Below are 70,627 nucleotides of genomic sequence, written 5' to 3'. Positions count from 1 at the left end.
CTAGGACTTGAGGTCATGTCTCTCTCAGCCCATGTTTCCCCTGGCTCCTTGGCCAAGTCACTTAGATCTGTCAGTGCCCTTGTTTCTCAAGGGGACAATTCTCCACCTTGTGCAGCCCCTCTGGAGGTACCTACGGCCTATGAGGTGGTGCAAGGAGAATGGAGGAGCACTTACCACTCGGTGGCTTGATCTTTTTAATTTTCTTCAGTGCACTCGTAAGGATTCCCTTTATTCCTTTCTTCCCCTTTTCAGGGCTGTCCCCAGCAGAGGTGCAGCTCCCATTGCTCGTGATGGAAGATGCACGTGAGGGTCTACAGGCTGCCTCTGGCTTTTCACTCATCTTCTCCTGGTCCCTGGACCAGATCTCGTCTCCAGAAGGTTCAGGACAGGCAGGAACTTGCTCAGGTACTGATGTCAAACGGTTTTCAAGCTGCCTGTTTACACCAATGCAACCCTCTGATCCATTGCGTATTCCAATAGGACCACTTTGGAAAAAAGGTAACATTTTCATCATTTTCCTTCTAGCCTGTAAATTTCAGAAAGAACTGGTCAGATTATAACAGTTTGCATAAAAACTACCACGAAACAATGTGGCAAGGTGTATTCCCATTAAAAAAACATAATTCTGGAACGAGTTGTCCCTGTGTGGGTGGTGTGGGGAGTGCTACACACGTCTGGTATGAGCACAGCTCTGCAGGAGAGCTCCTGAGCAACATCACCTCAGGTAACTGAAAGGATGGAAGCAGCTCTCTGGTCTAATAACTAACTTAGAGAAAATAGATGAGTGATGTTAAGGGTGATTCAGATGGCCTGCTTTGAGACCTCAGTCTTGTCTGGATACAGGAGAGCAGGGCTCTCCCACGGGATGCTGTGGGAGTACGGATGTGAGCATGGATGCTGCACATAAATGATGTGAGTGGGTGGGACAAGCGTCCTGTGCTTATTCAAAGCAACCACAAAACTCCCATACTTTTATACATCATCGGGATTAATTCCCACCTTCCTCGGGGCCTGTTTTTGCTGATCTCTGCTCATCTGGCTGTAGATCTGCTTGTGGAAGCACCCATGTAGCTTACTGCACACTGAGTTTGCAAATACAGCATGAAAATGAGATGAGCCTACCAAGGCAGGCACGTGTCAGTCTTTGCTGAGGCAAAGTCGTGCTGGTTTAACTGTGTCCCCATTTAAGTCAGTAATAAATTTCTTAGCTTTATTAAGGAGAGCTCCCAGAGAAGGTGGCTGAGATTTCAGAAATGTTGGAGATCTAAAAAACATGGTTGAAAGGATGGGAAGCACAGCAGTATCTCCTGATATGAGCATCACACGGCTTATCACTTTAGGCCCAAAAATCCCAGTCAGAAGGATGGCTTCAATGCTCTACATGCTGCCTGCATCCCTACAGTGGCAGACACAAGCTCAGGGATGCATTCAGACCCTTCAAACCCACTCACAGTCTATGCAATCTCTTTTCCAAAACAGTCCCAGTGTGACTACGGCATCCCAAGAGAAGGCAACTTCAGTGTGACTTGTTGGGTGTTTTCAAATACCTGGGAGCAATTACTGTCCCATCTGTTTATGTTGAAATGTGGGGCTGTAGTGTGGGCCGTGGCTTGTGCAGAAACATATGCTTGTGAAATGGGGTGGTGGAGGGGGAAGGTTCTGATAGCAGGGAATAACCAGACTGGACTTTTCCCAGAGTTGCTACATGAAACTGGTGCTAGTGACCAGGGCTGCTGCGTGTCCAAGGCAGTCCTTGCCTGACTGAGAGGGAAACAGGAACAGGCACAATATCAGGGTGGTTTAGCCTTGTTTAAACAGACATTATCCTGCCAGAGTCCTGCTCTACCACCAACACACCTGTGCTACAAATAATTAATGATAGAAATTTGTTATTGCAACATTTTTTTAGAATTTATATTTAGAATTATTTATGTATACATATAATTTAATATATTGCCATATATTTATTTGCATATTCATTTATATAATGATTATAATAATATAATTATTGTAAACAAATAAAGTGACTTATAGTTTCCAATCCTTGTTCTAACAACACTTTTTTTTAAGTGACTTTCTGGGAAACCAGTTCACTTCTGTATGAAGAAGTTTTTGCTTACTTGTACTGCTTAAGGGTAGAGGAATTAGGCTTTAAATAAGGGAAGAATTTGGCTTCGGTTATAAGGCCACAGTGTGGTGACCTTCAAATACCCTTGCTAAGTTTATACTGTTGATATGCATCATGCTGATACAAGGCATGATACTTATTTCTGGGAAAACTGGTAGGAAGATTGTGGCTTTTCGTTTGAATTGTGATTCCTTCTGCTGGCTCCTGGCAGCTTGGAGAGCTTTGAAGCATTAAGTTAGTGGTAGCAGCCAGGTGGTACAGAGAGCAGCTAGATCCTGGCATCACTGAAAGCTTTCCTGCTCCGTGCTTTGGCTGCCAGGTCACTTTCAAGATTAGTAACACTATTACTTTTAAAACACAATGAAGATGAAAACTCATTTGGGAAAGAGAGAAAGGGGTGTGTGTGTGCATGATCTGGCTGGCTCTCAGCTAAACTGGTGGTCTGTTACCCAGGGCAAGGTGCAAAGCTAAACCTCAAGTGCTGCCAGAGGCATTGGGTCGCTGCTCAGCGGAGCCCTTGTGCCCCAGGGCTGTGGGTCTGGTCTTGTGGGTGAGCAAAGTGGGCCTGAGCACCACAGCTGCCCAGCGACAGTCAGTCATGGCGGAAGCTACGCACTTACTTCTTCCCCTAGCACATTTACTGGGGGAGGGAAGGAGGGAGGAAAACCCCCCACGATTCACTCTAGCTACTCTAGTCAGGATGCCCCACTGGAATCCTAACACCAGTGGAAAAGACCTCCTTTTTGTTACATTTCCATTACAAAAAAATATCATGGTAACAGGGATTCTCTAGAAGTGTTTGGAACTTTCTTAATTTTTGTAGGGCTATTTTCCTAGCCTGCATTTCCCAATATGATGTTGTGTTTAGATTCATTCTGCCAAATCTCTTCCTGTTTGTTCAAGCACATATTCAGCCGAATCCTTTCTCTCTTTCCTATTACTCCAAACAAAGAATTTATTGTTCCTTTTTTTTTTGTTTCTAAGCAAAGAAAGTACTTCTCCCTTTCCTAAAGCCAAAGGTGACTTTCAGAGTTTTTTGTTTTGATGAATGATGATCAGAAAGGTGTATTTCAAAATGGTTTTGCTTCATCTTCAGTACTAAGATGAATGTCATGTATCTTTGAAAACCATTACAATGACACTACATATAAAAGAGTCCATAAGGGAATGATTAAGCTGATTGAAAGCTTAGTTTTTAACATCTGGCAGAACTTTATCCTGGTAATGCTCTGAAAGAGCCAGGCGCAGGGCCTGGCGATGCCCAGGAGTGAAGAGGTAGCTGGGAATGTGCTACCGGGGGCTGCAGCCTGAGTGAGCCCCTGTGGTCTCTCTGTAGTACCAAGCTATTGTCTGCCGTGCGTCCCTATGCCCTGCCCTGTCTAAAAAAATGCCACAGCCAAATAAGAAGAAAGATAAAATCAGTTCCAGTGTTTTTGCCCAGCAGCGTGAAAACTGTTGGCAATAGTGGCATGTCAGGGTGTGTTTTTCATCTTGAACTAATAAACACCGAAGGAGTTAAGCATCCGAGTAAGGCTGTTGATGCTCACTCACATTTGGCCAGCTTGAATGCTTGCCCAGCATTTATCAGTTTGCCGCTGCTGGTTTGCATGTGTTTGTATCTGCAGCAGGAAATACCAGTAAACCTCAGCTTCCAGTTCTGCCTTGAAGTGCAGCCTCAGCCACTTATGGCAACTGGTATGAAAAATTCCCCCTCCATCTTTTCTTTTTATCATTAAATGGCCGAGCACTTACTGTAAGAAACATCTATAAGAAACTTCCTGTAAGAAACTTTCTTATAGAAAAAGCCCACCACTTTCTACGAGAAACACTCAGCTCAGAGGAGGTGGCACCAGTTACGGCTGGAGGCCCCGGGCAGGAGGCCTGTGCCAGCACTGCTCCTTGTGCCCCCCAGCACCAGCTCCTGCCCGCTGCGGCAGACAGGACATGCCAGGAGCTTGGCTGTGGCTCGCATGGCCACGGCTGCTCCTGTACGCCTGTGTTGTGCTCACAAACCAAAGCTTGTTAAAACTCCAGCAGGGTCCTAATTATTTTAGCAGTTAACACTTTGGGAAATGCTGAATCATTTCCCAGGCACAGAGCTCAAATTCAAATCTTGGGAAGTTTAATGATTTAAGGTCAAGACTTGACACAGATCCCAACTCACTATTATTATTAATTTACTGTTAATTTACTGTTATTATCATAATCATCATCGTTATTATGTGGCACTATAGTTTGTGCCAGGGGAGTCTTTAGCTTCAATTATTTTTGACATAGTATATTCAGCTTATGGTTTCCAACCAGAGGAGCAGCACAGCTCACATAGCATCCTCTGCTACCCTACACAGAGGCCCTGTGCCATTAGGACAGCAGTGCTGCTGACCTCCAGTGTGGCCGGAGTGGGACCAAGCGAGCTCTCCGCATGGAGCTGGTCATGGTGTGTACCCCTGGGCTGGAGCTTTTCTGGGGTGGACAGCAAGGGTGAGGGAAACACCTGGAGCAGAGCCATGACACAGGACACAACTTGGACTCTGGGCACAGTGGGCTTCCTGTTTCCTCCTTCCTCAAAGGAACAGCTTTTACACTGCTTGCTTAGAAATGAGCTCATTCACAAGGGGTGGCTCATGGTGTGCCAGAGAGCACTCAGGGAAAGAGATTTACAAATTACCCCTATTCTGAAATTTTTTGCTGATCTTCTTGACTTCTTTTTCCTGAGCTGCTGCCAGTATTAAAAAGCATTTGTTTGGATATTTAGTCCTCTCCAGCCTGCTGACATCCTAGGTCACAAAGATTTCTGTCTCATTTTAGTGGAAATCCCCCACTGTCCCACAGACTCTCAGAAATCCAGTTATTTAGCAAAATTTGTTCTCTGCATTTGCATCAGCCTTTTCTCTTCCCACCCGCTCCCTGTGGAAGTGGGGTCACCACTGCCCACACAAGAAAAACGCACTGGGTCAAACCATCTTGTGAAGCAGTAAAGCAGTTAGAGTTTAGTGTACCTCGGACTATGCAGTGACAGCTAAACAAGCTGCTAATAAATCGAAGCAAAGAATCTAGGGAGATGCCAGCCCCAATCTTTGCAAGTTGGGAAGCCCTCTTAGGAGGTGGGTTTTTTTCCTACCAATTTTTGTTAGTTGGATTGGGTGCTGAATAGAGACACCGTGAAGCTGGGGGCATCCACTTGGCTCTGCCTGGGAAATCACAGTCGATAGACAAGCTGGGCCACCAACGGCCCCACCTTGAAATGTTACTGTGCTGCTCAAACCCATGCTCCTGCCCATGGACCCCTACAGGACACCCACCACCCCATGTGGTCCAGCACCACCCTCATGGTAGCCAAGCTCTGCTCCTAATGGGACCAAAAACTGAGGGGAAAATAAAACCCATGTCTTCAGTAGAGAAGTCAAGGCAGGAGCAGAGCCTCCCCAGGGGACTCAATCCATGTGCCTCAGCAGTGCCAGGCACCCCCATAGGGCTGGGGGTGATGGGGGACACAAGGGACCTATGGGAATGGCGGTGGCAGACCAGGCAGAGGATACCAGGGCATCTCACCTTGTGTGAGATGCTTTAAAACAGTAATAAACCATGTTATCACCTGTCTGGGGAACAGCGCAGATAGAGCTACACAGTGCCTCAGTCATTTTTAAATGAGAATTTGGTTTCCTTAAATTACTGAAGCACAACTGAAAATAGTCTTGTAAATCAGCATCTCCTGTTAGTGAGAATTTTTCAAACAGCAAAAGAGAAAATTACACATATGTATTGTTACTGGGAAAAAGCAGAGAAAATGCAGTGTAATACACTCCTTTTTCTTCTTGCTTCAAATCTGGGAAGTATCATTTTAAACTGCTGCTGCTGAGAGAGAAACCAGCTGCTGCTGTCTGGGATTTTGTTTTCATATTACTATTCCCAAAGCCAAATCCTGCATTCAGGCCTGGAGTTTGCAAAGTTCACTGCTAGAGCTAACAGTGACTGAGAAGATACACAAATTCCCCAGGCACCAGACTTATTGCTCCTGGAGCCCTTGCCTCTGCTGGCACTTTCAGACTCTTTGGCTTTCCAGGCCTCTTTTTACAGAGAGGGTGACTGAAGCAAACCCAAACCTGAGTTTTCTGAAGCTCTCTGCTCCTGTTCGATGGGCTCTGTTGGAACTGGCAAGCCTCAAAGCCCCTTGGTAGGGGCAGGCAGTTGAATGCTTTGAAGAATGACTGTTTCTTCAGGTTTTCTGCTCTGAACTAGGGAGTGATGGCGAGGGACCATGGCTTCTAGATGCCATATGACTAAAGCCATATGCTCCAGTCACAGAAAGTCTCTTCCTTACTTTGTAGCAGCCTCAAGAAGAAATCCTACTTTAAACACCCCGAGGATCCTAACCCTGATGTTGAACCCTTCAACTTGTGCCTGAGGAGCTGACACGGTGGATGTAGGACAGCTGCCCAAGGATAGGAGGGAATTTCATCAGGCTCTTCAGTGCTCTGGGAGAAGGCAGGTCCTAGGGGTGGTGAGACTTCCCTGACTAGGAAAAAATACAGTGACAGAACGGTGAGCATGGCACTGCAGAAACATGCCAGCTCGGCACGGTGACCCTGGCAGGGTGCAGGGCACGGGGGCTGCCTGGGACCGTAGAGGATTTAGGCACTGAAATTGTGTTTTTCCAGTGCAGCTGAGCTGAATGAATCCCAATCCAATTATTTTCCTGTGATCTGGGAGAAAACCACTTCCTTCCGAACAGAGACAAAGAGGAGGGGGTGGGAAGTGCCACGCTGAATCTGGATCCCGGTGCCTGATCTGGGTTGAGGATGCTTCGGTGCCCGAGACCTATGTCTGCATTTTGGGAAGGGGTTGGGGGAGCGGGTAACAGGAGTCATTGCTCGCAGCCTGAGTTCATGCCCTGAAATTCGGGGGATGAGCAACAGAAATCAGACCCAGCTGTCGCAAAGCGATTGCCAGACACATATTCTTGCGGTCCCCAGCCTTGGGATGCGTCTGGAGCTGCTGCCCTTCTCGCAGCAGTTCGATTTATTCTCTACTCCGGTAACTACAAGGTGGGGCTGAAATCTGTTGCTCAGTCCGGGAATCCATCCTTTAGCACCTTCCGCTGATTTCCCCCCCCCCCCTCCCAGACACAACGGGGAGCCTCGGCTCTCGCTAGCCTTGCAACAAGCGAGCCGGGAGGGGAGGCAGCGGCGCGGGAGAAGCGGGGGAGATACCGGCCCTGCAGGGAAGGGGGAAGCCCCGAGCTCCGCAGGACGGACAGGCGGCACGAAGGACTTACTCTGCTGCGGCTCCGGGGCAGGCGGCGGCGGCGGCGCTGGCTGGGGAGCCCCGGGGCAGCCCGGCTATAAGGGGAGGGCGCGGAGGCGGAGACCCGGCGCGCAGGGAGCCCCGTGGCTGGAAACTCCGGCTGCGCCTCCCCTCCGAAAATGGGCTCAAGCCAAAGGGAAGCGAGAAATCCCCTCCGACGGGGAAGAAGTCCCCTCGCAGGGGGGGTGGCTGGGGGCCCGGTGGTGGTGGTGGCGGGGCTGAGCCCCAGCTGAGGGACCAGGGAGTTGGGGCATGGGGGCACCCTGGCCTCATTGCCTCCAGGGTTTGTATGTGATGTGTCCCATTGCGGGCTTGGAAACCCACCCTAAGGGATGGAGCAGGTGCCTCCCTGAGCAGGGCATCACCACGCAGGGATGAGGTGCGAGCCTGAAAGCACAGCCTGCCATATTGGGGTTCAGCATCGGGCCAAGGGTGAAGTGCCTTCCCCAGAGCAGGGCTCGTGGTGCTCCCAGGAGACACTGATATCAAGCATCTTGAGTGTAGTGGGTTGGGTCCCTGCCTAAGGACTGGGAGGCACAGGCTTCCCTCCTCACCCCAAAGCCTCTGAACCTGTATCTTCCACTTGCAGAAGGGACATTTGTCTTCAAGATTCCTGTCCCTGATTTGCACCTGCATCCCTGGCCATGGTGGCATGGTGAGCCCGTCACACTGGGGAAGCCTGTGTGCTGCCATGGCAGGGGATGGCTGGAGGACAGCCAGGGAATGCCTGGGTGACAGCAATGACTGTGGGGGGCCATTGCAGAAGGTCTGTTCCAAGGCTGTGCAATCCCTTGCTTAGATAGCCTTAACGTGGAGCACCTTCTGCACCCACCTGGGTGAGATCTGAGCCAAAGCAGCTGCCCTACAGGCAGAAAATAAAAATATTGTGCTCCTACAGGGCCTACCTCCTCTCTCCATTCCTGAGAAGCTGCTGTGGGACAGGGAGTGGTGCAGGCAGCAGGTCCCGGAGCCTGGGATGATTTCTGGTTTATGTCAGATAGGTGTGGTCTAATGCAAAATGCAAAAAAATGGTCCAGAGACTTAAAGCTGAGTGTGAACTGTGAGCTTTCATGGTGCTGCTGATGCCCACACTCAGTGCCTGTGTGACTGTACAACTTTTGGGGGGGCTATGCAGGCCCAACATGGGGACATTCCCCAGCAGCAGACATGGTCTGGGGCCAATGTTTGTGCTGGAAGGTGACCGGCTGAGTGGGCACAGTGCTGGAGAGCAGATGCTTCTCCCGGTCTGTGCCTTTTGGCAGCCATCCTGCTCGCTGCAGCTGCTGCTTTCCTCTCTGGGACACTTTCCTGAAAAAGACCATGGTGGAAGGGAAAAAAACATCCCCCCCCCCAACAATGTCTGCCAAAACAGGAAGCAGAAGCAGAGGGGCCACCTCGATGGGCAAGCCCGTATCTCCTGTCTCTGGAAAACACCGATTCATCTCTGGCAGTGTGCAACAGAGCTGGGCGGAGGGTTCCCCTCTGGGATTGCCCCACGTTTGGGTCCCCTCGCTACTTGACAATTGGTGGTCAGAAGCAACCATTGTCATGGGACAGAAATGCCAGGTGCCACGTCAGCCTAGAAATCATTGGAAACATGAAACAGTGTGAGATTTGGCCCTGAAGTGCGGTAACTTTCTTTGTGCTTCATTGCCTCCTCCAATGGCAATGAGAAGGGGAGAGGGAAGGTTTGCCATCTGCCATTACAGCCAGTTTTGGGGCAGCTCGGTGCAGCTGGAGGTGAGCTTGATGCTGCATCCAATGACCCTTTCATGCAGGAGGTAAAGGGATGTGGTTCCTGAGAGGCACCAGGGAGCCTGGTGTAGCCTGCAGTTACACACACACATAGCTCTGGTATGGCTGGGCAGGCAGCATTCATGGCTGTCTGAAAGCAGAGGATGTTGTTCTGAATTCAGGGAGGACCCTGGGGCTGGTTACAGCCTCAGTTACGTGATCTCTGCAGGACACAGGGGTGTCTGTCCCCACACATGCTGTGAATCTGCAGCGGGAAGTGGCAGTGACACGTGTCTCAGACCCACTGAAACCTCTCTTTAAATATTCAGGGGGTCTTTGCATTTGACTCAGCAGCAGCACTACTGTTTTATGAGACCAGTGTCTCATTCCAGCTTAACACAGGAGGCCTTGACTGTAGGGGACTCCTGCAGCAAGCAATGTGGGAAGGCCCAAGGGAGTCTGATGCTCAGCTGGTGTTAGCAAATGTAGCTGCAAATCTGTGGGCATCCTTGGTTGTACAGAATAATTTATGTGGGATCCAAAGTAGATTCACATAGTGGGATCTGTTGCTGGGCCTCATCTTTAGCTACTGTGAGTTAAGTTCAGTGGGGCAGGGCAATTCTGTCAGCAGACAGGGGAACAAGAAGCATCTTGTAATTGGGTCTTAAATTAAAAGCCTAGAGCTTAGGTGTCATTATTTGGGTGCCCTTATTTACCCAAAATAAACTTAACACCGCACTTTGACCTCCTGCTGATACACCAGCACAACACTGCTTGTCTATGTAGCCTGATTTCTGAGACAGGCATCTTGTATTTACTTACATAATATTGGGTAGTGGCTAACCAAGTTATACCAGGCTGCACATCTTCTAGTGCTGCACAGAAATTCTTCTGTGCTCTGTAACTACTCAGTGTATTGCACAGGGCTACACTAATATTCTGTGTTTATAGTTTATGCTATCTAAGAAGCTATCTTAAGTCTGTGATTTTTCCCACATGACATCCTTGTCTCTGAATTGGAGAGACATGGATTTGATGGATGGACCACTCACTGGATAAGGAATTGGTAGATAAAGAGTTGTGGTCAACGGCTCAATGTCCAAGTGGAGAGCAGTGATGAGTGGTGTTCCTCAGGGGTCAGTCTTGAGACCAGCACTATTTAACATCTGTCGGTGACATGGACACTGGGATCAAGGCACTCTTGGCAAGTTTGCCAATGACACCAAGCTGTGCGGTGTGGACAACACGCTGGAGGGAAGGGATGTGCCATCCAGAGGGACCTGGACAGGCTGGAGATATGGACCCATTCAAACCTCATGAAGTTCAACAAGGCCAAGTGCAAGGTCCTGCACATGGGTCAGGGCAATCCCAAGCAGAAACACAGGCTGGGCAATGAGTGGATTGAGAGCAGCCCTGTGGAGAAGGACCTGGGAATAGTAGCGGATGGAAAACTGACTATGAGCCAGCAATGTGCATTCACAGCCCAAAAAGCCAACTGTATCCAGGGGTGTATCAAGAGAAGTGTGGCCAACAGGTTGAGGGAAGTGATTCCCCCCCTCTACTCTGCTCTCATGAGACCCCACCTGGAGTATTGTGTCCACCTCTGGGGCCCCCAACATAAGAAAGACATGGAGCTGCTCGAGCAGGTCCAGAGGAGACCACAAAGATGATCAGGGGGCTGGAGCACCTCCCCTGTGAGGACAGGCTGAGAGAGTTGGGGTTGTTCAGCCTGGAGAAGAGAGGGCTCTGGGGAGACCTTATAGCAGCCTTCCAGTACTTAAAGGGGCTACAGGAAAGCTGGGGAGGGACTCTTTATCAGGGAGTGTAGTGACAGGATGAGGGGTAATGGTTTTAAACTGAAAGAGGGTAGATTTAGATTAGATATAAGGAAGAAATTCTTCACTGTGAGGGTGGCGAGACACTGGCACAGGTTGCCCGGAGAAGCTGTGGCTGCCCCCTCCCTGGAAGGGTTCAAGGCCAGGTTGGATGGGGCTTTGAGCACCCTGGTCTAGTGGAAGGTGTCCCTGCCCATGGCGGGGGGTTGGAACTAGATGATCTTTAAGGTGCCTTTCAACTCAAACCATTCTAGGATTCTAGGATTCCATGATTTTGAGAAATCTGGGATTTTATGCTTAACTTCCATAATATATACGAAACATTTTTCAGCTGCAACCCACACCTAAAACCAAGATGTTCTTCAGAGATTTGTAATTTAATTTTGCAGATGCTTCCTTAAATTTGAACAGCAAACTTGCATGGGATTGTTCACCTCTTCTATATTGATCATCAGAGACTTTTTCACTAGCAGTCCTGATATCCAAATTTCGCTGGGCAGAAACCTACAAAAGCAACGTGTCTCTACTAAAAAAAAAGTTGTGAATCCTTTGCACTAGACAATGAAAGATTTGTCTTTTCTGTAAAAATGAAGATACTGTAAACAAGAGGTGTTTATGAGGAGATTTTTGAAGTGAAGTTTTATTTTCCTCTTTCAGAATGCTGAAGTGCTGTTATCCTTCATTGCCAGCTAAAGGTGTGTCAAGAAGTAGATTGTTATGAGGGTAAAGGTTTTCTTCCCGGAATCCATTAATTCAATATGTTTATTCATTGAATGGTATTTGAAATTTTCATTCAAGCTTGTTTTAATCAGCTTTATTACCAGACAGGGGAACTATTAGTTTTCCTGTGGGATTTTCCATGAGCTTAACTCATTTGTCTTAAGTAATTTCAGCTGTGCATGTTTCAGTGCTAGAAAAGCAGCAGGTCTGGTACAGGTGGCTGGCAGCAGCCCTTTGGGTGAGTAAATGCTATTGTGATCTTCTGTGGGGAATTTGGGGACTGTATCCTGGAGCTGGTGGCACACACAAGTCCAAGTAGAGATGCCTGAAGTAGAGTTTGAGACAATCAGAAAATGCTCTCAGTGTGAGGTTGGACTGGAAAACCAGAGTCAGGTAATGTCTAGTAGCTGTTCCATGTGGGATGAGGTGTGCAGCAGCTTGGAAGGGGGTGATGGGGAAGGATGCCACTGTGGTGGCTGATCGCCCTGTAGGGCTGGTGGAGGCACATGAAGGAGCATGTAATGGGGGATGCATTTGCTGTGCCCTGAGCTACTCATACCTGGTTGCTTCATGACTCCTGTTCACAGAAATACCTCTTTTATTTCTGGTCGCTGCGGGATATTTTGATAGAAGTGGGGGCATGTGCAAACAGGGGTAACAGAGGAGAATTTGGGGCCCTTGTTAAACTGTGGGGTAAAAGACCAAGAGGTCATGCCAGCCACACTTATCTGGTGCTCTCCAGAAGTTTATAAAGCTTGGGGTCAGCAAAAGGGCTGAAAGTTTGAGTTCTGATGAGTGACTCAGATTTGCATGCCAGAGCAATGGCAGCTAGGTCGTGAGGGGCCTTAGTTCCTCTCCCTGAGTGGAGGGACATGTCAGGTCAGTAAGCTGTGGAAGAACTTGCTGGCTCAAAAGGCACTGTCACTGTTCAGCAGCTGAGGCATAGCAGCTGGTAACTGGTGGGAGGTCTAGAGGAGATGGATCCAGCTCTCAAGACTGTTGTGCATTTTAACTCAGACCACTTGGGTCACAAAAGGGTTGCTTGGATGATGTGCTCACCAAAATATGTTTTTTCTGATTGATTGAGGTGTCTTCCTCTCCAGTATTCATGACTGCAAGTAATGGAAATAAGAACTCTTTGTCTCCATCAATGACCAGGCTCAAAAGAGCTGTGATGATATACCCAAACATTGGCTTTATAGCATAGGAACAGGGTGGCTGTGAATGTCAGGAACAGAGCAAGGCAAATGGGAAGTGAGGGGACCTGAGTTCACTGTGCAGATTGTGTCATGCAATACTAACCGCTGAGGGGACAGTTACTGCAACAAGTGACAACTACTTCATGTAAAAGACATAAATAAGTAATGGTGAGCAAAGATGGAGGACCCAGGACTTCTCCTCCCAAACAATACCCACAATCACTAGGATGAAGTTTTCCTTCCTCTTGCAGTTTCTCTATGTGTCAATGAACTGGGATCCTCCTAGGTTGCAGCTAACTGGACTTCTTCTAGATGTCCTAGGGCCCAGCTTCAACGGGTGAGTGAGACACAATTCTGAAACCTTGCAGGCTGATGTGACTGTTGTTTCTAGCCAGTCTGAAACACATCCTGTGAGATGACAGAATATAACCTCTCATTTTAACTCTTATTTCATGAACTACTTCCCTGGCCCAACTTTGTTTTTATTTGTGCCCCACAACCCTTGATAATTATGCATTTGCAATGAATTCTTTGTCTGTAGACATGTGTTAAGTTATATGGTTTTAAGTACAACATTCCTTGGCTTTCAAAATGGTCACAGTAACACACCAAGGGACAGATTTCTGCTGTCTTTGAAGCCTACTCGTGGCCTTCTCTAAAGAACTTCTTGTGCAGGTTATGTTCTGTGGTAGGTGAGAAGCAAACTCTTCCCTCATGTCTGTGATAACTCAGCCTGAGGTTAAAGGGAACCATCAAGTCGGCCAATTCTAGTAATATCTTACTGGACAGAAGCAACACCTAACTCAACACTTTAATGTCAAACAATATTGAGTATTTTTTAAATATTGGACTCACCCAAGCTGGTGTTCTCAGATCCAAAGAGTTTCCTTTCTCCTGCAAAATCCTATGTCCTTTCCAACATGGACCTTGTTGCCACAGGCAAAAGCCTGCCCTTATGCTGAGAAGAATGATCTGCTCAGGCTTTGCTGAATCTAGATGTGAAAGCCAAGCAGGATGACTTTCACCAACCATGTTCAGCAGCAATAGCCACTGCAGCAGCGTATCTTCATCCTTCATAATTCTGGCTCCTTTCTCTTTCTCCCCAAAGGGTGAATAGATGTTTTTACCCAGGTCTATTTGAGGGAGGTGGGTGTTGGAGATTTGGTCTGCAGCAAAGCAGTGATTTGGTAGCTTGAAAAGTGTGAACCCCATTTGAGAACTTTGCTACCAGCAATACAAACCTCATATGGTGATAGTTCTGCCCTCTCCAGCCACATCTGAACTGATCTAAATATACAGTGCTTTCCTGATTTTGGTTTCTACTGACATCAAAAATCCTATATACCTGAGTAATGAACTGGGAATTCAAATCCAACAGGAATGTCCTAAATCTTCATCAAAGGAAAGGCTTGTATGCAAGTGTGGTCTGCATCCCCACCCTGATATTTCTGCTTGAGGAGTGGTCCATAGCTGAGGTCGATGACATCTTTGCCTTGATATTTCTGGTGGAGGAGGCATCCATCTCTGAGGCCACTCTGGCAACTCTCCCCCTGATATTTGTGTGAGGGAGGTGCACATTTTTGAGGTTGCTCTGCCACCCTCCACCTGACATGGAGGCTGGAGGAGGGGTCCACATTGGAGGTTTCTGGCTGGGCCCAGTTGTCGCTGACATGTTCACAGAGGGCAGGAGAGATCATCTGCTGGAGGGGAGGTCCCCTTGTCCTGCCAGCCCTGCCAGCCAGACATTCCCAGTTTGCTATCCCTGGACCTTCAGCCAAATGGCTTTGTAGCCTGGGACAAATTGCCCTCCCCCATGAAATGGAGGTAGTGATATTGTCCCTGTTGGAGCTGCTTGCAACCTGATGGGCATCCTCAACATCTGCTGTGTGGTGACTTAGGGAGGAGCAGTGGGCACTAAGGGAAGGGTGTAGCTTTTTCCTCTTCACTTGAAGGAAACTCAAAATGCTTTTTCCTGATGTAGAAGTCCAGTCATCTCAGCACAACTCACTTCAGAGGAGTGGGAACTCGTGCTTCCTGCCACCTGCTCCCGTTGGGAAACAGAGGGCATGTTGTGGGGCCACAGCACCAGGGTCTGGGACAGGGCTGAATGAGGCACTCGGAGTGGATCTGCAAGAGCTCTGTGCTGGGGCTATCGGGAGGTCACATCTGCCTGTACTACAGATGTTTTGGGGAACACTGCTGCTTTGGGGAAACCTCAGAGATCCTCTAACAGAAAAGCACCGTTGTTTTTATCACCCTATTTTTGAGATGTTCCGGCACTTGATACCCCATAGTTCTTTATTTTTCTCAGCTTACTCTTGCTTCTTTATATAACACTGCTTCTCTGTTTACAGCTTCCTAATGCCCTTGGGGGGGACAGCATGAACACACAAGGACCAGCTCTCTGTAAAGCTGGACAAGTGTGTGTGTGTGTGCGTGCTTGCAAGATGCATGCTGTTTTTCTCACAGTGCTCCTGCATTGAAAAGGGGTCACTAAGATGGGGCTGCTTTTGACCTGGATGCCCTCAGAGGTCAGCACAGCCAGGGGCTGAGGGAAGGCAAATGGGAACTGCCTCACCAGCTAAGCTACAACAAATCGTGCAAGAAGCCACATCCTGGGCAGCATCGGACATATGTGCTCTTTGTGATGTGGCTTGGTGCTCCCAGACGTGATAGCACAGCTGTGCTGCACAGCACGGGGCTGGGTTGCCTGTCTCCTGGTCTTGATGTGCCTGCTCTGCAGCATCAGGTCTTGAATACAAAATCAAGCTTGAGATTGACACTTGTGCTGGGCTGCCTGTAAATCAAGTGATCCTCAACAGCCACTGCAAAACAAGCCTTGCCAGCTGAGCCCTAGCACTGCCAAAACCGCTCTGCAGCAGCCAGCGCTGCTTCAGCCATGTCGGCAGAGCAACTTGAGCACCCGCTGCCCACTGGTGCGGGAGAAATGTGCTCATCCATGTTTAAAAGCCAGGGCCAGGGCATGCCTGTCCTCACTAGCACTCAGCTCATAGGTCCTCCCCAGACACTGATGGCTGTGCTTGGGCTGGCACACAACTTGTGTGCAGGGGATGAGAGACCTAATTTTAGATCAGGGAATGAAACACTGATCCCAAAGGTCACTGGATGGGACCAAATCCCAGCTGGCCCTCATGATGGTAGCAGCATTGTGTTTAGACCTGGTGGGACTAATCAGGATATCTTTTCACTGCAGTTGTTTTCCCCCAACCCAGGCACTTTCCCAGCTCCAGGACTCACTGCCTTGGGGCATCTCCTTCTGACCAGCAGGAAAGGCTGCCCATAGACTCCCCATCACCACATGGTGGAAAGTACTGGGGAAAAACACATGGGAAACTGCAAAAGCAGTACTTCTTTTTAAGTCTTGAAAGCAAGACACCAGGAAGTTCTTCTGTTTTGAACTTCCTTTTGGGTCCTCAAGGTTTACCTATTGCTGTTCCCCGGGCTCTCTCCTGCTGGGTTATCCTTGTGTGTCTGACCAAATTCAGGCTTGGTGAGTGGCACAGAGGGAAGTTTCCAGGGGAAATCCAAGTGGCCGTGAGGACTCAATAGCCTCTGTTTCAAACCCTCTGACTCAGCAAGGAACTCAGCACTCATCCTGCACTGTTGAAATCAACAGAGTTGTTGCTATCAAATTTACTGGCAGTAGAGAGAGGCTCTTCATCTCTTTGTAAATAGTGGCATGTTCCTGAGTAAGATTTACAGATCTCCCAAGGACTGAAGTTCCCACTGACCTTGCAATAAAATATTCCTCTTTCCTCAACAAACATCTCAGGAATTCTGCTGGCTCTTCAGGATGATAACCTTTTTCTTTGCCTCCCCCTGCCCTGGCAGAGCCTGCACTGCTGGGCTGGGGAAGGTGCTTTGTACATATTTGCTCTCCTGGGAGCTGTCCCAATAGCACAGCGGCCAGACATGGATCCTTCCTAAACCACTCCAGCATCGGATGAGGTTGTCTTAGTATTTCTAACATCCGCTTCATAGGACAGAGGAAAAACTCTAAAGTAAGTAAAGATGAGTGATGGATATGAAAGCCAATATTGCAATGCCTATGTAAAGGCGGTATTTTGGATGCAGTGTTTAAAGGTAAGTCCTGAGTATGCGCTTTTAACTCCTTCAGGCTTCTATCTACCTGCATTAGGAAGAAGCAGCTTCACTTATAAGAGGTTGAAAGGGCTGTTGCATATAGTATTAAAGTTTATTTTTTTTAACTGTGGAAAATAATATTCCTTTAAGGATTCTGTTTGGTATACCCCATGAAAGCATTTTCCCAGAAATAGAGCTGTAACATCAACAATATGATTAATTTTTCATGTCATTGCTAAAACAATGGCATCTAAATCCACAGACCAAGGCCCAAGATTAACTAATTGTGGAGATGTAGCAGTTGTTGTTTGCAATAGATTGTGAATAACTCTGGGAAATTGAACAATATTGTTGTGAGTTTTGCTTCCTGCCTGTAAGCAGTTTTGTTAAGATTTTCTCCTGCTCTGGATGTTTGATAGAGCAAAACCAGGCATCCATTCAAGTATTTCTGCCCTGTTGCAAGCCAAACAAATCTTTTTTTTTAAACTAATTCACTCAGAAGAGACAACCTTGAGCTGTTTCAGTATCTTACCACTTGTGAAAGGCATTCTGATGGAAATGAGGAATCCCAGACCCAAGGGTCAGGGCCAAAAGTGAAGGAAATGGTGTGTTCAAGTTCAGCACTCTCCCCAAGGGCAGTGCTGAGATGTTGCATGTGGGGGTCCACAATGGGGGCTCCTGCGAGGTGCTCTCTTGCCCTGGCGTATGTGGCCTTCATGACAACGCTGAGTGCCGCTGTGCCAAGGGCATGCCCACCCTGGGAGGGTGCCGCAGCTGCTCCAAGATCCTGGCCAGCACTGCAAGTGCAGGATCCTCTCAAGGGTGGCTTTTTTCCTTGCCAGAATAATCAGGTTGAAATTTAGACCACAACTTGGTACCATCCCATGGATCTGTCTTTGGGAGGGGGGTTTGAACTAGATGATCCTTAAGGTCCCTTCCAACCCAAACCATTCTATGATTCTTTTTTCATGTGCCGAGGCTGAATTTAGTTTTGTGCTGTTTGGTATTGAAGAAAAGTGCAAAAGTCATATGGTTAACAAAAAAGGCAAGAAGAGTTGTTGTTTCAGATAAAGCAGAGTTGCAGAGAGGCATTTCACATGTGATGCTACAAGACTGCACATCCTCTCTTAGGGCTAGAGGCACTCCCGAGATAGGCGGGGATGCAGGACCAGGGCTGTGTGGGTGCCTCCTTTCCCGAGGCCATCATCTCCTGCTGGGCAGAGGGAGGTGGAGAGCTGGGCTGCAGGCTAAGTCAGGACCAGGATATGTATGGGGTGAGGAGCACAAACTATTTCTCAGTGCTTCCCCTTCCTGCACCTGACTGTCTCCCCTTTGCCCCTCTCCCTATGCCACCAGGACCCAGTTCATCAGATCCAGAAAAAGGTCTCCTGAGCCAATGTGGTGTCTCGTGCATCCTTCAGCAGCCACAAGCAATCGTGCTTCCAAACAACAGCTCCTCCCTGAGCTTGCTGGGAGAACTGTTCACCACAGGCAAATCGAGCCTGACCCTTTGGGTTGTTATTTCTCTCCACATGTCTCCTTGATAGCAGTACACACGTCATCCCAGGGAACAGTCTTTGTTTCGGAGGGTGACTAATGGCTGCTTAGCAAGAACACGTGCAGGGTAGATTCAGCCTTGAGATCACTGAGGGAAAGAGGCACTGTGGGCTTTTGGTAGTGCTTTGGAGGGCTCAAGGCTCATTTGTTTAAAGGTCTCTCAATATGAAAGCATGTGTAATCCATTCTTGAGCTGTAATCGGGGCTGTGAGGGGGAGATGACGGTCCCCATGTGCAAGTGACATTCTTTTGGAGACAAAAGCCACCAGCTTTTTTGGCCTTGCTCCTCCTAATGAATCTCTGATGATTAATTCCATGCTTGCCTCTTATCTACTGAATGAGCTTCTGTTTGTAGCAGAAATATTTTTTTCCTGAGTTTTGGAAAAAGTATTGTAAAGTTGTGAGTTTGCTCACTCAGGAAATGATCCCCAGCATTTTGTGCCTTGTTCAGGATGCCAGACTTTTGTGATTACTTTGATTTTCTTTAATTTCAGTTCTGGGATTACCCGTGATGAGTATCACCAGAAAACATCATTTAATATGTCCACGTCAAAGCAAGAGAAACTCCCTAGTCTTGTTCTTGCTGCTGGCACTGTGGGCCACTGAGGACGCAGCTCCTCATTTTAGGTTGGCGTCTTAAAGCAAAACAAACCCCTGGGGCTTGTTATGGCCCCACGGTCCCTCACATCACTGCAGCCCTAGAGAGCCACCGCATCAGTGTCACCACGTGTTATCAGCCTGGTGGCTCTGGTCACCAAGGCGCTTCTGCTCTGGTGTCTGTGGTCATGCAGCACTGCTGAAAGGGACTCAGCACGTCTGTCCCCATCGCAGAGCGGGACTGGCCATGCCAGCACATCTCTTGCAGGTATCTTTCTGGCCTGCTGCTAAATGCCATTGATGGTACAGACACCACGCTGTCCTCAGTGCTTCAGTCCCGTCAGCACTAGTGGTGGCTTTGCTGCATCTAACTTGCATCTACTTGCTCTAGCAGAAGCTTGTTTCTCTATGCCTGACCCCCACAAAAACTAGAGAGGAGCTTATTCCTTCCCTTTTACAGCAATTTTTTAACTGACTGGAAGACAATTATTGTGTCTGTGCTCCGTGCCTTCACTGGAAGTACTTTTTTAGTCCATAGACAGAAAAGTTTAAGGCCACTGCTCTGCACTGACAAATGTTAAGCAAACCTCTCTTTCTCTGTGGATGCAGTTTGTGAGATTCTTCTGATTATCAACATCTTTCTCTTAGGTGCAGTTTGCCAGCCCCTTTCCAGGGCTTGAGTACAGCCAGAGAATGGCTTGGTAAGCTGTAAAAGCACCCTTCTCTGCCTTCTGGCTTGATCTGATTTTTTTTTTTTTTTTATACTTGTGTAACACTGTTCACAAAAAAGCAGTTCTGTCTTGCCTGATGCTAGTGTCCCCACAGTCCTGGGAACCAAGGCATAATCCTGCATCCTGTAACGAAGCCCATTATGAAGGTTGTTACGGGGCTCAGGCTACAGAGCTACTTGTGCTGCCAGGCACAATTTCATGCATGGTCAAACATAAACTATGCCTGGTCAGACATCTTGGGACTTCAGTGCTCATCTTTGATCTGCCATTCACTTTTTCTGTCTCATTTAACAAGAGGTTGCAGCTGACAGAGAAAGTCTTACACAGGCATTTTGAGAATCTCACTTTGGTAGTATCAAGATAGCAAAAAATACTACAGCAGCCTTTTTCTGGAGGTTTCTCTGCTTTACATGTTAGTCCTTTTCTGGGATAATGTATTTGAATGACTTGATACGAATTTAGAAATATAAATGGAGAGTGCTACATTTGAAGGGTATTAGAGGCTCTTTGCAGTGCTCTGTGTGACAGGGATGAATACAGGGAGGCAAAGTTCATGTTTGCTCAGTGTCCTCAGGCAAATGGTTAGTTATGTGGCTGTAGGACTAGATGAAGTTCTTGTAGTTATTTAAAAGTTAATCTTAATCCACTTTTGCCACAAATTGTTGAATTTACATCATACTTTACCTTTTTCCAATACTGTCTTATTGTAATAGTAAATGGTTTAAACATGCTATCTCCAATAAATGCTCTGACTTATCTCTTGCATGGGTTTTATGGGAGTCATGGGCCAATCCCAGTGCTAATATTATGTCAATATTAGCTGTATTACATAAAAATGTCCTAAAGAGATGGAAGTGCGCAGTGATGCTGAGCAGAGTACTCCTGTATCTGCCCACTGCTTGGAGAACGAAAATGACTGGCTTTGGGGCAGTAAATCCAATCACTCAAGATTTCATGGAGAAATACACAAAATGCTGAAGACAAATATTTGGTAAACACTGGTACTTTGGAGAACTGTGATACATAACTACCAAAGTAGTTACAACTAAAACTAATACAGCTTTACTTTTCAGCCACCTGAGATGCATCCTGGTGTCTCTTTTCTTCCCAGCCGTGTTTGCTGGGTGGTGTCAAGCCACATTGCCCAGCTCATAAAGTGGATGTAATACTGCAATCCACTTCTCAATGAATATTCTTAATATTTTAACCGAGTTGAGAGTTCTTTGATGAAAGATCTCACATGGCAGGGAGCTAAACATTATAGTACTGCTGCACGTAAAGGCTTTTTCTGGAATATTTTGACTGATTGATTAGGATCCTCAGCTCAAGGACAGCCTCTTGTGCTTTCACTGCAATGTCTTGGTATTGTTTCTTTCTTGCTAGGAGTGAGCCATTTTTCTGTATCTTCCTTACAGGAGGGGACAATTTCACCAAGTGAAATTGCTGAAACAATGGCACCTGAAGGCTAGTCTCAGATGGCAAACCGCAGCCCAATGGCCACCCTGGCTGCAGACACTGTTCCCTTGGACAGAGAGTACTGGAAACACTGTTATTCACCCCAAGCCAGAAACAAACGGTATTGTGAAACAACAGAGACCTCTGAAAGAAAAAAAAATCTGTCACCACCCACACAGTGCTGTGAGCTGTGCCAGATTCTACCCCCTCCCTGAAATGCAACATTCACCCTTGAGAAGCTAAATCTGGAGTGAGTTTGGCTCTTCCATTTAGTTGGATACTTTTGAGAAAGCATGGATGTATCTGCACTTGGTAGCTTGGGCCCTCCAGGGTCAAAGTGAGCTGTGTCTCCCGGTGGGGAATGTAACTGTGTGCTGGGGTAGAAATAAGGCTGATTGTGGAAACCACAGGGAAACAACAGAGGGAATTAATAGCGTAATAAGCAAGATCCTTGGCACTTTCCTAACAAGAGCAACATATTCCACAATAAAAGCCCTGGGAGGTTTCTCTTCTCTTTTATTGGAATGTGAAATATGGTCCTAATGAACACCGGGTGTTTCACAGAAGATGGCTGGATGGTAGCAGCTCATTTTGGAGAGCACAGCACTTCCTCTCTCCTTGCTGAGGTGTCTCCAGGATCTGCTCTTGCAGCCCAGACCAAGCATCCTCCTGCCCAAGGGGGACCCCTGCTCCCCACATGTCCTGAAGCTCCCTCTCCACTTGCATGGCTATTGGGGCAGGACAGGGACTGAACCATAGTCTTGCCCTAACGGGGTTAACCTTAAACTGGTTTGCTCAAGAGCAAGCAGCAGGAGAGAAGCAGCTTCCAGAGGAAGCAGGCTGTGCTTTTGCCACTGGCTCACAGGCTGTCAGGCTGCAGGATCCAAAAGTCCCAAGAGAGGCTGTGACAAAAGACAGGTCACCATGCCCAGCTTTCCTCTGTGACTTCAGGGTAGCAGCTTGCTTTTATTAGAAAACGGAAGCCGAGTGCCTTATTTAATCCCAGGTCCAGGCAGCTGGAGCCTGAGGAAAGGCAGCTACTTTGTGGAGAGACTGCCAGTAAAATAATAAGATTGAAAACTGAGTGTACGTTCAATGCACTTGGGAAAATTTCTGTGCTGCAGATTCCTTGCGTGAGGTGCTTGGATCAGAGATGCATACAGGGCAGCGGGAAATTTCTGATGCACAAAAACTCATGCTGAAGCTTTAGTGCCTCAAATCCTGCACTCCTCCAAAAATCCAGTTTTACATGTCTCAGACTGAGGATGCAAAAGTTGAAAGCCCCTTTTTATCTCCCCCACTTAGTACTTTTGACATTAAATGTAAATCTCTCAGTGCTGACGCCCCTCCCCTCCGCTGGGGTGGGGGATGTAGCTCACACACCCATGGAGGGTATAATCCAGGGCTCCCTGCTTGCACCATGTCCCTGGGACAGGGAAGGGGAGCTCCAAAGTGTTGCTGACCTCTGCACACCTAACAGGAGATGCAGATGATATTTTACTTCTCCTTCTCCATACAGAGAATCACTGAGCCGAGGATTTGCAGGACTTGTCATGAACTGTATTGGAGAATGATGCAGGGCAGAAAATTCCTCCCAGGATTTCCTGCCTCAGGCTCTTAATTTATACCTGATATTTCAAAGCCATCTTTAGAAAAACACGTCATCTTGACTGAGGAGGTAGCAAGTCTACCTTTGAAAACCTTTTGTATGATGATTGTGAATTAAAGATGAACTCTGTATTTCTTATCCATCAGAACAGCTCCTTGGTCTGTCACCAGCACCTGCTGCTCACTTGGACTGAAATTTTTACTGGTGCAAACTGAAGCAAAGGAAATGAGTCTCACTACTGATGCTCTAAGCTCTGCAGCAGACAAATTAGTGTTCAAGGCTAGGCCGTGTCCACATTTATCACATTAATTTATAGGTCGTAAACATGTCTCTGCACAGAGTCTTGGATTAATTTCTGCAGAGGGCAACCTAAAGGATAAATCTGATTAAATAGAATCAGATTTGTATGGCTGTAGGCTGCTAGATGTCTCTTTTAGTCTCCCCTGCAGATGCTGGATGTAATGCTTTGGATCCCTCACGGAGTTAAACCAGTGGTGTTCCATGCCCATTAATGGGGTGATGCTGTTTTACACCAGATGAGGATCTGATCTGCAGCACTATGCCTGTCCGCCTCACATTAGGTTTCATACTGCAGTCAGATTGTACCAGATTTGTTAAAATACATTTGAACATACAAGAAAATGGACTAAGGGCATTGTGGTCCTTCTCCCCAGGGCAAGGAGGACTTGGAGCCTCCCTTCACATGGCCCACACAGAGAGGCTGTGGTGGCATGAACAGGTGTTCAGTCCAACAGGAGTTTTTCAAGGCAGCCCACAAGTGAGGAAAATCTGCTGAAACACCAGAACGGTCACAGGGTGCATCCTGGAGTGCAGAGTGGTCCATGTGCTGTGTGTCCCAGCTGTGGGGTTTGGTTACCCTCCAAGGTTTTCCTCCTCAGGCAGGTAGTGGTTTGTGGCATCAGGTCACAACGTCACCGGCCTTGTGTCATGCCAGCTTGGCCAGCTGGTTCACCGGGGAGGAGATAAGACTTGGGTGCTACCACATCCCTGCCCAAGCTCTGCCCCTTGGTTGCTCAGGGACACTAATTATGAAGGAGGCTCTTGCTCTGCTGCTGTGTAATTATACAACACACAGTCCAAGCCTTAAAATAGCTCAAAGTGAACTCCTTTTGGTTTTCTCCTGTTCTCTGAAAAGAGGCTCAATCTTGGACCAAACAACAGAGCAGCCTCCTAGCAGTAAAATCTATATTGAAGACAGGGTGGATGTGGTGCCTGGGCTGGAGTTCCTGCCCAGGAGCTCTTGCAGGAGGCTAGTGTCTTGGCTCATCTGTTGTCTTTGGTTTCTGAACTTGGAGTAGCAAGTTCAGAAAACTACTCCTTTTCCCAAGGCAGTGAAAGAGTTGTGTTTGCAGAGGAGCGAGGTGGGGTAGCAGATTTTAGATCACGCCATAGAGGCAGCATAGGAGGAGGAAGGATGCTGGCTGCTGTTTTGGTTGTTTTAGAAGCAGTTGATGATCACTGGGACATCAATTTCAGCGAAGAGTGTGCTGCCCTCCCCACCGTCAGGGCTCTCCAGCACACGGTAGACTTGCCGAAAAATTGCCGCTCTCCTGGTGTGCCCCAGCCCCCGGAGTGCAAGGACCGCCAGGATGTGCTCCTTCCTGCAGAAACCAAACAAGACCTTGCTCAGTCCTGGTGAGCAAAACAGCCCAGAGGCAAGCAACCAACAACCATGCCGGAGATAGAGTGAGGCCATGGCAAAGCGCCAGGGAATGTCCCCTCACTGCGCTGGAGGATCAACCAGGACGGGGGTCTGCAGTCTCCAGAGGTACCGAGCCAGCGAGCATCAGCTCCTACCACCCTGCACTGGTGGGACACCTTCCTGCTGATGGTGCTTCGGGGAATTTCCTCCTCCTTCTCCACACACATGTGATGTCTTTTCCAAGTTTTCCTGAGAGGCTGCAGACCTTTTATTTAATGATTATTTTGAGCTGAGTAATGGAAGTGCTAATATTTAGGAAGCTGACAGGCACTAATTAGATTAGAGCTAGGAAAGCCAACTTGGAAACATACCCGGTTCCAGTAATCTTGATATATACAAATTCAGCAACGTCTCCGAGAGCTCAGGGGAAGAATTAACAGAGACCTGAACAGGAAGTAATGCAGGTCCAGCAGGTTCCGCCTAGTTTTCCAAACTTAATTGTGAAAAATAATATTACTCAATAATGGAAAGCCAGGAAATAGATCAACCAAGAAGATGAGCCTTAAAATCTGGCTTGGGTCTAAGGCTAATGATGAAAAAGTACAACAAATTACAGCCTTCTAAATGGCTTTTCTGCCTGGAAAATTGTTTTCAAATAGCTAAGCCTGACTAGCCATTAGTTACCTTCCCAGAACAGGCACTGCCTCCTTCGTCAGCTTAGTCAGGCCACAGGGGTTAAGGCTTTTTTTTGTAGGATAGGTATGTTCACCTAGGAAATCACTCAGGAACAATTATTCTTTTTCAAGTCCATGTTTGAATTTCCCCACACAGATAAGCCCAGAGCATATCTGACCCACTCAAGTTAAATATACTTATGAAAAATTTTGAGCCTCAGTTTTGGGGAGAGGAAAATATTTAATGTCATTTTTTTTCTGAATATTTGAGGGTCCACTTCAGTGTTCTGAGCAATTTGTTCAATTTATGGTTTGTTTTGATTGTATAAATGTTATCCAGCAGGAACTGTGTAACCCAGTGCAAAAACCTTTGGTCTTTTTCTGAAATGACTCTGATGAAATGGAATTTTTTTGCAAGCTGTACGACTGATAGTCCTTCTCAACAGCTGGTAGAAGAGCTGTAGAAGAGGAGGTAACTTCTGATATGCAGCTGGTTAGCCATGCACAGAGCTAGTCACTTTGTTTGTTTACTTTTTCACTAGCCATAAATTTTGCAGATGCTGTTTTGGAACAGCAAATGGGAAGTATAAAAGAAAGAATTGTAATTTAATCCAAAATGTAGTGGAATGTCTGCTGCACTTTGAAGTCTGAGCCTGGAAACAGAACATAAACTATTTGCTCCAAAGCTAGAGCCTGAAAATTGGCAAGCTGGCTAATACTAGTGATGCACTGAACAGCAACCTGGAGCTTTACAGTGAAACAAGGTTAGTTTTGAGCAATACAATGGTGTCCAGTGATAGGACACATGGGAATGGTTCAAAGCTGTGCCAGGGGAGGTTTAGGCTTGACATTAGGAAGCATTTCTTTACTGAGAGGGTGGTGAAACATTGGAACAGGCTTCCTCGAGAGGCGGTCGATGCCCCAAGCCTGTCAGTGTTTAAGAGGCATTTGGACAAAGCCCTTAATAGTGTCCTTTAACTTGTTCAGCCCCAAAGTGGTCAGGCAGTTGGGCTAGATGATTATTGTAGTTCCCTTCCAATTGGAATATTCTATTCTATTCTATTCTATTCTATTCTATTCTATTCTATTCTATTCTATTCTATTCTATTCTATTCTATTCTATTCTATTCTATTCTATTCTGAAAAGGCTTTTAAGGTAACATGTGCATTATAAGATCCAGCAGTCAGGGGGAAAAAGAGAAAGGATACAGTCATAAAAAAAGCAAAATAAGGTGGGATTCCCCCTGTTGCTGGCACCTTGACCTCTAACATGTAGCTACCAGCAGAGAAGAGAAACTGAAGAGCTTGGCCAATGCAAGAGGCGAGCTGATGCTGTTTGGGACGGAGCCCAGCAGTTCTGGCATCTGCCATGTTTCATGTTTCATGTACCTGATATCTGGATAATCCTGACACAGCAATTTAACGTATTCCTTGATCTTGTCTGTTTTCTTCTCCCCAATGATATTGGCAATATGGTGTATGGCGGGAAGGAGCCAGTCGGAGTCAGAGCCCTGTGAACGAGGAGGCATACGGGGATGTCAGGGGGGAGCGCAGCACCTGCAAAATGCCTTTTTACCTGCAGCACAGAGCACAGCAGCGGGTTGCTTTTACTGGTGTAAGACAGTCAGTACTGCTGCAGACAGGACAGGCTGCCCTGGGGCGGGCAGCGTGCTGCCGTGGGTCAGCAGGGTGCTGGCCAAGGCGGCACTGGGTGGCAATGGCCAGGCACCCCCGGGAGCTCTGCTGGGGCCTGATTCTGCACTCCCTGATGCTCATGAGCACCCTGGTGGGCCAGACCCTGAGCAGGCATTGTGCCTGTGGTCAGGCAGCAGAGGATGACAGAGACTTCACCTCCTGGTGCCTAATAGTTTTGTGTGTCTTGTCTCTGAGAGGGATCTGCCTCAATGGGATTTAGTGCCCTGGACACTTGACTTTTTGCAAAATCCAATGAATTCAGCTTTGGCTTCCCTGAAAATCCCAGACTGATGTTGCCTAGTCACAAAACATGTAAACAGCCACAGTTTTCTCCCCGTCACCTTCCTGTATGCAGACTGTGTGCCTAGATGGACCTTCTTGATGGACTCCTCTCCATGAGCTGTACCCAGGGCAGGAATCCTTCGGAGACAAGGTGCATCCCATGGCCCAAGGGAACAGGCCCAGGAGGAAGTTGCCACAGGATGAGTGTGATCCTGCAGCACATGAACCACGCTATGCAACGCGCCCATGGGCCTGGGAGTCTGTTAGAACACCAGGCGCTGCAATCAGAGAGCTGCCAGCTGAGCAGGCAGAAGCCACTACTGCAGAATAGCTGCTGGGCTGGAAGTCCGCATCAGAAACCTGCAGTAACCACCTTGCTTGCTCTCTTTTAAGCACTTTTACATTTCTTGAGGCTTGCCCTCCTTGAAAGCATGGCACCTGAGTCCGCAGGAAGCCAAGCAGGGATAGTGCACCTCTGGGAACAGGGCAGCCAGGGGATGCCAGGAAGGAACTCACATACCTGATCAATGAGCGTATTATTAAGAATTCTGGCTTCCTGGTTCATCTTTTCACTCACTTGCTGCCGTGTCTCCTTGTTCATTTTCTGTCTGGGTTTGATGACCTGCATGATGTATTCCCTCACCACATACTTATGAACATCACGTAGAAGCTCCTGGTTAAAAAAAGCAAACCTCATGGTTTTTCTGTGAATTCCATGCAAGGCCACAGCAGTGAGAGAGGGCAGGGGAAGCCCTTGGGTCTTTAGCAGCAGCCAAGGGCATAGAGGAGATACACAAAGGCAGCACACTGTCAACACATGCTCCCCAGGCCAGCCCTGCCAAAGGGAGCTGGCGCCTCGCAGCCCCTAGGTCTGGCACAGAGCGATGGCAGTGCCCAAGGGAATGCCATGGAAATACACCTCACCCTGAAATAGCCCATGATTTTGTGTTGGCAGTTTGGCTTCTTTGTAGCAAAGGGGGATATTTAGGATTGTTTTAGAAATAGGTTTTGATGGTGCTTGCAGATTTTAAATATAGAGCCGTTGTCACCTACCCATTTATTTCACAACTGCATAGATGTGAAAGGAGTATATAAGCCAGCGACTCATGGAATTGTATGTTCAGTGGTAATGTTCACCACAGCTTTTTGTTACTCTTTAAAGAAATCAGTTCCTGTATTTAAACTACAGGGAGGAAAGGTGTTGCTTATTCTCATGTGGAAGTACGGTAGTAGCTGAACTCTGCTGCATCAGCAGTCCCCACAGTTATAAATGCCCCCCACTGCTGGAGAGGAGTCTGCAGGTCAGACCACAGCCTGCAAATGACAGTGGGACCCCCCCCAGCATCACTGTGCCCAGGTGTGAGACCAGCTGCTTACCTGCCCCATGGGCTCCCTCAGGTGCTGCAGGTGCTCAGAGAACTGCGAGACTGCCAGCATCAGCGAGTCCGGCCTTTCTGTCGCCAAAATCCAGTCCTTGGTCAGGATTTTCTTAAGGAGTGGCTGAAAAAAGACCAACTCACTGATGGCACTGGTGATATTCAGACTACCTGATGCACTAGCCGAAGGCACCCAGCTGTATGCCTGCTTGGGGAGCTTGAACCGAAAAGCACAGAGCACCAACAACGTGCCCACTCTATGTGAAGACACACCAGGAGTTAGGCACCAGCTACACGGAGCAGGCTGGGCTTCTCTCTCCGCCCTAGGGAATTAAGGCCCACATCTCCCCTTTCTGGGTAGGTGCTCCAGTACAGACAGGAGAAGCATCACTCCCTGAGCAGGAGATGTTTTGGCATTAAAGGCTTACTTGGGACACCTCATTTCCTTGCTCTGTGCTGCCTTCTAATCCACCAGATATATTTCTTTAGGCAAATAAATTTGTATCCCTACTGTATGGATGAAGAAACAGATGTGAATGTTAATCAGAAGAAACTCAGGCATGGCTAGAACAGGCTGTGGTGTGCAACCATGTATGCTAGTGTTACATGGGTTTCCACCAGCTACGGACATGACAAGTCACTTGGTAGTGAATCTGCTGGAAATTAGCCCAGTAATCCATCAGTCCTCCAGCCTCCTCCACAACGAAATCAAACTCCTCTTGCTCACAGCACTTGCAGGGGGCTGTCTGTACTCCCTGCAGACCTATGTGTCTGCACAAAGTCTCACTGGGATTTTCCTTCTGTGCATTGCTTTGATGTGGTGGTGGGAGAATAGCAGCTGGGAGCATCCCCAACTTGGTGCCTCATGGTCAGTGATGATGTGGGAGTGATGGCACTGTTTCCCATCTGCCCTGGGTACAAGGTGCTCTGACCAAGTGTCCCCAGTGGGCTGTTTCCCTTGTCAGGTCCCTAGAGCTAATGTGCCTCTACATAGAAGCACAGCAATATCTGCTGAAGGCTTCTTCTGGTGGCACCTGGAAGAGACTCCCCTAAGGGCCAAATTCAAAATATTCCTTCTCTGGCACATCCCACTTGTACTCTTCTCTTGGCTCTCAGGATCTCTGTCTTCAGACTCCTGGCAATCTCCTTCCCAATTATTCCCCCACTTATGCCCTCCTGCTGTGCTCCCAGCCTGCTGAAAAGCTGTTTAGAAATGCTCAGCTTTGGCTGCTTTCAGTTCTCATGACATTTCTCCAGCTCTCTTGCTCAATGCCTTGGCTTGACTCCTTCCTTGCCTGCCCCTTAGGCTCCAAGACAAGCTCTGCAGTCACTGGAAAGTCCCCTTGGCCAGGCAGGCTTGGCTTAGGTTGAAGCAGTTGTGTGACTGTCTTGGTTTCTGAAAGTCGGTGATTTAGAAAGTGAATTAGGATGAGTGAAAAGGAATGGGACCGAAGGCTTAATTCCACCCATCTCTGGCGTTATATCAGCTAGGGCTAGGGGACCCCCAGCTGGCTGAGAGCAGAAAGTCCCTTCTACAGCACCTGGGAAGCACAAACTGCATTGCAGCATGTTGCCTTTTAGGCCCCTTAACACAAGTTAAGCTGATATCAGAACGTTATCAGCTGATACCAGAGCTTTAGCATCCTCATGCTAAAAGAATCAGTCTTTCTTCACCATGGAAACAGCCTGGAAAAATCACCTCTACCACAATGAATTCTGTCCTGTCTGAAGAGGTTGATAACAGACTGTGACAGCAGATCTACAATTAGGTAAATCAAAGTTCTGAAAAATCCAAATATTTTGATAGAAGGAAAAATGTCCCATTGGTGGTGCCCAGCGGACTTCCCCAGTGCTTCACTATAAATAATGTCTCCCCCTACTGCATTGCCTGAGATGCTGGAAGCCACTAAATACCCTTTTCTTTTGGTTGAAATTATACTAAACAGCTTGACAAATGTATCATTGCTCATAGTGAAAAACTCCCACGATGCTGCGTTGAGGAGGATTTCTACGAATGTTAGGCATGATGCATTTTGGAGGAACCATAATGTCATGTGCTGCAAAATGAGGTCTAGTTGGCAAGACAAGGGAAGGGTAATGGCCCTCAGCTGCTGCAGTGGTCCTGCATACACCCCTTATATTTAGGAAATAATGTGGCCAAGATCCTCTTACCTGTGCTTTTTTTCTTAATTTATTAAAAAAAATATTCGTGAAGTTTCGTGTCAGAGCTGCCAAAATCTTCTGCAGTTCCGCAGTGTTGACTTTAAACACTGTTTCTAACCCTGGCCTAGAGAGAGAGAGAGACACCACCAATGTGTTAACGTTAAAATGTAAACTATTGCACTGCCCTAAGCATTTAATCCAGATTGGCATTTTGGGCATTATTTTAAAATAAATTTGTGTATCTATCTAGTACTTCCTCTTGGAAACACTCAATGGGTCAAAGTAATGACTCTTTTTGCACAATCTTATACACTGAAAATTAATCACAGCTGAGTAACTGTGCTTTAAAAATCACGTATTTCCTGATCAGGTGGGATGGTTCAACCATGCGGATCAGTTGCGTAGGCTGCTTACATTTTCACTTGAGCAACGCTTCTGCTAAATGATCTCCAGGTACCTGAGAGAGCACTGAGAGGCTTACGGGATAAGAGAGAAGTAAATAATAAAGCCAGAGAAGGAAAAGCTGCTGACCCTATGTCCCCCAGCACCTGGTGACTCACTCCAAGCAGCATCTATCAGCCGTGTCTGGGATGGTGAACTACGGAGGTGGAAACCTATGGAATTTCCTAGGGACAGTATGTGCTTCTGCAAGGTTTCACACTAATGAGGAAGAAAACACAACTTCTGAGAGGTTAATGAAATCCGCAGCAATGTGTGTGGGCTTTGGGGGCATTGTGAGCTCCTGGCTTTCTTCTCACTTTCTGTCCCTGCCCCACTGTAACATGCCCTGGGGGGAATTGAGGCAGCACCACCAAAATGCTAGTGGTCCCTGAGCTTCCCTGGATGTGCCACATCCACTGCTGTGCCCACAGAGCACAGCGGGTTCCTGCCACTGTCCGGTAGTCAGTTTATATGTCTGAGGCTGCCCAGGCAGGACTACAAAACACCTAACAGCATTCCTCTTGCCCCAGGCTGAGGGCTCAGGTCCGTAACTCCTGCTGAACACCTGAAGTCTGTGTCCAGCATCCACAAAATCATGCTGTTAGGTCACCTACCTCTGCCCAGCAACTTGGCACCCCAGGCTGACAAATATTGAACTCAGCTCAGGAATAAACCCAGCAGAGCCAATCCACCACCCAAAAGCCTGCCAGCTCCCTCCCTGGGGCTGTCTTCTCCCTTCAACACCTCTCCAGTTTCCAGCAGAGAAGGGGAGAACAACTTTCTGCAGGGGCAGGAGGAGGCAGAAAAAGGCAGCTAGCTCCTCGGCGAGGTTAGCATTGCTGGAGAGACCGTGCCATCTAGAGACTTCCCGACGGTAGTGCTCACTGCGGCTGGAGCCGTCGGCTCCTGTGAGACAACACAACGCGAAATCCTCTGCATCCCCGAAATAATATTTGGCATATAACATCCCCACCGCAGGCGGTGCCAGGCAGTGATGCAGCAGCATGGGCTGGAGAGAACAACTCAAGTTTTTTGGTGGCCAGACCCCAGGCATTAGCCTCGTGTCGGGTAGCTGGGTTGGCGTCCAAAGCACCACATCTGCATGGCAGGACGACCCCAGATGCTGAAGAGCCCCTGAGCCTCGGTGGGCCGTGTCCCTGCGTGGCTACAGGCTGTCCCCTGGGGCAGGTGCTGTATGAACAGCCCCAGTTCCCCGCAGCACTGGCACTGGAGGGTGCAGCGGCTGCAGGGTGGGAGGTGCAAGGTCATCATGTGCCATAGCACTGGACTGATGGACCAGACCCTGGCACACACACTGACTGGCACTGTCCTACTTACGGGGAGAGTGCCCCTCTCCTGGAAGCACTCTTTAATAGTCAGAGCTGGTGGGCATACCTATTCATCAGAGGCCTTTTCAACACATGGCTTTAAATAACTAATTCATAACACATGCAAAGCCCTAGAAGTTCCTGCTGCCAGCAGCGATGGAAGGGGTTTATGTGCAGGTTGAGTGCTTTCACAGAATTTCTTCCAGCCCAGTGCCAAAAGCAGCTCCCAGACCGTGTTGATGGGTTTATACTGATAACCTCCAGAACAAAAAATGAAAAAACTCCTCCTCTGGGGCTGAAAAAGATGGGCTGAAAAAGAGTTTAAAGCTTTCACTCAAGCACCAGATCCATCCCCACTTCTGTCTCTTCCCCCTTGTGACTTTTATTTGCATCTCTTGGGGAACATACCCCAGTGAGGTAAGGGCTGGATGCTGAGCACCCAGCGGAGCCCCCCAGGGAGAACTTGGCCTTTCCTTTCCAGACGTTGCTACCCTTCTGGACCCCAGCAACGTGGCATCTTGGCTCGGAGGGGAGTGGACTTACACCAGGTCGTGGAAGCTGTTGATGTAGGCAGCAAAATAGGGCGCAAAGATGGGGCTGTCCTGGGCAGTGCTCCATGCCATGAACTCCTCCTCGAACCTGTGGGAGAAGACATGCAGTTGACACTAATGGTGGGGGGACCAAGGATGGCTCATCTTCTACATACACAGTGATGTCAGGAGACACTGGTGGCTGGCCCAACCTGTCCCCTCTGTATGCTGACATGTTTTTTCCAGCTGTCGTAACACGCGTGTGCATTGGAGGGGAATAGATGGCAGATAATTATGGGTTTAGGTTGCTCTCGCCTGAGTGGGTATGCAGCACTTCTGGAGAGATGCCAGGGATCTTGGCATGCCAAATCTCTGACTTTTTCTCATGCTGAGGGATTACCTGTGGCCGTGGTACTCAGACTCATCAGTCTGGTCCTTCATTTCTCTGGCTTTTGGGCAATATAATATGTGCTCTCTTAAGCCCGCAAGGAAAGGATTTACCTCAGGGCTGATTTTACAACAGAAGGTGAATAGGAACGGGGCAGCACACCTACATATCCCCCTGTAACCTCACCGTGGTGGTTAGGTAGCTGTTTTCTGTGTAGCACAGCTTTTATGGTTTTGAAAGCTGTTTTACAGCCAGGTCCGCGCTGCTAGCAGGAGGCTGTGTGCTCAGGCGGGTTTTGCCTGGTGGTCCCATTCTTTACCAGGATAAAAGAATCTGCTCAGGCTGGCCTCAGCTGCTTGCGTCTCAGGTTTGTTTAAGAAAATGCTTAAGTTTCAGTGACCCTTTCATCTGGGAGTCATTGCTGCCCCAGCTTGCATTTTATACCAATTTTGTTTAAAAAAAAAGAAAAAAAAAAGAAAAAAAGGAAAAAAATTAAAAAGAGAATACAAAAAAAATTAAAAAAGAACAAAGAAAAAAGTGAAAAAATAAAAAAGGGGAAAAGAAGGGAGGAAAAAAAGGAAAAAACAGAAAAAAAAAAAGAAGGAACAGAACATCAGTATTGCATTTCTCCTCAAAAACCTAGATAGACTTCAAAGCCAAATAGCTGGATTGAACTACCCTGCTCACTCAGGGTATGGGAGACAAGTGTAGATCTCTGGGCTATTAGAGATGAGGGTTTAGAAGGGAAAGCATTGCCTTGAGCGCACTTTGGACACCTGCCATGCCTCGGGTTCATGATCTGAGAAAGCAACACTGGGGCTTCCCACCCTCGCTCCTGCAAAACGTCTATTAGCAAACTCTCCACTCAGTACCTGCCGGAGGTGGGAAACTTCAAAGGTTAATGAGAAATTATTTTTAGTCTTGCTTGGAGTTGATTCATGCCAAACAGCCTTTCTCCTCTGCAGATCGCTGCTCCGGCAAGTGGCTGCAAACCCCCTGAAACACAGCCCCGCTGGAGGGGTCAGACAGCGTGTTGCTGTGCTGGGACCCTCTGTGAGCCAAAAACCTTCGCTGGAGCCTCCCCAAAGCATGTCACAGGGGCTAAGATCTGAGGCCATAAGTTGGGGACTACCAAGCAGAAAAACATTATTTCAGTAAAGGTGTAGGGTCCTGTGTCTTTTGAACACTGGGTAATTTTTTAAAAAAGACTCATAAGGCAGCCCAGCTATATGTTTTGCCCATGTGTAACAGAGAGGGTCCCATCAGCCAGTTCTATGCCCATAGCCATGGGATGTAGGAGAAAACCCTCTCAGCAGGACTCACCCTGGTACACCTAGATGATGTTTTGGGCAAGCAGGCTCTGGGTCTGGGGGGCTTCGTAACTCCTGTTTGCATGTGGCTGCAGCTGCAAGTGACCAGCATCCAATGCCACAGAGGTCCCGGATGGATGGGACTGCAGTGGTCCCATCCCTTTCCATCTAGCTGCTCCTTCTTGGAGCTATGACCTCAGATTTTGGGACTTGCAAGAGTCCCATCTGGGTCTGTTTATGACTCCCAAGTTGTTTTGCAGCTTGCTCATTATTGGGCACACTGATCTCTAATTCTCCGAGGCTCAGGCCCATGCCTGCTTGGTGCCAGCTTCTGGCCCAGTGCATGGACCTTTTCCCTGCTTTTTTACCAATATGGGACTCATTTGAAGGAATGTGATGCCCGGAGCAGCAATGACCTTGGTATGAATTCGTGCAGCTCTGCCAGACACAGCTCAAGCATTTTTGTTTCCAGGCTTCTGCTGATCTCTCCAGATATCTTCATGTGCTCCCCGATGATCTAGAAAAGGACATGAAAAAACTCCAGTGAATGAGACAAGCAGGGGCAAAACATCCTTCACAAGAATCTCATGCAGTTTTAGTTAATAAAAATTTCTTGCCCAGCAAAGGGGGAAACATCCGACTTGTTGCCAGGCAGTTTTCATTATTCTCTGGCAGTTTTTAAAATAATAATCCAGAATGGGCCAACAGGCACAAACTGATTTGTGACACAATCATTCATCCCTGTGGCCCCATGTCCTTCTGCTGTCTGAGTGTGAGTTAGATGCGGTGTTGACTGGAGGCCTGAGCTGTCCTGGTATCATCCTCCTATTTTGGGGGGATTTGCAGGAGGGATCAATCCCCAACCCAGTGCCCAAGGGGAGCTGAGCTGTCCCTGTGTCCCCATGCTGAGGGTGGCTATAAGCACCATCCCTGGGGTCCCCCACAAGCCCCCTCTTCAGGAGTGATACTGGGGCTGCACAGGCATCACCCCAAAATCTTGGTTGCACTGGGGCTGCCCCCTAATCCTATTCCCACAACCCCAGCTGCCTTTCCAGAGTGAGGCAGTCTGCAGTCCCGCTCTGGCTCTTTCCGAGGCATCCTACCCATCTGCTAATCCATTCAGACCTGCCTTCCCGGTGATGACACAATGTGTAATATTCCTCTATGGAAAAAGAGTCACAGCAGCAGGCAAAACTCTCTGATTTTCTTTCTTTCTCTCTCCCTCTCTTTTTTTTTGATATTATTTAATTGAAATGACTCAACCCTTTGAGTGAGAAGAATGAATCCAAACCCCTCCTGGATTTATTACCCTGTAGTCCCTAAAGCTAGTAGGAGCTTTTGTTTTTTGTACTGTTTAAATTGGAGTGGCTGTCACTGCCTACGGCCTTTCCACGGCTGCCACGGCCCCGGGATAAAGTTGCTCTTTCAGCCAAGGGGTTTTTCTAACAAACGTTTTCTTTCTGCCTTTTTTTCCCATTCTCTTTCTTCTTTCTAATCAAAGAGATTTAAGCACTTTAAAATCAGTTGCCTATTATGTTGCTGACACAATTGACAGCAGGTTTAATTTGCAGCTAGAAGGCAAGCGGGAGAGCTAAATGTTGTAATAAATGGCATTTTCTGCTCTAATGTATTCTACCAGTGCGTGACTAACATAAATTATTGCAGGAGGTGGTACCTCCACCCCAGAAAGTAATGATCCAGTTTCCCTGGAGCCACAGAGCCCCCCCAACCCACTTTGCCCCAGCTAATTAAATACCGTTTGAATATCAAAGGAAAGCGAGGAGTGGTAGAGGTTTTCCTTCACTTCTGGATGAACTTCCTTCTCCCACTTCTCCGTGACCTCCAGTCTCAGGATGTTTCCAAAATAGCTTTTGATTTTCCCCTAAATGTTAAACGTAGGAAGGAGACATGCAGCTCAGGATAACGAAGCAAGCACTAGTAAAGCTACTTGCCGTGTTTTTGCTCCATCAGCACGTGTGAAAGGCTCACGTGTGCAGTGTGGAAAGGTAAGCAGAGGCAAAGGTTTTGCTCTACACCCCGTCGGTCTACACAGGATCTCACGAAAAATCAGGAGCTGTGCTGTGTGGGGGCAATGTACTCCCAAATCAAGGCAGAATAATTCTCCTGGCAGGGAAATATTGTGTCAGCTGTTTGACTGCTTGATTGCAAAGTCCTCTAGCCTGTGTAATGCACAAGGTCAGGATTAAAGATCAAACTGGTCCTTTCTGGCAGTACAGCCACTCAAATAAGTGGCAGCACTGTTCAGCCCTGGCTAATAAATCAATCTTGTTGCTGGTGAAACACAACGATCCTTCACCAGAATGATGGAGCTATACCAATTTTATTCAGCTGGGTACCTTGAGCTCACCTTCAGCAGTGTCCTGTTTCAGAAATTGTTTGCTAGAAAACATCTGAGCCCAGCAAAGAGCCAGGAAAGCATGTAGTCTTACACAGGGTCCCAGCCAAGGACAGCAGAAAGACAACTGCAGACGGGGCTTCCTAGGAGGAACTGAACCATGGGGAGGTCCTCTGGTGGGGGCATGCCCAAAGTTGTCTGCCTATAGCAAACCTCAGATGTGCTGAGGGAGATCACATGCTGTGAAAGTAGCAGCTAAAATGCCTTTACATCTAGCTTTGCAATGTGTTCAATCTGATGAAGCCTAGCTATGACTTTTCGGTAAGCTTCTGTCATACTGTAAGGCTGTGGTACAGTCCCTTTGCCTCTGTGATCATCCAGGCTCAGGCCCATGGCCTGCTTCAGTCCCTGAATTGGTGTTCAGGTCTTTTTTGCTTTTCATTAAAGGCCATTAAAGGCCATTCTGGCAGGACTCAGCACCTGGTGGGGTTAGAAACCATGATGCAGCCATCCAAGACCTCTGCCCAGGAGGCTGGGACTTCCATACCTTCCCTGGGGAGCACATGGGGACAAGGTCAAAACTCTCACCTTTGCAGAAACGATGTAGTTGTTTTTCAGTTTATCCCAGTCAGCTGGTGCTAACAACAGGGACAGATTTTCTGTCTTAACTTCTGGTTTGAGATCGGGGTGACCCAGAAAGAGTTCACTAGAAAGATTCAAAAGAACAAATTATGTTGCCTCAGAGTGTGAGTAAACTGATGGAATATTCATATGGCATGAGCTACATAATTATTAAGCCGTGAGAAATATACTTAAAGCTTAAATTGCGATGCTTGTTTTCAAGCTTTAACAAGAAAATCTTTCCTCGCTATTCAAAATCCTAATTATTCAAAATCAAAATGATCTAAGGTTCCAGCCCACCTTAGAAATCATGAGACTTCTGAGTTGTTTGGACATGAAAAGTACTATGAGAATTTACTTTTTTAAATAAACAACCTGAAGCTGATTCATTTGACTACGAGCTTGTGAAATGCCTTTCAGGGTAATTCCTGTAGCAGCGTGCTGCTTGGGAGTTAGCTGATCTCCCTGGCTCCTCTCCGGTGTCACATCATGGCTTATGTCAGCCTGTTATTTTTTGCTGTGCATTATCCCTCACAAGGGGAGGTGGCAGAGCAGGTCCTGCTCGACGCAGGGCAGCCTCGGGAAGGCACTGCCATGCTTGGCACATGGGCCGTGGCAGCACCGCGGGTCCTGCGCAGATGGAAGTGGTGGGTGGACGTGCAGCTACAGACTCTGACTCCAAAGTGCACTCAGCTGACACACGACTTCACCACTCGCTTTCCTCTGGATTGCAGTGTAATCAGGCCAGCTGATTAGTGGGGAGGCAGGGAAAGTGAAGGAGTGTTTGTGTTTCTCCCTCTGGGGTGAGAAACCTGTTATTAGCCTGTACAATTGAATGTGCTAGCCTTGCAATCTGCCATGGACCGTGGCAGCATTGCATCTTTCAGGGTAATGAAGGTGGAGAAGACAAAGAGGAAAATATTCCTGCACTTGATGAGTGTGAGACGTAAGTTGCAAGCAGTCACCTGGTTAGCAGGGAACACAGCTGCAATGTCCTACACACAGCCTGCTCATTTGCCCAACCACCAAAAAGGGTTCCCATTGCCAAACCAGTGCTGAGCCCACAGTTAGGTTTGGATCCAAGTGAGGACTGTACTGTACAAGGTCAGGCTGGTGCAGAGTACCTGCTCAGCAGAAAAAAAGCTCAGCCTGCTGATAGTGTCCTGGAGTCAATGTTCCTGAGTAATGGTTCAGATTTCCCAGAGAGGTACATCTGCACGTGTGGAGCATTGCACAGCCCAGCTGCTGCAGGAGCAACACATTTAAAAGGACACCAAAGGTTTAAATACGAATTCTCCACCATGACTGAAAGGACTGGCTCAAATGTATACTTAAGGAACTTATTCCGCTCTTTTTTTTTTTTTTTTTTTTTTCTGTTTGTTTGATTTATAGCATTGATAATGAGTTTGGGTCAGATAATTTCTTCTTTTTTGGGATGGGTCCCAAGAGAGGATGAGTTCTTTTAGAATGGGAAAATCAAATAGAAACAGCCCAACCCAGCAAGGGGATTGCAAGCAGTGCCCCAAACGGCTGCAAGCTCTCAATAAACTCTTTCACAGCAAGTTAGAGAAATAAGATGGGGGCACTTTTCTTTGGTGCAGAACCTGGCTGCTGAAGCTCATTTCTTCCCCCCTCTCCTGCAATGCTGGGGTGCAGTACAGTTCCCAGGGACTGGGGACATGCAGGAATTTCCCTCCAGATGAGATCGGCAGGGACACATGAGAGAGAAGGGCAATGGGTGGGAGTGTTATTCCCGTAACAGTCCTGCCATAATGCTGGTCAGCCAGTGCCATGATGCTGAGTTACACATGTGTCATCATGGTCAGCACACTGTAAATGGAGTTTTAGGAACAGCTAGGCAAGTTCCCAGGATAGACAGCTGTTCAAAATAAAGAGCATTGGCAGTGCAAATGCTCCTGAGCCAAAAGTTACCCCAGGACGGAGGTGCTTTGGGCAAGTGTCACTGCTGCTTCCCCTGCTCCACCCTGTCCATTTTTTCCCACTGTTTGACCCAGTGTGGATACTCCTGCCTTCACTCCCTTTTTTGTTGGTTTGTTTGAGAGAAGTCAATTGGTTTGTGTTTGTCCCATCCTTGGGCATCTGGTTCAGGCCATTCGTGAAGACCAGCTACTGGGCAGAGATGATTTTGTTTTGACATGGCTGTTCTTATGTGCTTATTAGCAGACCCATCTCCTGTGGATGTTGCCTCTCTCCTCCTTCCCACCCCACTGTGTATTTCTGCTGGATTTTAGTCTGGGAGCTCTTAGGGACTGGAATGATCAGCCCAGTGAACAACTGTCTAGCCCAGTGAACAACTGAGAACACGCCATGCCTGAACCTTCTACAGGTGCCTATCTTAGATGTCTCCTTTGGCTTTAAAAGGAGGCAGTGTCCAGCAGCACAGTTTTTACTGTTGTTGTGAAGAATTTCTGCCTTTACTCCCACACACACAGGGTGCCCTGAAGATGGTGTTTGATATGTCCATACAGTTCCTAGAATATTTTAGAAACCCCTGAATTACAGATTTTATTTTTCAGAGGTCCTAAAAACCATGGACCTTCTATTCAACTAGTGGACACATCTGAGCCAGAGCCTTTGTTTTAATGTGTCTAATTCCACATGGTGATATCTTGGCGCCTCCTCGAGATGACTGATCCCTGAGCATGATTGGTAACGCGCCTGTTTCCAAATGCATTGCAGTTTTAATTAAACAGGAAGAAGGCAGAGGTCCTCCAGAGGTCCTTCCCTGTGCCTGGAAAAGTTACCAAGCAGCTGCTGGACCTTGCAAAATATTTGCAGAAAGGGAGCAGGTTTATCAGAGCTGCCAGGAGGAGCTTCCTGGCATATGAGAACAGCAGGTAGGAGAGGGAGGGGAAAATGAGGCAATTTAGACATGTGAAAAGCAGCTAGTGTTTTATCCACAGACCTTTGTCCCCACCTATTAATAGATTAGCTATCTGGCTCTACTGTAGAAACAACTGTGTCTCTCCTGCTCGCTCAGGAAACTGAAAACAACTCGGTGCTTTTGAAGCACCCGGCGGCCCTGCCGCTCTCTGGAGGAGGCTGAAGCAGTGTGGCAAGCACAACATCTTACCTTCGGTAGGTGTTGGCCACCCAGTCGAGCAAGGTGTAGAGCTCGTTGAATTCCAGTGGTCTCTGGGAGAGTTCTTGCAAGTGTAAGGCAATGGCCTTGTGAAAAGCCTCTACATACATGTCACACACCCGGTACTCCTCTGGATAGCACTTTTTTACTGATAACTTGATTTTCAGTAAGTCTTCACTCAGGTGTTTCTGAAGGAAAGCTAAGTGGAGATCAAGCCAAGAACTTTTTTCTTCCTTTGATGCCATGGGTACCCCCAGGACTCTTTTTCTAGCGCTCTCATTGATAGCTTCCCTCCACTCCTCCCTCCACTTTCTGGGTGTGCCGAGCAAGTCTGACCCAGGACCAGCACTGTTGCCTGTGTTAGGATGAGCTGCTTCTTCACGGGCAATTAAAGTCACCAGGGAGGTCAGCATGGTATCCTCTACAGTGGGATGCTCCAGTGTTCCCACCACTATGGACTGGATCGCATTTGTGATGGAGTTATAAAGCAAATCTACGTCTTTGGACTTCCGTACAAACTCCTGGGGGTTGTCCTTGTATTTCTCAGCATCCCGTTCAGCGATAGTTTCATCTTCCAAATACTTGATACTTGCAAATGCTTCCAAAAGCTGCCTTTTCTGAATAAGTTCATTGATTTCCATTACTGCAGAAAGGAGTGGGGAAAGGGTTGGGACAAAGCAGGTGTTAGGCGATTGACAGGTTGGTAACAGGACAAGATGCCCCCCAGGGAGGATTGCAGGGCTGGTCTGAGTAGCCAGGTCCCAGCAGTGCCCCTGGGACTGACTGCCGCAGCCTCTCCAGCTCCTGTTTGACACAGGAGAGGAAAGCAGTGGAAATGCAATCACTACAAATTGAGCCACATCTCTAAACTACTGGTTTCAGAGGTAGGAAATATCAAAAAAACTGACTAGAGCCCTGCAGGAAAACCTCAGGCAATGGCTAACAAGGCTGCACAAAGGGACACTGTGGTCTCAGGCTGCATAAAACGACCTCTGGCTCTGCCGTTCTGTTAGTGTGGAGCTGAAGTGGGACTGACAGTGCGGACAGTTCAGGATATACCCTACCAGCAGGATTTTATTTAGCATGGGTGTGCTTGTTTCACAGCATACCAGTGTGCTCAGCACAGCTCTGTTGCTGGCTTGGCCATGGCAGTGCAGCTCACCTCCGGCACCTCTGGCTGAAAGGGCATTTCAGCATGTTGCCCAAGAAGGCAGGGAGAGTGCCCAGGGATCTGGCTGGAGAGATGGGAGGGAGCAAAGCAGGACGGGCCTTCTGAGCTCCCAGGTCAGGCATCTCACTAGATGGTCATGTCTGCCCCCAGCCCACCCACCAGCATGTCCTCCAGAGATACCAAGGCCCTGGGGGAGAGGGATACTGGCTTGGGAATGCTCCTGATACATTTTTGGGAACATTCCCTGTTCAGATGTCACCCTGGGCAAAGTCCGGGCACCCCTCCTGTCTCGATTTTGTGCAGTATTATGTTTTTCTAAGACACATCCCCATCTAATGTCACAGCTAAACTGGCTCCTGCATTTCTGAGGGCTGAGCAAAATGCTAATGCAAACTGCAGAGCTTGTTGCTGGTGATTTGCATTATGAGGACTCCTTGAGATGCAGGGACTAAAGTAGCAAGCCAGAGACTGGCCTATCTGTGGCTGGCCAGCCTTTTCAGCCTGTGTCTACCAAAGCAAATGACCTCTGAAAGATGCCTCTTACCTGTTCCTGAAATTAAGGAGATGTTCTGTGAATGCTTGTGGTCCTGAGCCTCCTCTCAATTAAAAAGAGGGACTTCTGGAGGACCAGAAGACACAGCCTCGCAGCTCTGCAGTTATTGCAATCTGCAATAACCCTTTGGTTGGGAAGCAAGGAGAGTCTCTGGGATGGTGGTCCTGGGGTCTCAGCAGGAGGAAATGGAAAAACACCAAAGTCTGCCAGGTATATGAAGTTGACCCACCTGGGGTGGTTCAAGGTTGGGTGAGCTGGCTGTTCACTGCCTGTATATTAACCTACAGTCAGCTGCCAAGCACTGCCTTTCACCAGTGACACTTGTTTTCCAAGCAGTGAGCACAGCTGTCCCTGGATGATTTGGGGAGGTGTATGTGTATTGGAGGGGGATCCAAACCTGTGGGTGCTTTCTTCTGGTGCTCAGGTCACACGTGGGTTTTCCCCACCTCCTTTGCCTTTGGCACCCACTACCAGTACTGTCTGGTGTTGGCTAAGGCTGGGGAAAAGCCACCAAATACTGTTACCCCCAAAGTGGCCAAGGTCTACTGACTTTTTAATTTCTTTTTCAAAGTCTTGCTGGTGCAAGACCTACTGCCTATTTACCAGTAATATAAGAAGTATTTGCCATGTGTTGAGGAGATCTAAGAGAACTGTTTGTTTTTGATAGGCTCTGGGAAGATCTCACCATCTCCAGCATCATAACAGATGCTCTGAACAGGAGATCCTACTGTGATACTGGGCATATGGCAGGAGAAGGGGAAAGGTATTATTTAGACATGTGTGGCCACTGATTCTGGGACCTACATGCACATATAAAATGATATGGAAAAGTTGGAGAGCACTCAAAGAAGGTATGAAAGACTGGTTCATAGCCCATAATTTATGCCCTTGGGCTTGTCCGCACACAGATTTTATAACACATGCATCAGATATCCTGTGCAGCATAAGAGTATCTTTATGAAGACAGAAATACACCAAATAACTCAGCTATTGATGCAGCATAGAATGCACAGAGCTTTGAGTGCCTATATGGAGCTACAGTTGCTTCTGCACTCAGAGGGGAGGGAGATTGTGCCAATTAACTTAGTCTCTTCTAGATAAATTAATATAAAACCTGTGTTTGCACAAATGCTTTCAGTGAGAGACTAAAGGAATACATTCTGTTCTGTTTATCAAAGTGAGAAAACACCATTTAATCATCATCTAGGATAATTATTCAGGGATGTGATATTGGGTGCTAAATGGATCTTTAATTTAGCAATACAAGAGCAGCCAGCTGGTAGTTGAAGGAAGACAATTGAAAGGCAATTAACTATTATGCAGCTTAATGGTGCACATGATGGAGTCTCCATCGTTTGCCACGATGGGACATGTTTCTGACAGAGCTGCTCTAGTCTAGGCCAATCGTGAGTTATTTGGCACAGGATGGGTCTTATTCATGCAATTCCTCACCTTGTTTATTGCAGGAGGTGAAAAGGGCTTATGGTAACATTTCTTCTTGCTTCTCATCTATGATCCTTTGAGAACAGACTAGGAAATTTTATGGGATGGGCTCAGATCCAGCCTACCAACCTCACAATGTATCAGTGCAAAGCAGTAAATAACTTCATGGCTCAGTAAAGCACATTACAGCAGTGAGACAATGTCAGCCCTTCTATCTGATCCCCATGACATCCTATGCAGTAGACCAAGAATTTCTTTCTGGAAATTTAGGCTGAGGAAAGGTCAAGCCATGTTGACCCACCTCAGTCTATCTCCTGGTGGATGCACTGCAGTACCTCTGCCTTGAGAAGGTGGAGGAGAATGGTGCTCAAACCAAGACCAAAATCATGGCAGTCTGCCCACACCTGGGAAAAAGTGAGAGCTATGCTGAAGGTTGTCATTATAATTTGACTAAGACCTGTCTAAATCATGCTGACAAAACGCATGAGAGTAACCAACCTGAGGAAAACAAACTGAACAAATACTTGCAGCACCGCTGTTGTGAGAAGAATAGATAGAAAGTCAGTGTAAGAGAGCAAAGTATCTGTGGAGGTCTCTTTGCAAGTCATTCTCTAAGATTAGGAAACAATGTGGAGGTGCCAAGCCAGATCACATCCAAACCATCTTTTTTCCCCATCAGGGTCTTGCAGCAACCTAGAGAGTCCATCAGTCTGAGAGCTGATAAGGAGAAATTGTCCAGGAGTGCAATGCAGGCAACAGTGTAGGAATAGCCCACGTTGCACTTCTAGATATTGTCAGACCAGCATTTCCCAAACTGTGCTCAGCAGATTGGTGACCGATGTATGATGGGTGATATGTCTGCTTTCAACAGGTTGAAAGGTAGGTTGTTGATATGGGTAAACTAATGCAGTGGAGGACACAGAGCAGCATGTTCAGTGACAGGTGACCTGCCCAGGGTTGGCCAGGTAACAGCCCAACAAGAGTTGTGTCTCTGCCTGGTAATGGGATGACTGTTTTTTTAGCACCTCTGTTGAGCCCAAGACTTGCAAAGTGTAAATTACTTGAAGGTTAGATATAACCTGCCAAGCGAATTACACTGGTGGTTTTGCTTCTTACCTGAAAGAGGTTTTCCTTGAATGGGCTCTGCTTCTATCTTCTCACCAATCTCCTCCACACCATTACAGATTGTGGTTTTGTTCTCCTCGTAGCTCTTGGAAAATCGCAAAGAAAGTCGTTTTGCTTTCCAAGTGCCAGTACCTTCCTCTCCTTTCTCTTTGTTCAGACCTTGTTTTGATTTCCGGATACTTAACATTGTTTTAATACCTCTTTCAAAGAACCCACTGTGCCTGCTATGCAAAGTTGGGCTGCTCAGTTCAGAAGCAACCTCCATCTTTTCCTTCTCTGCACTGTTCGTTGGAGAGGCTGGTTCTGAGGTCAGGCTCCTTGGGTCTAACTCTGTATTTCTCTTCATCTTGTCTTTCAACAAGGGGTCTTCCAAACACGTTGACGGTAATCACTGAAATGCATAAAACAGCAGAATTAGATGAGATGTTCATAACAGGGTATGACTGTGTCTCCAAAGTCAGTCCTGGACTGAAAATCTGGCCCATCCCTTTCCTGTGCCTAATAGAAGGACAGAGCAAGTTGTTCTAGCCTGTAGCTGCAAACAATCTTTCTACCCACAAATACTAGGTTCTGGCCTGATTTTAGCTCTGTAAAACTCTACTTAATTCCATAAATCAGGCAAGTGGCAGCTATTTCTCCAGAGCCAAGGAATCACTAACTTCAGAGATGCTGAAATCTGTGTAAACATACCATTTTGGTTGGTAAAAAGGTATGTTTTTACTTTTCATTCTTCTAGGTGGATTTCCAGGCACGTAGGAATGATAAACCTTCCTGAATCTGACGGAGGTGTTGTCACTTTCTCATGTGGATATGGCAACTTTGGGTTGTGCTGCTGCTTCTGCCCTGCTCAAGCCCTGACCTGCCACTGCTGGAAGGTGGCCCAGGGGTGAGCGGTCCCCGGTGGGTGGCCGATCTCAGCTCTAGCCACTTCCATCAAACCCACAGCAATCTCCACACTCTGAATTGTCATGGTTACAGAGCGGGAGGCTGTACAATGCAGTAAGGGTTCACATCACTCATCCTGCCTCAGAGCACTGCATCCTGGCATGCCGAGAACAGGTATCTCAAGAGCCAAGTATGCTCCTGTGTGAGCTGCAGGGGATGCTGCAGGAGATTTCAGATTTCAACAGAAGTGCTCCTGTCAGTGCTACTGGGCTGTAGTCACATCCCCTGCATTTGCTCAGCTCCTGCCCTTCTGCAGACAGACTAGCTCCCCTCTGCCCACCTTGAGAGCTGGCCCAGGTGCTTGGGAAGGGGGAAGAGAGAGAATTTTTGCCTTCCCTCCCTTGCAAAGAGCTCTCACCAGGTCGCCAGCTAACACAGGGATGTTGTACATTGCAGAGCTCTGAGGATAGGAATTGCCACGTTTCCACACAGCAGGCTCAAGGCAGCTCAGCGATCAGTTTAAATCATTAGAAACAGATACTGCTTGAGGTCACCCAGGAACTGCCTGTCTCAGGTCTGTCCAGCTCACAGGAGTTGGGACTGCAGTGAACAGACATGTTGGGACTCTGGAAATAGATCTCATCCTTCCTGGATCTGAGTTTGGCCAGAGTTTCACTTCCCTGTGCATGGTTATTTCACAGGGTATAAACTGCAGTGATTGCATCTTCCCATAGGTATGCTGAGCTGCTCACACAGTGGGGAGCAGACGCTGTGTTACACTCTCTCAGGAGAATATTTAATCATTCATTGCCTTGCTCAGGAGCTCACCCCATCACAGCCCATACAGAGGGTGGAAGGGAGTGGAGGGCATCCCATTTTCCAAGGATTTCAGTAGGAAGGGGGCTGAGTCTGCCCCTACCTCAAACCCTGCATGGGGGCTCTGTGGCCAGGGCGGAGCAGCAGCAATGATCAAAGGGGTGAGCTGAGCAGTGAAGGGACCCAGGGAAGGAGGACTGTAATGTGAGCCCATGAACAAGAGAAGAGAAGACATACGCACCCTGGTACTGATCAAACTGATCCTCTCTGCAGCAAGCTAGGATAATGCAGGCATGATCCACAGGAACTGAGGGCAGCTCCGTGTTGCAGCAAATCCCCGGGAGATGTGGCAGGCGGGCAGCTCTGCAGGGCAGAGGTCCGGGCGAGCTTGCCCACCTCAGCTGACTGGAGCACTGTCTCACATGCCCGTCCTGGCTGAGAGGCTCCCTCTGGGCATGGTGCCGCTCTCCATCCTCCTTTGCCCTCTGGAAAAGGACTGTTGGTGGAAAAAAAGGCCTGTCCCCACCTGTCCAAGACCTCCAGCACCTTCTCCCGTTTGCTCCTCAGGAGAGACTCCAGCAGTGTTTCACTTTCATTATGTCTGAGCATTTAAAAGAAGGAAAGAGGTGGGGGAGAAATGCTGAACGAGCTCCAAGCATTCAAGGTTAATTATTTACACTACAGATGGAGATGGAGGTGAGACCAGAGGCTCGTCAGCAGGGTGAGCTGCTGGGTTGAGCCAGCCTGGGGCAGCTGGGGCAGAAGGATTGCCAAAATCCTGGTCCTGCCGTGGTGAGGCAAAGCCCCACGGTGTCTGGATGTGGGGGTTCAAAGGCAGTCCCAGAGCTGCTGTGTGGGAATGGCTGCATTTCATCTCCTTCTGCCCCGTTTCCAGAGGTCATGGGTGGCTTGGTCCCAGTAATGATTGCCAGGCATGGGTGAAGGACAGAGAATGCTGTGTCCCACAGTTATATATTTATATATTCACCTTGCCGCTCCACGCTTTGCCCTGGGGGTACTTATTTCCATGGGGATGCTGGCCTTGGATCCTTTCAACTCCGGAGTCTGTGGGTATCTTGAAGGGAACTCAAAGTAAAGGAGCAAAAAAGGGGTCGGGAACATTTAAACAACATTAAATACAGTCATTTGGCTTGTCACTGAGTGGTGTAACCCTGGGTAGCCTGCAGTACCCAGACGGAGGTGAGCCAAGCTGTCTGGCTGGGCACACTGAGCAGCACAAGGTGGTTGAGACCCCGGTGTAAAGCAAGAGGGGTAAATGAGGAGGTACTACCGTGCCATGGGCAACATACACTTCTTTGCTTTAGCAACCTGCCATCACATCACGTGTCCGTGTGATAGGGAAGATCAGAGGGTTTAGTGAGGGATTAATCAATAGTTCTGTGGCATTTGGACTTTGTGCCGCACAGAGGAGAACAGAGGGGTTCATAACTTCCCTACGCCTGGGAGAGGCTGTGTGTCCAGGACATGGAAAGTGTGTGTGTGTGTGTGTGTGTGTGTGTGTGTGTGTGTGTAATAATTACGATCAACTAAAGAGGGAAGAGTGGCAGCACGGGCTGGTGGGAAGTTGTCTTGATGACGAGATGAGACTGGGCAGAGCATTGTTTGGGGCTGCCCCATGGTGCAGGGGAGGTCCTGCCTGAAGCCTTCCCCAGACAGGCAGCCCAGTGTTGAGCTTTTTGTCCTTGGGCTCTTCAAAGCCACGTTTAAGCCAGAGACCACCCTGCCGTGCTGGGGAAATCCACAGTGGGTAACGCTTCTGCCACTCTGGCAGGGTGACAACAGGGACAAAGGGAGGTTGCTATTTACTCAGGCACATGCCGAGGTGTAGAAAGCCTCTTTGGACACAAAGTCCAACTGAACCTCTTTCTTCCCGGTCAGTAATTGCTTCTTTCACCAGGCATTTAGAGAGTGTTGGTTCGTACAGTCTTGCTGCAGCTGGGGTGCAGTCAGAGCAGGTGGCAGTTCCAACATGGATAGGGTCTGATCTGGACCTCCCTGGGAGCTGTCAACTACCTCAAAACACAGTTAGTACCAGGGCCTGCTGGGATGCTAATAAACACAACCTCAGGGGAGCTCTGCACCCCACAGTTTAGGTCACCTCTCTCCCTGCAGCTCTTTCCATTGCTCTCTCCCAGCACCAGCTCTCAAGGAGCATGCCTGCTCCTGGAAATGCCAGCAGGCCAATGCTGATTCCAGGACTCTGGCCCCAGAAGATCATCAGAATTAAAAAATTTACTATGTTGTGCAGTTGTTTACCATTTTCCTTCAATTTTGCTAGAAGGTCATAAGCCTCAAGCTAGCTGTGAGGGTTAATTTTCTTTAAAAAAGAAACCTAAGGATCTCCTTGCTCCAGGAGGGGGCTTCAAAGAAAAAAACCCCCAGATTGTGGTGAAGTTCTATAAAATAGTGAAGGTGGGTGATGCTATAATACATCCATCTCTTCCTACTGGCTGTAGCCCCTGGAGAGAAAAGTCTTCAGGAAGTTCTGGTCCCTCACACGCCACCATTAACAGCTCTGCAGTATCAGGTGTATGTTTTCACAGCAGTACCATGGTGGAGCTGGTGAGTGTTCAGAGAACTTTTCACTAAAAAGCTCATGGTCCTTAGTGCCTTGGGCACCACGTGGACACCACCCTGTCCCCAGTGAGCCATGGGGCACCCAAGCCAGTCCTGCCAGGCATCGCAGGCCCACGATGCTCCTCCATCCCTCCCAGCCACCAGGAAGGTGCAGCCCTCCGATGCTAAACTCACAACTGTGCTCTTAATTTGAAATGGATGATTGAACTGGAGAGAAAAGCCAATCCTTGCAGTAGGTGGTCTCCAACTGTTTTTCCCCAGCAATGCTTCAGATCGTCTCCTGCTCAGCCTTTGCTAATCCACCCACTGGCGCAGTGACAGCCACGCAGCATCCTGGCTGTGCTGTACGGTTTTTCATGTGGTGCTCCGTACGGTTGTTCAGCCCTGCCGTCAATGGGAACACATGTTCCTAAAAAGATCTGGCCATCTGGAGGAAGCATCGTGAAATTACCTTCCACCCAGCAGCACCAGATTAATTGCCTTTTGGGCCTCCAGGCACAGCCGTGAGAACAGATTAATCACCGTCTGGGGTTTTGAATATCGATGCTCTCAGCCTGAGCTAGCAGCAAGCTGGTGGACCAGGTTATGCTTGGACCTTCCGACCAGGACAACTCAACCATGGAGAAGAAAACAGAAAAGGAGGCAAAAATGGGTTGAGAAATCACAAATAAGAGATAGCCTAGCAAATCCAGGTGAAAGCACCAGTGCCTCAGAGCTGTGGTCAAGAATCTCATGGCAAATAGCTGTTGCAATCCAGCAGCCAATTTTTGCAAGCTACATTCAATAAGAAATTTTCAGCCTGTCTTTAATGGAAAACCAGGCTTGTTCTCAGCTGCTTGACTGTGTGACCTCGGCTTCTTTTTCTGACTATGCTTCATGCAGGAGTGTTGAAGTGTTTTCACTCTGTCTTTTTAGGGTTAGCCCAATTGCTGATAGATACTAATGGTGAGTAGTTGCTGATGTCCAGATGCCAAGCTGATGGAGATGAAAAGAAGCTGGAAGAGATCCAGGCATGAGGTAGGGATTAGAGAACGATATACAAGCTCTGTGTCCCTAAATACCTGGATATTTCTGGAAAAGCTGGCAGAGGGTGAGAGGCAGGGCAGGACTGTGACAGAACAGAGGCTTCTGCCTCACAGGCTTTCAAATACGTATGGCTTTCCCTACACCATGGCAAAAAATGACAGCCTTGGGATCTCAGGGCTTTTCATGGTGACCCAGCCCTGTTCCCCATCCATTATACTCAGTTTGCAAGGAAAAGGATTCTTCTTTTTTTCTTCTTGCAGCAAGTTCATCCTCAAGTCCAGCACATTTCTCCCTGGTTCCCACGGCCATGGCACATGCCCTCGCACCTTTGCCACGCCCTCCCAGGATGGGATGATCCCAGCCTGCTCTCCCTGGGGCCTGGTCCATGACAAAGGAGATATATCTGAAGATGTCCCTGCTGTATCCTGCTGCAGAACTGCTCACCATGGCCCTCATGGGGCAGGATCCCCTCCAGCCTTTGCTGTGTTGATGCATGCCAGCACTCAAGCAGAGCCCTTAGTAAATGCCCTGCCTCAGCAGCACTCACAGGAACAAAGAACATGAAAATTACCCCGAGGCACAAAGCCAGCTCTTCCTCACATGCTGGTTTACCCCTTCTTCCAGCACAGTTCATATCAGAACTCAGGGGTGTAGCTGGGGTGAAATGTCAATTACAATGCAACCGATGCTCCTCAAAACAAAGTTTTTCCATTGACGTTTATTAGAAGAGAAGGGTCTGGTCAGTGGAAGAAGTCTGGTCATCTTAACGCAACCTGCCCAGCTGAAAGGACTGACTAAAGCCACAGGAATCTCCCACATATTGGTGTTCCCCATGAAAGTGGGATTAGTGTAATTCTTTTTGCTCTTGATGAGCTTTGAGTCTTGCAGCAATGAAGTCCTCCCATGCACAAGCACACTTCTTCACGTGGCTTTTGCAAAGAGTTTTGTCAAGTTGTAGGTGCATAAAAGTTACTATAAATAGGTCTGGAGAGAAGCAGGGTAGAGGGAGTGCAGAAAATTTCACAGTCATGCAAGGGGTCAGATCAGCTTTTCAGAGATCTAGAAAATAAGGCCTGTGAAGAGTTATTGAACGGATTGGGGTGGTTTCAGTTAGGAGAGGCCACACAACAGGTTTCAGCTATGGAGAGGACTGCTGAAAGAGGAAGCGAATAACTTGCCCTCCATCTGCAATAGGGACAGGACAGTAGTTTTCTGCCTGTTGAAGCTGCACCACCTCAGATCTTCAGGATGAATTTGGACAAGTGTCCGTAAGCAGCAATTTTAGGTGCAGGGTTCCTGTCCTGTCTGCTTTGTGCATAGGGAGTTACCCCTCCGGCCATGGCCAAAGAAAAGGCGTGGGGTACCCTGCTCCCTCCCTCCCTCTGGGGCTCGGGGATATCTTCCCAGTGAGTATTTGTGCAGCTCGTAGGAGTCACTGCCCCCTGTGTTTGCTTGTCTCATCCTTTGGCTTAATCTGGGTTTAATGGACACAGCTGAAGCAGGACAACCTCCAGAGCACGTTGCTGTGCTCTCTGCCACTGTTTCCCCATTTGTGAAATGCAGGTATTTGGTTTACCCTCTTTGGGAGGGTGATATAGATGAGGTGTGTTGATTAATCTCTTGCTATGAGAATATTTCAACAGGTTTCTGATTTCCTCAGCTGTGGTGTGAAGGACACAAAGTAGCCCAAATCTGCAGGGGTGTTGCTGGCCAACAGCTCCCTAATGTCCTGCACCCACTAACCTCTGTGAGGCTTTCGCACTGCTGCTTTGCCTCCTGACCCTTCTGAACATTTGTTTTGAGGCTTATTTTCTCCCTCTTCCCTTCTCTGCAGTTACTGTCTTCCGGCTTATTTATTTTCTTGCATCTAACACCTGTGGAGCACAGTCAAAGGCTCCAGAGGTGCAGTGCTCCTTGGGGGTGGGAGACAGGGAAGGTGACATGGGGGGGGCAGCCCCGAGGTTTTCATCAGCTCCAAGTACCAGGAGAAAAACACATTGTTGAGGCCATGGGGGAATATTGTTCCAATGCACTTGCAGAAAGCTGTACTGGATCCCCACTCCCAGCCCTGGCAGCCCAAACAGCACAGCCTCAGCGGGGTGTGCTGTGACCTGCTCCCTTTCTGCAGGTTTCACTCACTGTGATGGGGCTGAAATCTCAGCCTGTGTGGGTGGAGGAGACCCCAGAGCTGCAGTGATTTATTGCAGCAGAGAAGCTGGCTTGATATTTTTAACAGCATTGTCGGTGATGGATGAGGCAAAGGCATGCTCAGAGGTTGCATGTGCCTATGCAGCCACTGCCTCCTGAGGGGTGGTTTGCAGTGAAATGAGATATATTGCTTCACCTCCAATATTTTTCTTCCTGTTTTTAGGGAGTAGGTGAGGGAGGTCTAAGCCTTAAGCTGAAAAGTCCACTAGCAAGGAAGAAGCAGGTTGTGATTTGGAGACTGGCTTTTGCAGAGTGGATGCTGGCCCCTGGGCTTGAGTGGAAGCATTTGGAAGATACATTTCTGCAAAGCACAAGAGTGTTTGCTGGGAGAGGAGGTTGCTCCAGACCCAGGGATGAGTGTGTGATGGTGTCCTACACTGATTCTGTGTAGCCATGGAAGGAAACCTCTGGGATTAGTAAATATTTCACTGGGGAACAAATCTACAAGTGCTCATTTCATTGCAGAAATGTGGGTCTGGAGGAATTTCCATAAGAGCTGCTGCTGCTGCAAAAGCCCATCTTAGGTGCTTTTGGAGGATAAGCATCAAAGTTTTCCTTCGCCTCCTCCCAGAAAATGTCTGAAATAGCCTGTGTGAGCAGGATCTCTCACACTGGTTTTCTTCTTTTTTGGTATAATGAAAAGGTTTAACGCTTTCAGCAAGCCACCAGTACTGTGTGCCATGCCAGGAGCTATGCTGAAGCATGCCAGACCTCACCTGAGGCCAGCAGGGATGGTGTGGCTGGGAGACAGGCTTCTTCATTCACCTGGTACTGGCCTTTTGACCTACAAATCCTGTGCTTACCAACAACAGCTTTGTAAATAGGTTTCACCAGCACAGCATGAACTGGTCCCCACCAGGCCCTGTGCTGCGTGGTGCAGCCGGGGCCAGGGCACAGCACCCGTGTGCTCCCCCCAACCCTGGCAGCATCTCTGTTCCCAGGGATGCTCAGCTGGTGCATCAGGGACACGCTGGGGTGCTGTCTGCTGAACGTTTCCTTCTGCTTGATTTTCATTAGCGGTGAGCTGATGAGTAGATGGATGGTGCTCTTCACAGAAAATACTAGCTGTCCAGGTTTTGTGCTTAGTAACCCGTTGGTCTGCAGTGAACATCAGCAGGGCCAGGGTGGATCACCCCAGCCCTTGGAGCAGCCTCGAGATTGAAATGTCACAGCTCATTGACTTCAGAAAGAAGCTGTTGTCCTACAGAGCAGGGGTGCCCTCATCCCATTCATCACAGGAGCTGCCAAACCAGACTGAAAGAGCACCAGCACTTTGTGCAGGACAGTGACCATGGATTATCTACATGATTGTGCCTCCATTTGCAATTCGTCCCACGCCTTGTCAAAACACCAGCCTGATGCCACAGCTTTTCACCATGGTGCAAATCAGTGGGATGGAGTCTGAGGTCCGTCAGTGCTGGGGGGATAACCAGCCCCATCACCTGGAGACGGTTACACTTAGGAGGGAGGTGACCAAGGCCTGACTGCTCTGCTGTGGCCAGCAGCCTGTGAGCAGGGATAAAGCCCCACTGAGCTATTCAAGCAAACTTCGACCACTCTGTTATTTAAATGAGGTGACTAAGAGCAAACTACTTCTGGAGCAAAGGCACCTGCCTGCTGGGCATGTCACCACAGCTAGATGTCTGCTGTTCCAAATGTGTCATTGAAGCTGAGGACGGAGCTGGGAGCTCAGAGCTGCCGCTGCTGCAGAGGAAGGGGAGGTCACGGTTGGCGGGAGCTTGTCCTCCATTGCAGAGGTTTGCTTTACTGCCAAAATTTCCAGTCTACAGTGCTCAAAAACTTTACCAAAGGCAGGTTAATATTTGTCTGCCACATTGCTGCAGCATATTCTTAAGCACAGGGACCCTGAGAAAAAACAGTGGAGCCTTGTAAGAAACCTCTGGCTTCTTCTTCCCAGCTCAATTTTCTGCAGCTTAATCCCAGGCTTGGTTTGATGAAGGAGGAAAGGTGCAGGCTGGTTCTTATCTGCATGGCTTTCTCTCAGTGCCAGAGGATGCAGGTATCACACCTTTGCACTGTCCACACCAGTGTGAGCTGTGGTGCCCACAGCAAAGACCCAGGGAAAGGGGAAGCAGCTTTTCCTGAACACCTCCCTGGATGAAGCCTGAATGTCTGACCTCTGGAAAGCTGAATCTTCCTTACCTTTGGTGGCTGGAAAAAACTGAGAACTAGCGCTTTATTTAAATATATATTTCTGTACTTTTTTTTTTTTTTAAATAAGTGTTTTTGAAGTTTCATTGAAGATGTTGTCACTGGAATCATTATGTGTCTATAGAGATTATAATGACTCCTTTTGAAGAGTTAGTCTCAGTCAGTGAGTGCTTAATTCACATATCAATGACTCCATAAACCCTAAATCCATAAATCTGCTGAAACTGCTCTAATCTATTGTGCCAATGAATGCCTGCAGGGGCTCATCCGTGTGAAGATAATTCACTTAACAAGCTGCCTCCGTGAGGGTGGGTGGTCGGCAATGGCAGAGGGGCCTCATCTGTGTGAGGCAGCCGAAGGTTTTATAACCGTGCCACGCTCAGGGCAAGCGTCAGAGCCCGGTCACTCTCTTCGGTTGATTTGCCCCAAACTATTTCATGTGCAATCCATCAATCTGACCCTCACAGTCCTTCCCGTCATTTGCAGTGAATCGTGCATCATTTCTGCGCAGCGATGGTGGGGTGGTCCAACCTTTCTGGCACGTCCACATCTGGCCAGTACAGAAATCATTATGTCACTTTGTTCAGAGTGAACTGGTTAAACCGTAGCTGGTTATTAAGCCACTGAAGACAGTTGCTCCTAACCAGTTATTAGAGCATTTGCAAACCGCTGCTGCTGCTACAAAACACCAGGCACCTCTTCTGCCTGACTTGAGTCTATTTAATGAAGCTATTGTAAACCAGTCCTAGGAGTTTGTCCTTTATTTTATTAAATGTGTAATCCCTATGGAAAACTGGAGACTAGTGCCAGAACCCCCCTGGAGCAGTGGGACCACAGGCAGCTACCAAGGAGGTTGGTGGGAACAGCTCTTGCTCACACCAACTGAACATCACCCTTGCATTTGAGTGCCTTGGGTATATAATTTGAGTATCCCCAAAGCACTCAGCTCCAAGAGCCATCTGTCAGTCCTGTTTGTCCACAGCCCTTTCCAAACACACCAGTTCATTGGCAATTTTTTCTTTTTCAGTCCAAGGGAATTTATATAGCTGTGTTTTGAAACCTTTTAGTGTGCGGGGCTATAATGAAACCCTAATTGCAGTAGCATAACAGGTGCTGCTGTAAAAACGCTGTTTTCTTTTTTGTAGAGTTTGATTTGATTTAAAGCAATGACAGAGACACAATGAATCGCTCACACGCGCTGGTGGATTTTGCCCCTGCTCCTTGTGGCTTTTGCAGTAGTGGGTGCAAAAGCAGCGTATGGCAGCACATGTGTCTGCTGGAGAGGCTGGCAGTGCCAGCCGGCTGCTGTGGCCCCACCAAGCCCTGATTACAGGGATACAGGTGAAACTCACTCCTGTACAGCCACTCCTGTGGGAATAGGCTTTTGGGGGCCACAGGCCACACTGCTGCAAAACAGGGGCCGGCTGCTTGGGGAGAGCACGGGCGCTTGCATTGCCCTCCCAGGCCACCTCCATGGCCACCCTTCACCCATGGGCTCTCACACATCTCCTCCCGCTGGGCGGCAGCCTCCCAGTTCCTCCAGCATCGCTCCATTGGCAAACACTCTGCAAACAGCTCAGCCGACCCCTGCCTCCACACCCCCAGCCCTGCCTTCCTCCAGCAAGTCCAGGCTGCCATCAGCACAGGGAGCTGGTGGGGTGCAGTGACAGCAATTTTCCCCACTGATGCATACCGCAGGTGTTTTGGGACTGTCACAAAAAATCAGGCTCCGGTGCACACCCCAATGGGTGATATTTGCATATTCTGTGTGGCCCTTTAAGAAAGCCTATATATCACATTTCCCTGGGGGAAAAAAAAAAAGGGAAGCAAGTGGAGCAGATGTAATTCTGCAGTGCTGGGGCTGACTCTGTGCCTGTGTTAGCGGGAAGCTGTGATTTATCTGGGGTGAAACAAGGAGATGCTGCCTGGCAGTGTGCTCCCCTCTGCCACGGGGTTTGTGCTGCTGGGGAGGCAGAGATGTTGTTGGGGTGTGTGGGTGTGCCGGGCTCCCAAGGTGCTCTTGCAAAAGCCTTGCTATGCTGGAGCCAAAAGCAGAAAGTACACGATCTGCTTAATTGCCTTTATCTGCTCCAGCATCAAAAATCAGTAAGGCAACATTGGATCTGGTGAGACAAAACTGACTTCTTTCCAACTTGGGAAACAAAGGCTTCAGATTTACTGAGTATTTACTTACCTCCACATGTGACTGTGTCACCCCAATGCGTGCTGTAATTGTAACCTGTATGCATGCGCTTACATAGACAGATGGTTGTGTTCACACATGCGTGTATGTAGGGAACAGCAAAGGACCACAGGCCATCACATCTCCCTTCATATGAACTCTTGCAGCAAACATTTCACCCTCCTGTAGTGTTTCTCTCTGCTTTCTTCCTTCCACTGTGCTCTAGTGCTGGCAGGGTTAGGATTAAAGATTTTTTTATCTTACTCTCTGGATCACATTGACGAGAAATCTACTTTGGGGTCTGAAAGTCAGTCTGTCTCTGCCCAGCAAATCTTGCAGGAATGGAAGTAAATTGTAGTACCAGACTTAAGACCCAACTTTTCTCTCTGCCTCACTGGAAGTGGATGAGATCCAGTGCTTGCAGAGGCAGGAGAGGGCAGGGTGGAGATCTCAGAGGGCCATGCTCCTCAGGGTCCCTGTGTGTTGCCAGTCCAGACCTTACTGCTGTCCTCAACCTCACATGACTGCCAAGAGCAAAGCCCAGCAGCCTGCCTTGGACCACTTTGTCCCTCTCTCTGCCAAGGTGGGGCCAAGCTTCATGGCAGCACAGCTGTGACTCCATCCCCAAGACCACAGAAAACTCCTCAGAGCGATATCTGTGTGGTTTGTGCAGCACGAAACACGCGCGGCGTGGCTGAGGTTGAGCAACCCACATCAGTCTGCACTACCTCCTAGCTGGGCAAACCTTGCCAACCTTTCTTCTTCTTCACCAACAGATGTGGTTTAATTTGACCTAACTCTATTAACACTGTTTTGAGGACATGACATGCCCTACAAGCCACAGCATAGCCTTGGCATGCAGAAAACTCCAGTTCACATCCCTCCTAGGACTGAGCCAAACTTGTCTCTGTAGAGCTGAGGATGTGCTGGAAAGCCTGGCATTAGCTGGAAAGCTGGAAGATGGATGAAGCTCTCAGTGCTGTGGCTATGCAGCCCTCTTCAGCTGTGCCACCACGGAGCTGGACTCTCCAGGGAGCATTGCTCCCTCTGCCTGGAAGCTGTGTCCTGCAGCCAGCCCCTCGGTTCACGTCTGTGCCCGTGCCCCTGCCGAGTGTGTCACCATGGGCACAGCACCCGTATCAGCCCCAGGGACAGGGTCCCCACCTGGGAGCCTGGGACCCTTGCTGCTTCTTGATGCTGCCGGATGGACTTCCCACTGCTGCTGCAGGAAAAAAATAGTTTTAAAAAAACGATTTTGAAGTCAGCAGATGGGAGCGAGCTGAGCGTTCTGCCTGTTTCTATGGAGTCCTGCATGAGGCCCTGGCTTGTGGTGGCTGTCAGCACTGTCCCTTTCCAGAGGGAGACTTTTTCCCTTCTCCCTCCTCAGCACCGAGCCGCTTCTAACCCACGTCCCATGCGCCAAGCAGACAGACACCTTGGAGCTGGGCAGTTCCGCAGGGAGTCACAGCACTGATGGCAGGCTGATGCCATGCTGTGAGGCGTACCTTCTTGCCTGATTTCCCAGGCCAGCAGTCACATTGAGCAATTGGGGGAAGGGGGGAGAAATCAATTTGTGACTCAACTAAATTTTAAATTTTTCAGTTTTTTTTTTTTTTTTTTTAGTGATTTACATGAAACCTGGGCTGATCTTTCCTGCCCCTCTCCCCATTTTGCTTTCAGCTATCTGTGGGTAGATCTGGATGGCAGGAGGCGGCAGGTGATGCTTGGTGTCCTCTTTGGTGTCCCCTCCCATGCAAGCACACCTGGGCCAACCAGACCCTTGCCTAGATACGTACAAGGTTGCCCAGCCAGAGGTGGATGCCCGGCCTTGAACCAGGGACTGCTTTGTTGCTGGTGCAAAGCAGAGCAGGCTCCGAAAGGGGGACTTAACACCTTTCTCCTGGGGCAGTGCTTGGCAGATGTGCTGGAACCAGGCAGCTATGGTCTGAGTCAGGCTTTAGCCCTCTTTTATGCAGGAATTTGTATTTTAGGCCATTTCTAGCAATTCCCCAGAAGAGCAAACATAGATGTGTTTGAATTAACAAAACTCCAAGGGCATTCCTCCAGTTTTCTGCATTCTTTGTTTTCTAATCAGCCATTTGAGACACCTTTTTTTGGAAGAGGAGAATGAGGATGAGAGAAAATGATACTAAGGTGTATAAATCCTCCCTCTCTATGATTGCAAAATAGCAATGGGACTGATAAATCACATTTTAAATCCAAACACAAATGTCTTCCCCAGCCTGCTAAAAATCAGATAAACAATGAAGCCAAATTTGTATTGCTTCTGTGGCTATTGCACATTTTGTCTCTCGCATTTTAATTTTCTCTCCGGCTTCATCTGCTAAATTGACGTTGAAAAATATTTGGCCTCGTGGTGATTATCTTTGTACCACATCGCAGAGGCATGTCAGTCATCTCCTCTTCTTTGACCTATTAAACACTTCTTTCTAATATATTATTGACTTTTATCAGATTGAAAGAATATAACCAACAAGACTTTTCGATTTTCCCTATTAAACTTCTTTGGGCTTTTGTTGTTTTTTTCCATCATATTCTGAAATGCAATTCACCCTCTGCTCAAGCTGTGATTGTGGGCTCTGAGTTATTCAGTGCAAGTGCAGTTTGGTTTCAGATTTACTACACACTGCATCACATTGTACAGCCCACCATGCTACAGCACTGTGCTGAGATGAAAATAAACCCCCCACAAGCCCTGATTCAGGTCATTATGTGCAAACCGGTAATTGCACTGGTGGAATTTCTCGAATCATAGCCTCCAATCTCTCCATCCCTTCAGCAGCACTGATATGTGGGAATAGTCTTCATTCCTGTAGACAACCTCTCCAAAGTCTAAGGATGGCTTCTTCTTGATCTTGATACTTCTAAAATACTTCTTATATCTTGGGGGGAGCAGGTGGTGTGAAGTCAGTGTGGGCCCACCAGCCTCAGTGGGAGCAGAGATGGCAGACACTTGGCACTTTTGGGAAGTCCTGTTATGAATCACTAAGTCAGGCTTTCACATGTTGAGGGGTCCGGTGGTAACAGGAAAAGTCAAATAGATGTGTGAAACCTGACCACAAAAAGCCAAGCATCAGTGTACATTGAATAATATTAGAACTGCAGTAATTATTTATATTCACCTGTCTGTGGAAAACCAAGAAGCACCTCTGGACGGTCTGTTTTCACTGCGCCTGACCACGTTTGAATACAATTATCAATAGCCAAGATTGTTAAATAAGATAAAAGGCAGGACTTGGCCTTGGATGTTGACCGGGACAAATTAATGTATCCTGTTTGGTGCTGGCCACAGCCAGCTGCTGAGTCACGACCCATATCACACCCTTGAACTTAACTGACCAGGGCTGTGAACAGATAAGCAGGGTAAAGTGATGCAAGGCGAGTCGTGAAAGAACCTTTACTTGGTACAAAGGTCTGTGCCCAACTTTTTTGGTTCACATGGAAGTCTTAAAGAAAATAGGGTGTGAAACTAGTGCAAGTATCTGTGCTTTTTCTTCTTAGGAGGCGGAGCTGGCTCTCAGGTGGTGAAGGTAAACCCTGAATTCAAGTGTCTTCATCCAACAAGGGGTACAAGATCTGGACCAAGATCTGAAAGCGGTGGCTGGCATCCCCCTGCCCCTGTCTTCTTCAGGAACAGCAAGCGCCCGGACCCCTCACCCTGCTGTGGTGAGCAGGTCAGGGACCCTTGCCCTCCCCACTTCCCTCCCTGCAGCCGCACAGCCTCTGCCAGGCATCCTCTCCCCATCACCACTGCGTGTCTTCCAAACAAACGGCAATGTTGACACAACCAACCATCGATGTATGGGCACAAGCAGCTCCCGCGCCGATCCAGCTGAGCGCTGCGCCAAGGGCTCCCGGCTGTGCCAGGAGGCAGTGCCAGCAGTGGCTGCATTTAACTGAATGCACGTTTTTTTACGTAGACTCTCAAAAGCCTTGTTGTTCTTCAACAAACCAACCCTTTGCAGGTTCCCAAAGAGGTGTAGGAAGCGGGCGGTCACATCCTGTCCCCAATCTCTTCCCTGCAGCCCTTCTCTTTTCATACATCCTGCATCACTGGATTTCCCCCAGGAGAGGCTACAGCACCCATGCTTCTTGGAGCCAGGAGGCTTTTAGTCCCAAGGCAGAAAGCAAAGTGCACTAAATTTAGGCAGACTTTGGGATCTGCCTCCAGCAAGGTTGGGTGCAGCAGCTCTGGCAGGCAAAGTCTTTCTTGTGTTCCTGCTGAACTGGTGCCTATCTGAAATTGTTACTGGTACAGACAACTAATTCCCTGCCTCTCAGCATCATGCTGGTAGCATCCACATCTGGTCCCCTGGGGTGTCTGTGCCCTGAAAGGGGTCCTTAGAGGTGATGGAGAACAGAACAGGCAGCACCAAGTGGGGGAAGAAACAGGAATATGTTTTGTGAAGGAAAACAAGACCACAGAGAAAAAAAATTAAAGTAATTGGCGGAAATAAAAATCTTTCCAGCAGAGAAAAAGAAGACAGATGGGAAGACAGGAGAGAAACAGTGAACAAAGAAAGGGGCTCAGAGAAGTCAAGGAGAGGTTGGGGAAAGGCTGTGCAATCATTTGGCACCAGCTTCTTGCATTAGTTCCCTGAAGATTGTGCAAAGCGGAGGCAGAGAGCTGCAGATTACTGAAGTGTGGCACCGCAATATCGTGGGCTGGCCACTAAATTACCATTCAGAGTCTCTTGGCTTAGCCTTGCTGCTGCCATGAGAAGGAGAGGGATATATGCTGAGAAACAGATCTATGGGGAAAAGGGTTGAGACTAGAAATTCCATTATATTCTTGGCACTTTGACATTTTTCCTCCCCTTTTGTGAAATCTCATGGGAGCGCTGCCTACTCTTGCAATAATAATAATAAAAAAAAAGGTAGCATATGAGTTGGCATGGTAACTTCATCTACTAAGTAACTAACACGTAGGATTTGCTTCTTGATCTAGAATAATAATGTCAACAGCCCCCAGGAAGATGTTTTCTTGTGACTGACTGCCTATTGCCAACAGGATTTCATGCTTCACTCACATTTGGTGGCCTTGGTGAGACTCACCGTGGTGCAGGGACAGACCTGTGCTACCCTGACACTAGGGCACAGCTTTGCTGGCTTCCTCTGCTAGACCCTTCAGGCCAGCATTACTTGATCATGTCCAGGCATTGCTTTGCATTTAATTACTGTCATTCTTTGGGTTTTCTGGAAGGTATTTAGAACTGAGGTCTAAGAACTGAGCAAACTGGTTCCAATGTGCCCATGCTGGGAGCATCGTTCTGCAGCCCAACATGTCCAGTAGCCCCAGTAACTCCTGCTCCTGAGCCTTTCCGTGCCCACAGGAATTGCCCAGGGGCCCTGCTGCTCCTGTTGAGCCTCCCTGGGCAGGACGGACCTCCTCAGAGTGATGCTGCCCGAGTGATGCTCTCTTTCATGCCTCCAAATGGGGTACGTGCACTGCTGCCTTGGAGTGTCCAGGTGGGGAGAATTCAGTGTTTAGGAAGCAGGGGCAACACAGGAGACAGAAGTAGTGCAAACTACTTCTTGTTACCATTTTCAAAATACAGAGAAAAAAAAAAAAGCAGGCTGATACTTTATTTTACCCATATTTATGGCTGAGGATTAGCTGTGCGGTTGGACTCCACACATCTGTACCTGCTCTGCTCCTCCACTCAGGACTGGCACTCCAAGAGAAACAAGTACAAAATGCGCTGTGCAAACAAACAAGGCTGCCTGTGAGGAGGGGGAACGGTGGGCCCCCAGCCCAAAAAGGAATTGCTCCTTTCCTATCTGTATTTTTATGTCACTGCAAATTGGGCTCCTTCCAGGGCTGGTGAGGGCACTGTGACCATCCTAGTCCAGGAGCTGGAGAGCTGCAGCTGTCCTCATTGGGGCCCAGGGAGGAAAGGGAAGGGTCAGGGGATCATCCAGAGAAAACTTTGCTTTCTGTGCCATGGATGCTCCTGGGAGCTGGCTTCTCTTCTCACTTCTTCTTTTAGATTCCTGCATCCCTCAGCCCTTCCTTTACACGGGTCCCACGTAGTTTATTTTGGTCCCAGTGAACAGACACTGTCATACTGGTGTAAAGACGATTTGGATCAGTATGTCTTGTTCTGAAAGAGCACAAATCTGGCAATACCAGATCTGGCCATAGGTCCACCTAACCCAACACCCTATCTGTGAAAGTCATCATAAATGAGTGCGCAGAGAAAAGTAAGAAGAAAACAGATACATCAGATACTCCTCCAGCCTCCAACCATTTTCGGCTCAGGGACTTCCTGGGCTAAACGCGGTTTGCAGCATGCACAGAGCAACAGTCAGCAGGTTTCTTTTCCAGGAACTTCTCCAGCTTCCTCTTGACTGACTGCAAACTTTTAGCACCTAAAACATCATGCAGCAAGGGGTCCTACATGGCCACCTGCTCTCTGAAAAACCACTTTGTTTTGTTTGTTTTGAAGCGGGCCTTCGCTTCGAAGCAGGCTTCACTTTCTGCCCCTAGTTCCTGTACTGGAAGAGACACAGAATATTCCCTTCAATGTACAGGAGAAAACTATTTCAAAAGACACCTTTTAATTACTGTGTGGCCTGAAAAGTGAGTTATACAGCTTTAGCGACATTGATTTTAATTCAGTGCATCTAAGCAGTTGTGGCGTTGTGCCCCCCTCCGCCAGCCAACCTGCCTGCTCAAGTGATAACCACCAGTGCTGGTCGTAAGGGATGAGTCTGGTTGTGATGGATGCATCTGGCTCAAAGTGGATTCAGGGGAGACAGAGAACATCACAATAACCAAGGGATAATTTAAACAATGCGCCCACCTAACCACAGTGCTGGTCAATGTCTGACTCAAGCCAAATCTGGAAGAAACTAGCATCTGCAGTCGGTATGTAAAAATTACTGTAAGTCCATTAACTTACTCCATAAATAGTGGACAGTCCAGGGCCTGTTGATCTCTCCTGCACAGCAGTGGGCTGCACGCCAGGATCTGCCCTTGAGTAGGGATGCCTTTCAAGGTTACTCCTTGAGGTTGAGGGACCCTTGCCGCAACAGATTCTTGGTAAGCCATTAATAGCATGCTAAACTTTGAAGTCCTAAGTGATATAGAGGATTGATTGTGCACATAAAATCCTTTCCACATAAACTGTTGACCAAATCTGGGACTAAGTCTGGATCCAGCCACACCTAAACTACCTGCTGAGGAGTTTAGAATGCAAGAGGGTCCTTTCTGAATCTCATGACTCAACGGGAGGGTCTTCCTGTCAGTTTTATCTGACCCTGTTCTCTATGCAGTAAATAATCAAGTGTACCTTGCCATTGAATCTTGTTAAACCACTGTCGCATTTACCATTGAACTTTGTTAACTCACTGTTTTATATCAATAAACATATTGTTACTTGTCTCTTATGAGCGAAGTGCATCACTCCAGCCACGACAGCAGTAACAAACAGATCACATACCAGCCCTTTGTGGTCTCCACAGAGTCTGCAGGCTCCGTCCTTGTCTGATAAATTAACACAACTGCAAAAAAAGACAAGTTGTAGGGCACCCAAACCCTTTCTGAGCCAGAGTTTGTCCAATTCTTCCAGCATATCAACCGCTATAATAAAAGATGTATCTTCCTGCACTCCTTACCTCTCTTGCAGCCTTAGGCTGCCACTACCTTAGCACAGCTGCATCTTGCTAAGTGTGCTGGCTTTGCAATCCCGAGGAGAGTGCAGTGAATGCAGAGATACCCAAACGAGTTTTAAATGAGTAAACTGTGTTTCTGTTAGTAGCAAACTAATCCCACCTGTGTCCAGTAGCCTTGAGCCACCATGTTTCTGCCTGCTCCAGCATCCAGTGGACCAGTGATGGGGAGCTGCTGCCCCCAGCCTGCCCCAGGGGACCCCACAGATGCCCGGCTGCGCTCTGCCCTTCTGGAACTGGGCTGGCTCCAGTGGGTGCTGGTCCACATGCCAGCACTGGGGTCTGCTGGGGGGCAATTCAGCCTCAGCCTCCTGTTCGGGGTTGGGGCTTCATCTGTGAGGGCATTTCCAAACGTGGGCCCTCGCCTCCCCACAAACATCTTTAAAATGTGAGGGGTGTCTGTTTTTAAGAATTTTCATATCAGACAAAGCTATTTAAAATGGCTGAGTGATAACCTCCTCAAAGGAAGATTTATAAATGTTTGCATCTAGTTCCCAGTGGCACAGTAAAAATATATTGTACTTTAGATAACTGCTTTGCCTAGGGGAGTCCCAGTAAAATCAATGATCCATTTTTTTTTTCCTTTAAGTGAGCAAGAAGCTCTAAGGCCCTTTATTTCCTTCACTGATCAGTGACTCAGAAATATTCTTCAGTGGAACTCTCTTCCCCATAGAGCTCCCTTTATCTTTTCTGTTTGGAATGGAGAAACAGGCTATCCAAAGGCAAACACAGCTACGGCACAAACTTTTTCTTTCTTTATCTAGTCTCTAAACAAAGTCTGAGGCAAGCAGTGTTTTCTGACAGTTGCTTCAGGCTTTCCAGAGGAGCTTTGTAAATGGAGGGTGACCAGGCTCCATTTGCAGCATTGCATGAGTTTCAAACCCTCCAGCGCTTCACTCCTCACCAGAGGTGTCTGTGAGGTGCTCCTGTCTCATGGTTCCCCGCCATCGCCCCATCGAGGAGCAGCTGCACACGCAGAGTGGGAGCAAGGGTCTGGCAGCATCAGTGTGGGAAGTGGTGAGCAGAACTGGGGGCAGCCTCGGGGCACTACCTGCAAACTGAGCTGTGGTGTGGGTTTGGTCTCCTCAAGAGAAATGTGGGCTTGAAAAGGAGAGATGGAGAGCGTGCTTTATGTTTCTTTTGTGAGGATCACGTAGTAATGTAAGGAAAAAATCGCGACTCATGTACATCATGGTGCCTCCTCCCGTCACCCGTGAGCACTCCTTGGTGCTCCTGGCTTCTGTGGTGGGGCCCACTGTGTCACTGCAGTGCTCGGAGGCACCACGCACGCTCTGTGCAGTGACTCAAAGTGATGATGGGGGAGGCAAACAAAAGGAAGCTTGACTCTCTGTGTGAGTGCACGAAGCTGCTAAAAACTCCTATGTTATAGGGCTGGCAGAGCAGAGGGCCTTGGCGTGAGAAAATGACTCTAGTCTGAGCTGGGATAGGGTCTGCACGTTGTTGTGAGGGTACAGGGCTCCATCAGGACCCTTTCTGTCCTGAGAAACATCTTCCCTGTGGCAACCTGAAGCTGTTAGGCAAGACCACTGGGAGCCTGATTTTATTGTTTAATCTGATGATTTTCTGAGAATTTATGGTGTTCGCACCCCTTGGGACTGGCACTACTGGAACCACAGTGCTTGAAGTGCTGAAGTGCTTTGGAGCTGGTGAGGCCTGAGCTGCATGCCCTAATTGTCAGGTGGCTGTAGATGCACTCGTGTGGAGAGACGGCTGCTGTGAAGAGTGCCTTTGCTGCCTCTCTTGTGGGTCTGCTGGCTCCTTCATGTCAGACTATGTAAGGAAGTCCCAGGCTTCCACAACTGGGCTTTGAGGTCTGCCTTCAAGCAGCTTTTGCTCTAGAGTCCCAGGCAATTATTTCGCTCTCTACCAAGTACCTGTAAAAGCAACAGCAGAGATGTGACACAATAAGTTTCTGACTGCACTGCTGCTAGGAAGAAGCCCCATATCAAGTGCTCTATGTGCTTATTTTAAAGGAAGATTTTATCCCTCGGGGAAAAAAAAATACCACAACTACTTATTTTTTGTGCTGGAGCCATTTTGATTTACGTGCTGTTCAGGCCACTGCAGTGGACCAGTGGCACTGACTGTTCCTCAGTCAGCTTTGGGACTATTTACAGAGAAATGAGACGTTTGATTTTGCTTTGTGTCAGGGGCACGAGGGTGCTGAAGTGTCATGTTGCGGACATTTTGGTGCCTGTGCATCCCCATGAAAATGAAATCACGCTGGAATTTTGCTTTCTGCTGTCTATACACTTACTTTTGAATTAATTTCAGAGTACTTCTTCCTCTCTTGCTCAAGCCAATGTTTTGCCAGAGATGCTCAAAATGTTCTGTGAATGAGCCCAAGGAACAGATTTCCTGGCTGATAGAAACTGGCAAGGCTCCTCCAAAGTCAGGCGATATTAGGAGACAATGATTTTGGATTGCTATTAAAAAGCTTACAAGTCTGTAAACTATTACATGAAGCTGTCTAGCAATGTTATCTTGTGAAGTTATATAAGACTGCATAGAAAATGTTTTAAAACTTGGCTCCCTTTGCTTTCCTAAGGGTAATGCTATACCATAAGACACAAATCAAAGTAACATCAATACGCCAATTCAAAAGCAAAAAGATGACTTTTTAAGATTATATTTAATGCATTTTTTAAAATAAAATTAGGCCTTTTGGTCAGATGCATGAACAGCTGAGACCCTTTTTATTACAGTATCACTAACACTGAGTGTCATGAGATGGGACACAGGACTGGGGCATCTCAAAATCCAAAAGCTATAATAAGGAGTTTATAGCAAACCAGAACGATCAGGCAGTGTGTAAGGGCCTTGCTCATACTGCAGGGATCGTGATACTTGATATCAGTTTGGTTCTGATGCTCCTGATATGCTCCAATCCAACCTCTGGTCATCGTGATGCACATCTCACCTGCCAGGTGCAGGAGGCAGAGCTTGTTCCTGCCAGACAGCCCTGTAATGGACAAATGCTTTTAATTTTCTCAAACTGTTCCCTTATAAAATCATTGCTGCAGTTTTCTTAATATTGCAGGGATCACACTAAGCTGGTTTTCATTTGGGGTCTGCCTATAACAGAGTTTGTTTAGAGACCCTGTTGCTCAGCTTTTGTAGAATACACCCAAGACAATTCTCTCCTGTGCTGTTTGTACAGCTGTGGGTGGACTTGTGTATTATAAGATCTCATCAGTTTTCATTATGTCTGGCCATTTTATTCTGAACATCTGCTGCAGGCATTCATGATAAAAGTTATTTAACTGCTGTTGGCTGGATTTACCTCTCTTCTAAGACTCTGACCTATGCTTAGTGCACTATTGCTAAAGAGCTGTAGCTTGGTGATTGGGGTGCTGGAATTCAACTGCTGAACCTGAAAAAAAAGTGCTATCCACTGTGGATGAAGCCATCAGATTTAGGTAAATTGCTGCCTCCGTAAGTAAATGCATCAGAAATTTTCAAGGATCCTGTTTCTATGAGATGGCATGAGAACACACTGACTTTTTTCCCCTCTGATTTTAAGATTCATTTGCTGCTTGCAGCTTCCAACTAGGCTGTCTGTATGCTGTGCCGTCCCATTTATCACTCAGGAGATAAGTGTTAGATAAGCCCAGATCGCTGAACACGCTGTCCAAATCTGGAGCTGTAGTTGCCATGAAAAAGACCAGTTCCTTCAGAGAAGTGAGTACTGGTTCCAGCTCAGGGAAGGGGAAACATTTGATTTTGTTACTCAGTGGTAGCACTGAGCATTTCTTAACTCATGAATGGAGATTTGGTGTCTGGATGATTCTTCTAGATTTAGGTAACTAAGGATTTCTAGCAGACTACAAATCTTCAGCCTGAAAGAGAGAAATAGAGGGAATGTAAGAGAGGCCTATGAAATCATAAGAGGCAACGGAAGATTTGAATGTAGGATGATCATACCCTTTTTCTATCAGTACAAGAACTGTAGATCATCAAGTGTAATTAGCAGGAGGTTGACTCAAAACATAGAAGAGGTTAATTTTTTCCACACCACACAGTTCAGTTGTGAATTGCATTGCCAGGGGATGTTGTAGATGACAGAATTTTATGAGGATTCACAAAGTGAGTAGGTAGACAACGAAAATAAAAATCCACTGATGGCAATTAAACATAGTGATGGTCTCCTGGCTCAGTAAGATCTTAAGTCACAAATGTTTGGGGTGGAGAATGAAGGAAGTACATGGTGGGGTGGGGGGGAATCTATGCATACTCCATACCTGTATTCTTTCCTTAACATCTCTTGTTGGCTGCTGTTAGAGTCAGGATATAGGGCTAGATGGCCCTTCTGTGTGACCCAGTGTGACTGCTCTGGTGTTGAAGAATATCTGCCATGGAAAGTCTCTGCCCTGTCAATGAATTTCTGAAAGCCAATATAATATGAACACATGATAGCTGCTATTCTTCCATTTGTTTAAATGATGTGGAAAATATGGTCAATGCAAGAATAGGACAAAACCCAAGTTGCATTGGAAGCCTGTTCTTGACAGCGTTGTGGGCTCTGCTTAGTGCTGTTATGCAAAAAGAATTGCCTTGGAACAGGCAACAGCATGTTTCCATCCTGATTGTTACAGTAGTTTAAATCTGCTGAGGAAATTTTGAACATCTTTTTTTCCCATCCTTAGGGGTAGATTCCTTTCCCAGGCTCTGCTGAGGAGATGTAGCTTTGTTTTGAAGCTTTCTTTACAGAGCTTCTGGAAGAAAATGGCAGGAATTTTATCCCGGTGTGTTGCTCTGTGAGTTTTTACTTTGTTGGCGATCGGTTTGAAATCCTCTAAGGTGATATTTGCTTGTGATTAATGTAAAATTCTACTTTTATGCTGATAAAGGTGAATTTTGCTTCAGGTAATATCTATTCAAAATAATGAATAAAAAGGTCTACTTAATGTTTTCTTTGTCCTTCATAGCTAGAGAGAATATTTCCATGTCGGTCACTCTAGTTGCAACTGGTTCACTTGCAGGTCTCTGAGGTTTGGAAGGGAGCTCACATACCCTTTTGTGCTTGCCATCTCATGCTCCTGGGCAAACCTGTCAATAAGCTTTAGCTCTTTTCTCTAGTTGATCTTTTGCAGGATTAGCCTGGAACATATATTTCATCAGTCTTTTTTCTGCTTTCTATTAATAGTGAGGACATTCAGAGCAGCCTGTTTATTTTCATGAGGACTTCTCCTATGGTATTTTGATATAAGTTTTACCTTTTACTTCCTATCCTAAGAAATCACAAAACTGCAATATTCACAAGTGTGTGCCTGGCATACATTATTGAGAACTGGTTCCCATGTGGATAAGTTGTTTGAGGGCTGAAGTTCAAGTTCTCTTATATGTCTTAGAAGTTTTATTTGTTTGCTTTTTATAAAATTAGTTGGGGGCAGGAGAAGCATTTGGGTTCCTGGCAATATTGTCCAGAGCTGCCTTGTATGCTTACACAAGCTCTTAACAATTGTGAGAAAATTTACCTGGTAACACATTTCACTTTTAATTTTTTTGGGAGAGAAAAGTTAGAAGTTGCCAGTGGTTTGTTGGCAAAGTTCCTGTCTTTATTTCTACTGTATGAAACAGTTCCCTTTGGCCCACTGATGTTATTTATTTCATCTTTATCTATCCTTACAGCCACCTTGTCCATGAAAGGTTTGGTATTATAACCTTGCTGTAACAAAGTCTTTGATGACATGATAGCACTTGTCTCTATCTTCTTCACTGCACCCTTCTTGTTTAGGGGCAGTGCTGGGTGATTTTCAACAGCATAATCCGTGTCAGGAGTCTTGCACCTACTCCTGGTCTTTTTTTGCACAGTGTCACTCAGAGGCA

General features: G+C 47.7%; 2 protein-coding genes across 3 annotated transcripts in view; both read right to left on the bottom strand.

The window, feature by feature from the left end:
* The window catches only part of TNFAIP2 (TNF alpha induced protein 2), a 20,093-nt gene extending 12,661 nt beyond the window's left edge, over window positions 1-7,432 (bottom strand). Inside the window, exons 1-2 of the mRNA XM_074825183.1 lie at window positions 7,404-7,432; window positions 175-526 (exon numbers count right to left, since the gene is read on the bottom strand). Of these exons, the coding sequence (XP_074681284.1) occupies window positions 175-514 (340 nt within the window). The 5' untranslated portion in view covers window positions 515-526; window positions 7,404-7,432. The remainder of the gene's footprint in view (window positions 1-174; window positions 527-7,403) is intronic.
* Window positions 7,433-21,863: 14,431 nt separating this feature from the next.
* On the bottom strand, window positions 21,864-47,412 carry EXOC3L4 (exocyst complex component 3 like 4). 2 transcript variants are annotated; one of them, XM_074821602.1, is made up of 12 exons: window positions 47,138-47,412; window positions 45,187-45,586; window positions 40,895-41,546; window positions 37,768-37,885; window positions 36,580-36,705; window positions 35,240-35,340; window positions 33,139-33,234; window positions 30,836-30,950; window positions 28,665-28,787; window positions 27,808-27,960; window positions 26,700-26,821; window positions 21,864-24,595 (listed from the first exon to the last, which is right to left on the bottom strand). In XM_074821602.1, the coding sequence occupies exons 2-12, from the start codon at window positions 45,539-45,541 to the stop codon at window positions 24,433-24,435; spliced, it is 2,124 nt and encodes a 707-aa protein (XP_074677703.1). In that variant the 5' UTR covers window positions 45,542-45,586; window positions 47,138-47,412; the 3' UTR covers window positions 21,864-24,432. The 2 variants fall into 2 exon arrangements, with proteins under 2 accessions (XP_074677703.1, XP_074677704.1); XM_074821603.1 differs by having other exon boundaries at window positions 27,865-27,960.
* Window positions 47,413-70,627: the final 23,215 nt, after the last annotated feature.

Source organism: Strix aluco, chromosome 4 (assembly GCF_031877795.1).
Source record: "Strix aluco isolate bStrAlu1 chromosome 4, bStrAlu1.hap1, whole genome shotgun sequence".
Taxonomy (NCBI): domain Eukaryota; kingdom Metazoa; phylum Chordata; class Aves; order Strigiformes; family Strigidae; genus Strix; species Strix aluco.
Note: the sequence above shows the minus strand (reverse complement) of the source record. Positions and strands in the feature narration are given on the sequence as shown.

What these genes read in the sequence shown, in the direction of transcription:
- EXOC3L4 (XM_074821602.1), bottom strand. Translation starts at nt 45,541, where the DNA reads ATGAAGAGAAATACAGAGTTAGACCCAAGGAGCCTGACCTCAGAACCA. An exon ending in TCAAGGAAAACCTCTTTCAG is followed by an intron (nt 41,547 to 45,186) that starts GTAAGAAGCAAA and finishes TCCTTTCTGCAG; the next exon opens with TAATGGAAATCAATGAACTT. An exon ending in TGAGGGAGCCCATGGGGCAG is followed by an intron (nt 27,961 to 28,664) that starts GTAAGCAGCTGG and finishes TTTTTTAACCAG; the next exon opens with GAGCTTCTACGTGATGTTCA.